Genomic DNA, 72,089 nt, shown 5'->3' with positions numbered 1-72,089 from the left:
AAGAGTCCTTAATCTTTTTCATGGTGACGTATAGAGTCTTAGATATTTGATTATGCTAGAAATATATGTGCATGAATTCATTTTTGTTTACCATAATATGAGGTACTCGCTTATGGTATTATATCATCATGAAAGGTTGTTAAATATTTCTATTTGTATGCATGTGAGTATTTGTGATAAATCGATAATTGTTTTATGTGTTTAATGTTTGTGGCAAAGTTGTAATTTGGAAATATCCCAATTTCAATCGTTATGTTATTGATTAATGTGTTGATATGAAAAATGTATAAGTTGATTATTGTATTGATGTGGGGATTATATGACTTGAATGTTGTATTGATATGACAATTATATAAGTTGATCATTTTATTGGTATGAAAAATATATAAGTTGATTATTGTATTGATATGAAAAATATATATAAATTTATTATTGTATTGATATGAGAAATACATAAATTTCAAATTGAGGCTTTGCTCGTATATTGGATCACTAAGTTAATGTCTTGAGTTCGTCATGAGGATGGGGCATAGTAAAAATGTATTGGAGCTGAGACAAATAACTTAGGTAATATTTGTGGAAAGATTAAATTGGTTGATAGTCTATGGCTTTCCATACACTTGAAAGTATAGTGAGATTTGAGATTTTGCCCAATTGTATTTGATCACTAAGTTAACTTCTTGAGCTTGTCCATTGGACTTGGTATGATAGAAATGCATTGGAGTTGAGACGACGAACTTAGGTGATATTTTTTGAAATAAAAATTGGTAAAACCTTGTTTAAAAATTTTAATGGGTTGACTTCGGTTAGTGTGCATGCATTGCATTCTTGTAGTTGAAGTTTGAGAAAATGGAAAGATATGGTGATAGAAATATCATCGTAGATTTGGATAGGATGACAATGGCAATGGTTCGTCAACGAGCCTTGAGGGATTGCTTATGTGGGACGGTCCAGTGAGGGTCTGGTTCATCACCTGTATGACCAAGATAGTCTTACATGCAAACTAAGAGGTCTTTGATACTCCTTGCGTATTTCATGATTGATAGAGAGGAATTCTAAAATGGACTAGGCTTACCATGTAAGCACCTCAGATAGAGGTACTGGGCAACAATTGATATTGTTACTTGTCGTTGTTAAGGATATCAGTACTCCCGGTTGTTTTTTCCACTAAGATCTTGGCCTTCGAGTATTATAATTTTGATGGAGATTGTTTGGTTGAATTGCATATGCATTGTATGAAAGATATATTAATTGGGGATGTTAACATCCTATTGTATAAGACACTAACTTCATGCATCATTTGCGTACGTTTGACATTGTTTGATTTTATTTGTGTTATAGGGTGTCTCACTTAAATGTTATTTCTCTATGTAAGTCGATGTTGTGGTCGCCATAGTCGGTTCTTACTCCCTTTCTATGTCTTTTCTTTTGTCTATATTATATATGTGAGTAGGTTTGATGCAGTTGCACTTCGAATATTCATTGATGAAAGTGTAGACTAGAAGAAATTGGTTTATGTATTAGTTAAGTATTTTGTCTATGTTGGGATTGTTGGCTCTGATTTAGGAATGTCTTTGGTCTTTTGAACTGATTTTTGTATAAGTGATGTTTTATGAAAAACATTTAAGAAGGGTTCTTTCTGCATTTAAAAAAATGCCATTTATATATAATTATGTGATAAGATTAGATTAATGATTTTATAAAGTTATATAATTCAAAGGGGGTAATTATGTAAATTATGGTTGAGTTTATGAGGTTGAGATAATTCGAAATATTTCTGCATTTTGAAATTGATAGTCGAGAGGTTTTAAATCTACTCTAATTTTCTAACATATGGAGTTAACTTGCTAAAAACTTACTTTAAATTGTCATCATATTTTGACAATAAAGTATTAAGTTTTTTAGTTGTAAAAACAGAGTGTTACAAATAATGTTATAATATTTAATATAAGAGGTATTTTTGCTAAATTATTATCAAAAATATAATTAGTCATAATATATTTCTCTTTGTAATGTTAATGACGAGATGATCATAAGAATCTCGTAAAGTCTAAAGTAAAAGCTTTGCACATTCATCTTTCGCTACTTTCAAATTTGTCGAGGTAAGTTGAGCAAATAATGTATTTAGACTGTTGATGTGATTTGTCACCAATATAGATTCACTCATCCGAAGAGTATAGAGTCTTCTCTTTTAGAATATTCTGTTGTGAAGTGACTTGACTTCATACAGTTTAATTTGTACATCCCATATCCCCTTTGCAGTTATATTTTCTACAATGTTCGACAATAACAAATATGTTATTGCTAGGTGCTAATTGGCAATAGCATTATTGCCCACCCCTTTCCACTTATCATCAATTACCTCAATTGGTCTTTCTTCAATTGCTACTAAACAATAGTATTTTCTCAAGATTACATTTATCATTATTTTCATAGGGAGAAATTGCTCTAATTGAACTTCTCTAACTCATATTTTGCTCCCATAGTTTTGACAAAGATTTGTTTCTCAATTCTACAAGTTTAGACAATTTCAATGTGAATAGTTTTGTACACCGAATAGTATTGTATGTATTACAATATACTAGAACAAAACTAAATTTGCAGGTACCCGTGTAGGTAGCGCATATTTGTGAGTACCCAACAAATTTTTAATTCTAATTAGATATTTATATACTTTATAATAATCAATGTTTACAAATAATTATTACATGAATAATATAATATTTATATGATAAATTTATAATCATAGTCGAATATATGTATTTTATTATGAAATAATAATAAAGTATATGATATATAATCTTAAAATAATAATAAAAACTATAACATATATATATATATAAATTTAATTAAAAACTAAATTTTTAAATTTGAGGGTACTCACTCGAAGAATATTATAAAACTCATTCTCACTCATAAGTTATTACTGCGGGTACCCGTTGCGGGTATTTTCACGGGTACCAATAAGTCAGGTTTTTTATCACCCCTCTCATATCTCTATATAAAATAGGAGAAATACTTATAAGATACTACAAGAATTTTACACCATGAAAACTTTCAAACAGTGTATTTATTGCCAACATCCAAATCCCTATGTTATCTTATGCAACAATACCCATGAAATGTGGACTTTCAAAAAACCAATAAATGTGAATTTAAATCACTTGCGTGTGTAACAAGAGAAACCCATAGAGTAAAATTTCTAAATCGGGTTGGCTCAATGCCATTTTTTTGTAGTACTTAGAAGCCTATCTTCATAACTTTTATCCTTTCCTTCAAACTTCATTCCTCATACATATTTTTCTCCCTTATTAATTCCTAAAATAAAAACACTAAAACAAAGTCTAAATTAATTCAAATTATATCAAAAAGCCTTGAAAAGAATTAGTTTTTTACCCAAAAGATAAGAAGATATCCTTAATAGTACAAAAAAACTCAAAAAAAAATACAAAGGAGAATTTTGATGTAGTGGTTGGAAAAAACTAGACATACAATATTACATAAGGTTAAAGATCAATGCCTGATCCACAATATAGACATTTTGTAAGAAGGGATATCATGACAAGAACCTAGAAAATTAGCATCAAAAAAATAGACCTTAGTTAATAACTTAATATTATTAAATTTATTATTAATTTATATTACAATTTTTTAATAAGTGGAACTTAAAACTAAATTTATTTATGGAAAAATAACTAGCACTATTTTAGAAAAATAGAACCTTTTTGTTTAGTATGTGAGCTAAGTGTAGTGAGAAAACTCTCTTTTACCACATATAACTTTCTATATTGGTTTAGTAACATAAAATAAGTTAGATTGAACTCTTAATGGGATATAGTATTGTGATTCTCTTCAATAGTTTAAGAAACTAGTAAGTTACTCGTGCATTTGCACGAGACGATATTTTTTGCCACATGATTAAGAACACATATTACATGTGCATTTATGATTAAGAATATGTATGTTGCTCGTGCATTCGCATGCTTAAAACCATATATGTTACCAGTGCATTCATATTGTTAAAAATTATTAATTATATATAAAATCATTCGGTCAAATCATACGGTTTAACTGTTTAAATCGGATAAACTTAATATGGGTCATCTACTAGTTTAACATATTGCTCGACTTTCTCAACATTGTTTTTTACACATACATAACATGATATAGTTAGTAGTATCCTATTAATCAAAAAAAATCATCAATAAATTTATAATTTCATTATTATTTTATTATAATATAACATTAGTATAAAAATAAATATTATTTAACTCTAAAATAGCTACAAACAATATGTTATGATTCATATTATTATTATTATTTTAATATTGCTATAGTAACATTATATTTTAATATTGTATAGGTAATCATATTCCTTTTATTTTTAAATTTAGTTTTGATGAGAGATTGACACATGTCATGAGGGCTTGAGAGATTGACACATGTCACGATGGCTTGAGAGATTGACATATGTCACGAGGGAGTTCTTGAGAGATTGACACATGTCATTGAGAGATTGACACATGTCATGAGAGACCTTTAGTTTTGATGAGAGGTTGACACATGTCATGATGGCTTGAGAAATTGACACATGTCATGAAGGAGTTTTTTTTATTATATAGATAATAGATCTCTATCTTCAATTTATATTAGTTCATATTTGAAAGAGGAAAAAATGTAGAGATAATGGTTATTTGGTAAGAGAAAGATTTGGTGGGGGAGATATTGAGGCCCCATTAATAGACAAATAAAATGTCACCATCTTGTTACTAACCCCACATACCATAATCCCCATAATTTTTCCATTTCATTACTCTCAAAACAAATTAAAAAAGACTTTGCATGAAGCTGTCCATTATTCTCTCTTAATTCTTACATTGTATGTAAAGAGCTCTCTTAATTCTTACATTGTATGTAAAGAGAGCGAGCTTGAATCATCCATTATTTATACTATTAAAATAATGATATAGTAATGTAAGGTTAATTAGATTTTTATGATCAAAAAATTAAAAATTTGATTTCTGAAAATAATATTTATTTAGAGAGATATCCACACACTCTGAAAGAAGAGATTAATTCAATATAAAAAAAAGTAAGAAATAACTTTAATAATAAGAAAAAACATAATTCATATTTAATTATTACTCATTTTTAAAAAATGTAACACAGATATACAGTCCAGTATTCTACCAACTTCATGATATGGCAGCTTCGTGCATTAATCCATCATTTAAAAGAAAATTAGAAAGATTCCTTTGTAGAAGAGAGAAAGTGAACACTGCGAGTACAAAGAAAGTTCCATCTATGAGAGAAAAAGGAAAAACCCTGATTCTTTGGGAATAAAACGCGATTTGTTTTGTCGTTTTACGTATTCTGAGTTTCCACCGAACTCAACAAAATCAACCGTTTTCTCTCTCTCTCTCTCTCTCTCATATCACTCTCACACTGCACCGTTTAGCTTCTGCTACTTTCTCTCTCCTTTTTCTTCTTCCCAATTTATCTTAGGGTTTTTTATCGCACTCAACTTCAATGTACTTATCATTCTATTTTTGAATAATTCTCTTGTGATTTGTTTTTTATTCGTGTTTGATTCACTGTTTCTATACGATTTGGAATCTTTGATCAGTTCTCGTAGTTGCCAATGGCGTTTGATCAAAATTCCATTCCCAATATGAACCGAACCGTAGCACAAGAGCCACTCGTTTTGCCAACAAGCACGATCGCTGTTCGAACCGGAGAGTGTTGTTTCGCTCCGGTTCGAACCGGTGAGTGTTATGGTAGTCCTCCAGGTTTGGTTGGAATTGGAAATGAAAATGTGGCTTCTTCCGGTGGTAATTGGTGTGTTCGACCTGCTGTGCCGGTTGCCCATCCCACTATGAACCCTGCTATTGGGTTTAACTATGGTCATAGTTTTCTCAATCCAATTGCTGGTGGCAATGGTGTTGTTGATGTTTCGGGCTGTGTTGTGCCGAGTGAAGGTGGGTATCCTATGAATTTGGTTAATCTTGTTGTGGGTAATGGTTTGGATAATGCTCTTCAGGGTAAGGAAAAGGTGATTAGTAATAGTGCTAGTGATCAGGTTGGTGGTGTTGTGTCAACAAGGGTTGATCAACAGGTTAGTGATGAGGGTGGGGATGATTCGGTTTCGGGGAAGAAATTGAAGTTGATGTGTAGTTATGGTGGGAAGATTTTGCCTAGGCCTAGTGATGGAATGTTGAGATATGTTGGAGGGCAGACAAGGATCATAAGTGTAAAGAGACATGTGAGTTTCGGTGATTTGATGCAAAAGATGGTTGATACTTATGGCCAGCCTGTGGTTATCAAGTATCAGCTCCCGGATGAGGAACTTGATGCATTGGTTTCTGTTTCGTGCACCGATGATCTTGAAAATATGGTAGAGGAGTATGAAAGGTTAGTTGAGAGGTCTCCTGATGGTTCAGCTAAATTAAGGGTGTTTCTGTTTTCTGCTTCCGAACTCGATCCTTCTGGTGTGATACAGTTTGATGACTTGCTGGATAGTGGGCAGAAATATGTTGAAGCTGTGAACGGAATTACAGATGGGATTAGTGGCAAACTCATAAGAAAAGAGAGTTTTACAAGTGCAGCATCGACCCAAAATTCGGACTTGAGTGGTATAGAGGTCTGTGATAGCTCGAATGCTGGTCAAGTGGATGTCAGTGGGGCACCTAGGTCTGATATTTTATCGCCTGAGGGGATTGTGGGTGCTGTTTCTCAAGATGCTATTGCAAATTTGGTGGTTTCTGAGCCAGCCATATCAATGTACTCAGACACTTCTGCGGTTTCATTGTGCATGCCAGCTGCTAATTCTGATCCTAGTACTTCACCTTTCCAGAATGAGATTGGGTTAGAGAAATCTGTTGCTACTGTAACCCAGCAGCAATTTGGATTGCAGCAAGGTGGAATGGAAATTCCACTTCCTGCACCTTATTTGCAGCCTTTAGTCGATCCTCGACACGAAGTTATGAGTCAAGCAGATTATGTGAAGATGCATCCCCAGATGGGCTTTCCAAATTCTCAACTATTAGGTAATACCGGGTCTCTGTACTCTCAACATCAGTTTCATGATAGTACTCCCGGTTTAGTGTCTCATCAGGTGATCGCTGGCCCTGCGGTGCAAATGACGACTCGGCCAACTTCTCATGCTGGTGTAAGACCAAATGTTATTCAACCACAACCATTGATTCAACCACAGCAAAATCGTTTGGACCAATATAATGATGAAAATACATCAGGGGCAAGGATTCTCCATCTTCCAGCCGGACAAAGCTACAACACCTACCCGGTTCAATTCCCACCTGTCGTAGTTGGAGGTAATTATCGCTGGGTTCAGGTTCCTCCACCAGAGCATGTTGTTTTCACTGATGCATTATTACCTCAACAACCGGCAATGATCCCTGAGAAAGTCCAAAGAGTGGAGGAATGTTATATGTGTCAGAACAAACTTCCTCATGCACATTCAGATCCAGTGATTCAGGATCAGCGTAATAGTTTTGCAGGTCTGATTCCTGATTCAATTCCAAGTTACCATAGTGTCCCTGTGGAGGACAATTTAAAAGCTCAAGCAACAAATAGGATTTTGGTTACTTCACCATTGAAGGAAGGCAATGTTGAACAAGTGGGTGGGTCCAGACCCATGGTCATTAACATATTGGAATCACCGGATGGAGTACCTCGTGCTGATGCAACTGCTCTCAATCATAATCTTGATCCGGAGCCTGTAGGTCAGAGGAATTTTATACAAAAGCCAGACGGGTTTGATCATTCCAGGAATGCAATTATTCAGGAAGCAATTGGAAGAACAGTAGAAAAACAGTCACAAAGTCATGGGCTCACGGGAACAGCACCACTGTCCTATGATGTCATCAACCAGCATGTGGTACCAGTTGAAAACTGCGCTAAAGAGGATGTGTTTGTGAATAAAAATGTTACTAATGCTATACCTGTAGTCGGTGTCTCATCTATTGAAACTTCTCAGTGTGTGGTTCAGGGATCTCCTCAAGAACATACTAATGAACTGGCTAGCATTGTTTCGAAAGCAGATGCTGTTGGGAATTGGATCACACAGGATCATCTTAAAGCTGTTGATGGAAGGGTGGGCGTCCTCAACTTAGGTAATCCTGAAATCCATGTAAATAATGATAAACTTGATTACAACACTCAGCATGCCGTAGAGAAGAAAGGGGTGTTTCTGGATAACAACCTTGGCGAGTCTAAATTGACTGTTGATGGAAATCAAATTCAGATGATGAATGTGCTTCCTAGTTCTACTATGGGAATTTCATATGGAAATAATTGCATGCCAGTTGAACATAGTGAGGTTGCACAACCCCCTGTTTGGGGCCTTCCAGGATCAAATCTTCAACCAAGTAGTGGAAACCATCACCAGGATGATTCAATTTCTTCTTCGATTTTACCATCTGTAAGGTTTGGAAATGAGCAGGATTCTTCAAGCTCCCTTTTTAGTAATCAGGACCCATGGAATCTACATGGCACCTACTTTCCGCCACCCAGACCTAAAAATATTGCGTTGAAGAAAGAAACTTATCCTTATAAGAATCAGTTTGGTGAGAATCCTGGGAACAGTGGGGAACAAAATTTAGAATCTCAATTGGATGAAGGCCTATACCAGACGCTCAGACAGAATTTAACTTCAGACGACGTTCAATCCTCTAAGGGTCTGTAAATTGTTAGAATTATACTATATTTCATTACTTTATTGATGATGTCCCGTAGCACATAATCATTGTGATTTGGTTTCTCTTTTAAAAGGTTCATCAGAAGACCGACAGAACCAACAGCTTCAAGCTGTTGCTGAAGGTGTAGCTGCTTCTGTTCTGCACTCAAGCACTCCTTCAAATCCTGACTTGCATGCCAGAGATGTGTCCAATCATGAAGATATTGATAATAGAGAATCTCAAACTAATCTAATTGATATACAATGTACCGATAAAACTCACGTAGGTTTTTTTACACATTCCTCGATATTTATGTTCTCGTCTCGTAAGTGAAGGAAAACTCCCCAAAATTAACCACCTTTTGCCACTTCCCATCCTGCTGTCATTCACGTGTGATCATCATCATCATTATCCTTACAAATATCATTGCCTTTTACCTTGTAGGTTGTCAAGACAAAGCTACCAGAGAAAGCAAATTTTGGCTTTCCAGCATCAGATATTGGATCATTGCAGGTTGAATGTTTTCTTCTGTTTTTTCATAGTTCCAGCTCAGCTAATCTAAAACATTGCTGTTGAAATTTGTTAGGTTATAAAGAATTATGACCTTGAAGAGCTTATAGAATTGGGTTCTGGGACCTTCGGTACTGTATATCATGGAAAATGGAGGGGTACTGATGTTGCAATTAAGCGGATTAATGATAGGTGTTTTGCTGGAAAGCCTTCAGAGCAAGAGCGCTTGGTCTGTACTCTGTATCTCAATATTAATGTCTATTGTCCCCTACTCTCTTCGCTAACTAACTAACTAACTTGGTTACATCTTTCTGTCTGGTTTATGCATCAAGCAGAGAGCTGACTTTTGGAACGAGGCAATTAAGCTTGCTGACCTGCACCATCCAAATGTGGTAGCTTTCTATGGTGTTGTGCTTGATGGCCCAGGAGGTTCTGTAGCAACAGTAACAGAGTATATGGTTAATGGTTCTCTAAGAAATGCGTTACAGAAGAATGAGAGGTAGCTTGTTCATGTGTTTAATATATAATTGTTTCGATAATGATAAATATTTGATATTTGTGTGATCATATCAGGAATTGTGATAAGCGCAAGCGTCATTTGATTGCAATGGATGCGGCATTTGGCATGGAGTACCTGCATGGAAAAAACATAGTACATTTTGACTTGAAAAGTGACAACTTGCTTGTGAATCTCCGAGATCCACACCGCCCAATATGCAAGGTTAAATTTTTTGATACTGATATTGGTCATATTTGTATTCTTGTCCTGCTGTTTCCATATGTAGTAAAAACGCATCTCCTTATTTTATATATAAGAAGATAAACAATTAATGCTCCAACTTCCATATACTGAGGTTATTATCAATTCATTGTGATGGTTTGATATGTCCAGAGCAAAATGTAACATTCAATTAACCTGTTCTGTTGTTTTGTGAAGTCGTGAAGATGAGTCTTTGGATATGCTGGGGTGGTTTTGTTTGAGGTGCATGATGGGATTGATGGGATAGATTGATAATTTTGATGTGCCCACTATGATTTAAGGAATTTGACTCATAAAAAGGAATGATATTAGGAGTGTGGTATTTTATACTGACTATGCATGAATATAATGACTTCAGAAGATATCCATTTACTATTTTACTTAACCAGATCTCCCCCCTTTTTATATTTGATTAACTGTATTTGAGGTCTAGCTAGGCATGACCTGTATATTTAAAAAGAGTTAGTAATAATGTAATATATTAATATCATAATTGGAAGGTTGTTCATAACAATATAGTTTTAAAGCACTTTGTCTTTGCAGATCTGCAGTATTCTCCCTATAGTGACTACAGGAGTGATATGAAACTAATAATGAAGGTCATTTATTTGAGGTTATAGTGCCAAGTCCTAGACTTGAAGATGCTGGCACATTCCCACTAAAATCTCAGGAATATAAACTGTTATCTCTGAGTGTGTGGGTTCTGATTTGTGTGTTTTAAGAATCCACACCACTGAATAGATCAAGTGTCAACGCCCCAAGTAGTTAATGGGATAGTCAGGAAAAAAGGATGCTAGAGAGTTTCGGCTGAAATGTAAGGGCGAAGAGCATATGAAAGAGAATGTTGGTTAGTTCCCCATGGGGAGAGAAAGTGAGGTGAGGAGGTATATAGGAGGAGTCTTTTAGGGGAATGGGTGTAAGTAGGATTTTTCCTTGTGACAATGGAGTACCTGTATCAAGCCTTAAGCTAGGGGTGAATTCTCATCTTGTGAGGATCATTCATTATCTACTTTTTCCATTGTCAACTCGAATAATACTTTGCATATTCAGATTTTTCTACTGTTTCTGTGAGTGAAAGTGAGGGAGTGGATCAGTATGAAACAGAGAAATAACCATGGAGAGTAAAATATTAGTTGCATCTAAGCTGTCTTCTTTCATCATCATGCAATTTGTATTGTGGTTCTTGGACACTCATTGTGACTCTTTAGTTGGAAACAAATTATTACACTTCCATGCATATATTAGTCCTTTGTCAAGGTGGTTATCTTGTTATCTTTCCCCATTACATTGTCCTGTTTTTATAGGAAATATTTGGAAATCCATGTTGCTATTAAAGAGGAGTTGTTAAAGTGTGGAGACATTTATAACTTGAATACTCATTTTGCTAAAGTCTGGAACACCAGAACACACCACAGTTGGCAAAAGTTCAATGAATGATGATGCTGCATTTGTAGTTTCTTTGCACACTTCTGTCTATGATATTGACAGTCAAACCACATGCTCCACCACTATAGCCTAGGGCTTGTTAGCTTGCTAGCTTTGGTTGACTGTGGCTTTTGATTAATTCGGTGCTACCATTCTTTCCTAGGATGCTACTACCATTGATTTTGGATATTGGGAAAGGGGAGGGACAGTACATTGTTGGAACCATTATGTCAGTAGGGTACTTCGTAATTTAGAGGATTTGTGAGTTTTTGAGCTTTCACTTCTTGCTTCTATTGACTACTATCCTTCGACATGAGAAATAGATGATACTTTGTAATTTAGAGGATTTGTGAGTTTTTTGAATTTTCACCCTAATACTTTGATTACTATCCTTATACATGTGAAATACACGATGGATTTGAGATGATTTTTCTAATTTTTATGAATATTTATTTCTATGGTGTTGCATGTGATGGTGATGAGGTCATGTTGTTGTATTAAAATAAAAACTAAATCATTTTTTATTCCGATAGTTCCTATCATAGATATGAATCAAGATCTTCTAATAAGCCAGAGTAGATAGGTTTTTCCATGCTCGCACCATGTTCTCTCTCTTCCCTGTGCTTTCCACATTGTGCTTTTTGTGATGCAAATATTTAGATTACTTCGACTATTGTGGATTTGTGGCAAGTTATGCTCATTATATATTTCGGTTGCTTCATTGTTCTGCATTAAGCTTTTGACCATATGAATATTTGTAGTGTCAAATTAATGTGCTGTCCATCCATATTTGCTTATCCAAATCTGCCCAACATTTTATTCAGTTTTCGTGGTCACATATGCAGTGCAATTAGCACTATGATCACCTAGATTTGGAATTATCCTCACCTCTTAACATTAAGCAACATCTTTTTTCCAAAATAATATTATACTATATTAGGGTATGTTGCACGGAGCAATTGAGTTTAATAGCTCATTTATTCACACTACTGATTCTGATACCAGGTTGGTGACTTGGGTCTATCCAAAGTGAAATGTCAGACATTGATATCTGGTGGTGTTAGAGGAACTCTACCTTGGATGGCCCCAGAACTGCTTAGCGGAAGCAGTAGCCTTGTTTCAGAAAAGGTTTATGCTTTTTCTATTTTAACCATTAATGTATTTAGATACTTCTTTCATATTTTTTCGGTCTCGAAACTAGTTTGTGTTCTAATATTTGGTGTTTCAGGTTGATGTGTTTTCTTTTGGTATTGTCATGTGGGAACTCCTCACTGGAGAAGAGCCATATGCTGATTTGCACTATGGGGCTATCATCGGTAATCCAAGAATTGAATTCATACTTAACATTCTTATTTACTAGCTTTTTGGGTATTAAGCTGTGGGTTTTTCCAAACATGATTCAGGTGGTATTGTAACTAACACGTTGCGGCCTCCAGTTCCGGAATCTTGTGATCCTGAATGGAGATTTTTGATGGAGAGGTGCTGGTCATCAGAGCCATCAGAAAGACCAACCTTCACTGAGATTGCCAATGAATTACGTTTCATGGCATCCAAGATTCCTCCCAAAGGTCAAAATCAACAGCAGCAACCTGCTTCATTGCAGAGCCAAGTGCAGAAATGATTCCCTCCAGCTAGATGGGACAAAAACCGAGATTTGTCTCTGATTTTTGTTTTGCATCCACTTGGCAGATCAATGCTTTGTGCAATACCATAGGTAAGGTTTATTACTGTCAGGTAGTAACTCCAGGTTGTTTTCAAGTGTGAAACTTTTTAGCACTATGCGCATATTCATATATTGCACCCTAGGCACAATGAACATTGTGTTGTGTGTTGTGACATTCTAGATAAGAAAAAGAAAGGATTTCTTAGCTTGTAAGAATGGATATATAAAGAGTTCAGCAGTTATCAGCCATATATGTTATGGTTATCATTATTCTTGGGTGGTAAAATGTTAATAAGATATTAAATCATATGTAGCAGATATGAGAATGTTGCATTAGATGAGTGGATACATTAGACAAAATAGGATTAGAAATTAATGTATTAGGTAGAAAGTTTGAGTAGTTCCGAATATATAAAATACGGTAGAATTACACCTTATGTGGTTTGGACATGTTTGGAAGAGACCGGTAGAATCCTCACTAAGAAGAGTAGATCAAGTGGAGGTTGGTCTAATTCCTAGAGGGAAAGGGAGGCCAAGAAAAATAATAGGCGAAATGATTGGAAAAATCTTCAAATTAATGTTTTGTCAATGATCATGATTTATGATATAGCATTATGACATTGTTCGGTTCATGTAATCGACTTCACCCAGTGAGATTAAGTATTATGGCACCTTATGATAAAGCATTATGATGCGTTATAATATAGCATTATGGCGCTTTTTGTTGTACTTAGCAAGTGTTTCCAGGCCCTCCTTGTAACATCTTATTTTTCAATCTGTTTGACCCGTCGTAGCCTAGAAGTCTCCTGTCACTAGGGAGTTCCATTATTATATTGACTTGAGAAGAGTGAAGAGCTATGGTGAGACATTATTCTTGAATCAAAACTTTAAGGTAATGGTTTAATGAGTCTTTTATACTTATAAACTTTTCAGTTCATCCTCTCATGTCCAATGTAAGATTTCACATTTGAATATATCCAACATAATATTTTGGAAACTAAATCTATTTAATTCCTTGGAATATTTGAATAGTTTGTATTAATAACTACTGCGTCATTTTCTCTTAAATGTTTTCAAAACATTCCTTATATTAAACATAATCATCCTTGCCCATGCAAATGTTAAAATTTATTGCTGAATAATGATGGCAAGGAGCTATCTGTTTGTTGCCACAATTTAGTTTATAGAATTGTGAGATCCAAACAAATTTTGGTCAATTGGGAATTGTGAATTGGTTTGTGTACCAATTGGTTCTTTTATGAATCTGTTCTCTCCGGGTCTTGCCTTAATTCCTTACTAGGAATGAATCCAATTTTCACCTACAATTTCAATCTAAGAAATAATAGAGAAAAAAATAGTTGGTGATTTGGGCTCAACTAGGTGAATCAATTTCAGAACTAGCAGCAGAAGATGACTCCAGTAAGTTGCATTTCAATGGAAAACTCATGTAAGAAGGAATGTCAAAAGACGAAAGGGAGATGTGTTTGTCTATTTGTTTTGCTTAGTAATAAATTATGTTTTGAAAATGATGAAATCACACCTTAAAGAAGGGAATTTTGTTAGGAATAGAAATAAATATCTTATGTGTATGTTAGGAGGAATAGACCCAAAGTGTAAAGGAAGGGCAGGGTTGTGTAATAAATCAGTTAAAAGTAGTTAGGAGGGGAAGGTTATAAATAGAAAGTAGTTGTTATAGTTGGGGTATCTTTTTAGAAAGCTAGAATTGGAGGGAAAGCTACCTGATTTGGAAATCAGTTAGACTTAAGGATCTATATCTCAAAGTGTAAATTTTATATTTGATTTTCAATCTTGCAATAAAGAAATAATTTAAGATCACAATTGATCTTGAATCCATTCTTCTTCATCTATTCCTATTCTTTCTAAATCCAGTTCTTAACACTAGTATTAGAGCATCATCTTAGTGCCCTTATCACACGCTTTTGAGGAGAATTTCTACACATGGTTTCCATAAGAGGGATGACATGAAACGTTGAAGGTTGGGTCCAAGAACATGAAGAGATTAGAAAGGAAAGAGAAGAAGAATGCATTCACATTGAATTGAATTAGGCAAGGAAGAAAAGATTAGAGGAGACACTAACTCAACTCACCACCAGAGTTAGGGTTCCTAATGCTCGTGATGAAGGAAGTGAACATGATGTAAGGGACAATCTTGGAAATGAGAGATGGAGGAAGCTGAAAATTCTCATCTTTTCAGGGGATGATGCTTTTGGGTGGACTCATAGGCTACAAAGGTACTTCTTGCTAAAAGAGGTGACTGAAGAGGAGAAAATGCAGGCTACCTTGATGACTCTTCAAGGGAAGGCCCTTAGTTGGTATCACTGGTGGAGCAGATGCAACCCTCAACCATCTTGGGAGGGTTTTAAATTGGCTATGGTTAGAAGGTTCCAACCTTCCATGGTGCAGAACCCTTTTGAGAAATTGTTGGCTTTAAAGCAGCTAAGAACAATGCAGGATTATGTAGAAGAGTTTGAAAAGTATGTGGGAGCTCCTAGGGAGATTGATCCAGATTTTGTCAAAGGGATTTTCTTGAATGAGCTCGAAGAAAAGGTTACGGCTGAAGTAAGGTTGTATGAAAATCCCAATCTAACTAAGGTAATCCACAAATCTCTTATGATAGAGGAAAAAAATGTAATATTGTAGAGGAAGGTGAACAATAGCAATTATGCTAGATATGCAGGTTTTACTAGATCTAATATTCCTAGTAGATCTGTAACTATTGAATTCAAAACTAGGATGGAGAAAAAACCTAACCAATCTTCTATTGGGAGTGCCTCTGTCAACATGAGTAGTACCCAATCAATTGGTAGTAGTAGGAATAGAGGGGGAGTGTTTAAACACCTAACTATAGTTAAGTTGAGGGAGAAGAGGTTGTGCTTTAGGTGTGATGAGCCATATGATAAAGATCATAGATGCAAGAATAGGCAGTTTAAGATGATCTTGTTAGAGGAGGAGGAGAAGGAAGAAGAGTTGGACAATGAAGAGTCTATGGTGGCTAATATGCACTCACTCCAAGTGTCTCTATGGGCTATGGCATGCTTAACCTCTACCAACTTTTGGATGGTGGCTGGTTGTTTGAAGGTAGGGAGGTGGTCATCCTCATTGATTGTGGTGTTTTCCACAATTTTATTTCCTCAAAGGTAGTGGATCAATTACATTTGGAGACTGAAGTCACTCCAAGGTATGTGGTTGGAGTAGAAGATGAGCATAAGGTGCATTGTTAGGGGAAGTGTGCTCAATTGAAGTTAATGTTGCAGGGCATAGAGGTCACCCATGAATTCTACTTGTTTGAGTTAAGGAGGTTGATGTTGTAATGAGCTTGGAATGGCTAGTTGACTTAGGGGAGGTACATGCAGACTTTGGTAAGCTAGAGTTGACTTTAAGAAGAGAAGGGAATGTCCATAAAATTAGAGGAGACCCAGCCTTAACTGAGACTCAACTTTCCTTTGGAGCATTTATGCAAGTGTTGAAGGATGAAGGGGAGAGGCTGCTGCTGCATTGTACCGAATCTGAGGTCACTTCTGTTCCTTCTTCTGTTGTTCTAGAGGAAGTGGTAACAGTCCTGCAACAGTTTGAAGGGGTATTTGTTGACCTTGAAGGCCTACCTCCCAGAATGGGACATGATCATGCCATTTAGCTTAAGGAAGGGTGAACATACCCAATCTCAGACCTTATAAATACCCTCACTACTAGAAAACTGAAATTGAAAAACTAGTAGTAGAGATGTTACAAGTAAGTTAATCTAGTCAAGTATCAGGTTTTGGTCAAAAAGAATGATGGAGGGTGGAGATTATGTGTGGATTATAAAACCCTAAATAAAATAACCATTCCTAACAAGTTTCTCATCCCCATTATAGAGGAACTGTTGGATGAGTTTGGAGGGGCTCATATTTTTTCTAAGTTGAACTTGAAATCTGGCTACCACTAGATTAGGATGAGGGACCAAGACATAGAGAAAACTGGTTTCAGAACTCATGAGGGGCATTATGAGTTTGTGGTTATGCCCTTTGGCCTCGCCAATGCACCCTCCACTTCCCAAGCCTTGATGAATGAAGTATTGAAGTCATACCTTAGAAAATTTGTCCTAGTCTTCTTTGATGACATTCTGGTATTTAGCAGAGACATCACAACTCATGTAGAGCACTTGCAGTTGGTCTTAGAAGTGTTGCAAGTCCATTCCCTCAAGGCTAACAAGAAGAAATATACCTTTGCTCAAGAGAGACTAGAGTATATGGGCCATGTCATTTCAGGACAAGGAGTGAAAGCAAACCAAACAAAGGTGGAGGCCATGTGTTCTTGGCCAATACCAAGAGACATTAAAGGATTAAGAAGGTTCTTCGGTCTCATTGGGTACTATAGAAAGTTTGCCAGAAATTATGGAGGATTGTTAAACCCTTTACTAAGTTGTTGAAGAAAGATGGGTTCAAGTGGACTAATGAGGCTACTACAACTTTTGAGGCCTTGAAGGCTACTATGACTAGTCTACCCTTGTTAGCAATGACTGATTTATCTTAGACCTTTGTGGTAGAAACAAATGCATCAAGCAAAGGAATTCCTTATTGGGAAGGCACTTCATCATTAAAACTGTCCGAATGAGCCTCAAATTCCTTACTGGCCAAAGGTTATTCACATAAGAGCAATATAAATGGGCTATAAAACTGATTGGGATGGACTTTGAGATCCAATTCAAACCAGGAAGGGAAAATTCAGTGGCAAATGCATTGCCTAAAAGAGAAATTATGCTGCTTTGTCATTAGTATCAATGACTGACAGGGAGGATTGGACTCGAGAAGTAGCACAAGATCCAAGATGGAAACATGTGATTCATGATCTTTCCATAGCGCCAGGGATACGTGAGGGTTTTTAGTACAAAAGAAGGTTGTTACTGAATAAGTGAAGGTTAGTGTTGGCCATAAATTCTAGTAGAATTCCTAACATCCTTAAGGAGTATCATGAGACTCCTATGGGTGGCCATTCTGGATTTTTTAGAACTTACAAAAGAGTAGCAAGTTGTCTATATTAAGTGGGGTTGAAGAAGGATATCAAGAAGTTTGTGGAGGAGTGTGATATCTGTCAGAGGAATAAACATTCAACTCTAACTCCTGGAGGGTTATTGCAGCCATTACCAATTCCAACTCAGGTTTGGATGGACATCTCAATGAATTTAATTGGAGGGTTTCTTAAGTCTCAGGGTAAGGACACTATCTTTGTAATGGTTGATAGGCTCACTGAATATGTCCATTTCTATGCAGTGGAGCACCTTTTCTCTGCCAAAGAAGTAGTTGTTTTGTTTCTGAATGAGGTGGTGAAGCTATATGATTTTCCCCTTCTGTAGACTCTACAGAGATCTAGTCTTCCTAAGCAACTTTTGGAAGGAATTATTCAGGATGACTAACACTCAGTTGAAACTTATCATATCTTACCATCCCCAGATTGATGGTCAAACAGGGGTGGTAAATAGGTGTTTGGAAGGGTACTTGAGATGTTTTGTGGGGCCAATATCTAAACAGTGCGTGCAATGGTTATCATAGGCTGAATTTTGGTATAACTCCACTTATCATAGCTCCACAGGGATGATTCCCTTGAAGCTCTCTATGGTAGAGATTCTCCTATATTGATTAATGTTGGGGAATTTCCATTCAAGTATAGGAGGCAAATTAGTTGCTACAAAGAAGAGATGCGATTCTTGGAGAACTTAAGCATAATTTGTTAAGGGCTCAAAATCAAATGAAAAAGCAGGCTGATAGATATAGAAGACATGTAGAGTTCTAGGAAGGGATTGAGTTTATCTTAAGATTCAACCCTATAAGATGAAATCATTGACTGCTAGACCTGTTGCTAAGTTGGTTGTTAAGTATTATAGGCCATAACAAATAATCAGTAGAGTGGGCACAGTTGCATACAAGTTAAAGATGCCTAATCATGCTAAACAACATCTAGTATTCCACGTATCATTGTTGAAGAATGTGTATGTTAGGAATATAAATAAACTTTTTATTAAGAATGTGTATGTTAGGAGGAACATGCTCAAAGTGTAAAGGAGGGGTAGGGTTGTGTAATAAAACAATTAAAAGTAGTTAGGAGGGGAAGACTATAAATAGAAAGGAGTTGTTATAGTTGGGGTATCTTTTCATAAAGTTAGAATTAGAGGGAAAACTAATTGATTTGGAAATTAGTTAGACTTAGAGATTTACTTCTCAAAGTGTAAATTTCAAATTTAATTTTCAATCTTGCAATAAAGAAATAATTCAAGATCACAATTGATCTTCAATCATTCTTCGTCATCTATTCTTATTCTTTCTAAATCCAGTTGTTAACAAATTTGTTTCACCTTTTTTAGTTTTTCACATTTGAGCAATTATTATAAGTGGTGTAGTGCAATAAAACTAAAATAAGAGTGAAGAGCATTTGACATAATTTTGTATTGTAAAGTATAAGAGTGATAGTAAATGCCTTCAAAAATATAAAGTTGATAGTAAACATGGGGGAACCTAGACTTTCTAAATTTCTTCAACTTTTTTGGCTTTTTGTCTTCTTTTTTGGTACTACTAAGAGTATTATCTTACATTTTTTAGTAATGAACTAATCTCATTTAGGGTTCGTGGATGTTCCTCCTAACAAGTTGCTCCCAAGAACCGAATCCCTGACCTTGAGGATTCAATAAGACCTTACACCATTAGATTAACACATTGATGGCTTTTTGTCTTCTTATAAAATATTTTGAATGTGAAATTGTGATACATATAAAGGATCTTACTACTAAAACTTGTGAGTTTCATTATAGAGTGTAATATGAATGGTTGTTAATGTAAAAATTTATATACATTAAGCATATTATTAATCATTAATTTGTATTACTTTTTTTGAAAAATCAATGATAATTAAATATGAATGGTGGATGGTGTAATGACTATTGAAATGGAAAATAAGATGAGAGCATTAGATTTCGGTTCAACAAAGAAAAGAATTTATTTACAAGGAATTTGTCATTTACTATATTTACTCTCAGTCTCTTTTAACATTCAATTGTAGTATAATATAGAGCTATATCGATCCAATAAGGAAATGCAATAGAAATGTTGATCATACTTTAATTTTAGATCAATAATAATGGAAAACTTATTTTGATTTACAAAAGTAAAATTAACTAATTACTATTCAAGTGTAGAATAAAGTACCTAATAAGACTAAGGAAAATTCTAAGTTCTAATAAGACTAACGAAATCTCACTTTCTCATCATATTCTCTCTAAATTCTAAGGAAAGTAAAGTACCTAATAAGACTATGAAACTGAAGAAAGAATGAAGTATTGAAATGAATTGATGAATGAATTAATTGTGAAGAGGTGAGGAGTCCTTTATATATATTTTGGTCAGGACTACCCAACGTACTGTCCTTATGTGCCTAACGCCCCACATAACCCACTTGGTTGGGTTTCCTTTGTATGAACCAAGCTTATGGCAAGTTGAGCTTATACCTTGCTGCTCAAGTCTACATGCTTAGCCTATGGTGGGATACAAGCTGCTCACATGCCTAGCCTAAGGCTTAGCTTCACATGCATGGTGATACCTCGTGGTGTGATACTTCGTTTGTGTCATGTATGACCTCACACATAGTATGGCCTAGGCCTGACCTGTTGAATCTTTAAGAATATTACATCATCTTTAAGAATCTTTAAGAATACAAGCTGCTCAATTCTTGCTTTTTGCTCTTTTCACTTGGTGTTTGGTTCTTTTTCATTATTCAATTTCCTTTAGTTTATTCACCTAGAATTCAGAGAAACTTGAAAAAGGTATAGTAAATAATTTAACTATATACATTTTATTCAAAAAGTATATGATAAGTTGGATTTTAAGTATGATGAGTTAAGATAAGGACCATAAAAAGTATTGATATCTAAGGTAAATTTAGAACTTATCAATGATAGTGTATAGAACTTATAGATTTGTAATATATATATATTTTTATCTCTTCATCATACTATTGACTTAGATATGAGTGATGGACGTTATATTAACTTGTGTAAAAAAAAATATTGATGATACATAAAAATCAAATTCATCAATAAAATACGTCCACCTCTTTGAAATAACAATATAAAAAGAAAGAAAGCCCTTATTACAAATATTTTAATGAGCATTTCACGTGTTGTACCGGACGGGCCCTCTACCTATACAATATTTATTAAACTAACAAATACTTATGATCATTTGATTAAAAAAATATGAAGTTAACTCTCAATAGTAAAAGAATTATAATCAATTAATAAATAATGTAGATACATGGATACTTTAAAATGTCATAATTTGAAAATTTAAAAACAAATATGTTAGCATCATCATATACATTTTAGATTATGAGAGTTTTATTAGAACACTTTTATTTAAAACTATAATATTGAGGTGATTTCCTTGAAGTAACTTAACTCGAGATAATATACTAAAAATTATAATATTAGGATTTGATATTATTATATAAAGATAAAGATGAGGGATTTGTTTACATTAAAGTTAAATTATGTCAACTATTACACTGTTATTAAAAAAAATTCTGTTAATCCATTCATTAGTAATAACTATATACTATTGATGTCATATATTTCAAATTAGAGAAAATTTTAACATAAAAAAAATATGTAATCAAATACCTTTGATTTTTATATATTTCAAAAAATATATTAAGTTAATCTTGAAGTATGTAAATGGATTACTAAGTAGTGTTTTTGTAAAATTTGATATTTGAGATCTATGATAGGATCAACTTTCAACCAGGTTTAATTAAATTTACATTTTATAAAAAGTTATTAGTAATGTAAGAGTTGATGTAATTTAATTCGGTGTGAATGAATATGTCCTCGTATATGAAATATCTTACAAAAGGTTTTGGGTATAGTCTGTATAAACAAAGTAGGTTGAGCTTCAAATCTTAGTAAATAAAGATTATAGCTTAATATACTTGATGACATAACTTAAAATTATAAAGATTATATAATAATATATTGTTACATTATTTATACTAGCGGGTCGACAGACACTTTGTATCTGCCGATCTGCATTCTTATTTATGATATTAAGTATAAATTTATATTTTTATTTTAGAGAATTACAATTTTTTTATTGGATATACTTCATGTTATAATTTTTGTATTTATTATAATATTCAACTTAAAATAGAATATATTAATTATAGTTACCTAGGATTATATGGTTTTACTTTAGAAATAAAAAATATTAAAGAAAAATAGGAAAATAAAATTCCGAGGGTAGTTATTTCAAGTTTTGACTTTATATATAACTAGCGTGTTGACAGACACTTCGTGTTTGATAACCTCATTCTTATTTTATGATATTAAGTATTAAATTTGTATTTTTTATTTTAGAGAATTAAAATGTTTTTATTAGATGTACTTCATGTTATAATTTTTGTATTTATTATAATATCAAACTTAAAATGAGATGTATTAATTATAATTATATAGAATTGTATGGTTTTATTTTAGAAATAAAAAATATTAAGCGCAAAATAGGAAAATAGAATCGGTAATTATTTTAACTTTTGTCTTTTAATATACTGTGTATTTGATCATAAATAGAAAGTTGTATAAAAGGTATAACTACACTATGAAGTACAGGTGCCTCTTTTAATATGATTATAGCTAATAAAATAAAGGATTCTAACGCCAAAAGTTTACTTAGATCCTGTAAGTCATATAAATACAATGATTATAGTATAATATATTGTTATAGATATATATTACGAAGAGGAAGTTACATACAAGGGTAAAAATAAGAAGCACAAAGAAGCATATATTTTCAGACTCATCTCCGTGTACGATATACACGTGTGAACGTAACACTCCTCGGACAAATCATTTGAAATGTTCTTTTTGGAAATATATTTTATCCAGTCCGGTACTTATTTTTCTTTGGTTTTTAAAAGAAAAATACAAGAGAGAAAGATGTATGAAAAATAATAAAGAGAAGGAAATAGATGAGAAATATAAGAAATGATGTAGGTTTTTTATATTATTTGGTGTGAGTGAAATAAAACAACATCAAAAAAGTAAGAGACAAAATTTATGTTTGAAAATACTAAAACACCACAAAAAGAATAAAACACTATTATTATTATTATTATTATTATTATTATTATTATTATTATTATTATTATTATTATTATTATTATTATTATTATTATTATTATTATTATTATTATTATTATTATTATTATTATTATTATTATTATTATTATTATTATTATTATTATTATTATTATTATTATTATTATTATTATTATTATTATTATTATTATTATTATTATATTATATTTCAATGTCATATTTGTCACTACTTATAATTCAATATTTTTCACTAGTTTTATTTTCGTATTTGTTGAGAACGAATTTTATCTAGGTCTCACATACCTTTTAGTTTCTTCACCTTTCGCTCTTCTCAACCAGCTTCTCACCTCCCAACTTCTTTCTTATTTTTCTCTATACAACCAAACGAAGGCTTAGTCAACACGTCTCTCCCATTTAGTTGGTCGACATCCTAAATTGGCATATATTGAAGTATTATTATAGACAGAAATAAAGAGTTTAATATATATGTATTGATAGTTTAAAAAACTATACAGTCAGTTCATCATACATCATTTATGTGTCACATATTATTGACTTTTAAATAAAAGTAATATAAATGGATTGTGAATAATAAATTGATAGTTTAAAAATTTACACTAATAATACATAGACATTGAACTCATAAATACATATTTTTATTTTACATTGTATACGGAGCTTACAATAAAAAAAAGAGAAAAAAATGTATGATCCACCATTTTGAAAGCGCAAAGAGTTAAGACTTGCACATTTGACGCTAACCTAAGTTTTGATGAAGACATCGGACATGCAAGTAAGCTTGAAGATCATACAACAAACAACAAGCTGAAGACTCAAGAGTTGCATCTATAGACTTAGGGAGTTGTAGCTTTACTTTTATTAGAAGTCTTAAGATGTTTGCCTTAGATCGAGTCTAGGTTAGGTAAACCTAGGTGGAGTCTCACAAGAGCTTTAATATAAACAAGATTAAAATTTAGACATCACATCTAGATATCATATGATAAGTAAGCTCATGCATTCATATACATAATCTTATGCATCAAAGGTATTATATTTAAAAAAACTATGTATAGCATGTTCATATCATATAGGTAGTTTATCATACATCAAGAAAATATTTTTCAATCAGCATAATCGATTATGTATTATGTGTAATCGATTATCAGAATTATAGTAACTAACCAGTCTGATGTTGTTGGTGTGTTAATCGATTAAGACATTGTATAATCAATTAAGACGAAACAGAAAACTAACTTTTAACAGCATGTTAATCGATTAAGTGGATGAATAATCGATCAATAGCAATATTAGTATGTTTGGTATAAATACAGGAATTCTAGCACATGTGGCATAATGTTCATAACATCATATCTTGTATATCCAGAAGATCTTTGAGCATACATTATCATATAGATTGAACTAGAAAATTTTAGAGAATAAGGGCATGTCGAATAGGGCTTAGAATTTCAAGTTGTAGAATGCATCTCTAGGGCTTTTCATGCATAACATTCATTCTTATTTTCTTGATAAGTTTTAAAGTGAAAGTAATAAAAATTTGTTTTCTGAAAATTGTGAAATATGTTTCGTGAAAGCCTTTGCATAATTTTCTCATATAGAATAGGTTCTTATGAGTATTCTGCTTAGTGTTTTTAGAGTTGAGTTTACATTGTTACATTCAAGTATTCAGTACTCAAGAAAACTCAAAATTTGTATCAATTGAGGAAACTCATCTCTTGGTGAGTAACTTCACTTCAAGAAGAGATCTTGTTATTCTTCATGGAGACTAGGAGGTCTTGGTGCAAGTGAGACCTGACTAGGGCCTAATTGGGAAAAGATAGGAGATCTTAGTAAGTGATAGAGAGAGGTCAAACTGAGGTTGTCAAGCTTGTAGAGTCCAACAAAGTAGCGTCTTAGTTTTGTCGTTTATTGGAAGTTTGTGTGTATCAAACATTTTTCAATAGTGAAGATGAAAAATCTCCCGAGATCAGAAGAGGAGGCCTAGATATAGTTTGCAACGGACCGCAAATGAACCAGGATAAAAATTTCCTCATGCACAATTTTCTTACCCTATCTCATTTACTTTTGCTTATTATATTCTTGTTATTTGATTGATTATGTGATACATGTTATAATCTGCATAAGCATCATTTTGTAATCTCTGAAATCAATTAAGTGTATAAGGAGTGGTAATCGGTGACTTGTGTTGCAAGAAACCATTAAAATCAAGATTCTGTAAGAACTCAGGATAATCGATTATCCACATGAATAATCGATTAACTCCAACATTGGTTAATCGATTAGTATCAAGCTTAATCGATTAAGTGCAGTAACTTTCCGTTTTACGCAAAATATAGAAAAAGCAGAGTAAGTGATCTGCGATACCTATTCAATCCCCTTCTAGGTGTATTCTGACTTGCTGATACCCAACAAGTGGTATCAGAGCTAGTACAAAAGTGCTAGCTTGACCGCCTATTCATTCCATCCTAGAGAATAATATGATGGGTTCTGCAAACCCTTTTGGCGGTGATGGCGCATCCATCAACTGCCCTCCGATTTTCAATGGCGAGGGGTACGCCAACTTGAAGGTACGCATGGAGATCTTCATTGAGGCGATTGACACGGACGTTTGGGAATCTGTGGTCAATGGTCCTTTCGTTCCACTCCACTTGGTGGAGGATGAACCTAAAGAAAAGTCGAAAAGTCTATGGACCGATGATGAACGTAGAAAGGTTCAGCATAACCTTCAAGCTAAAAACATTATCACATCGACTCTATCATATAATGAATTCTTTAGAGTATCGCTGTGCCAAAATGCAAAATTAATGTGGGACACATTACAAGTGACTTACAAAGGCACGAGCGAGGTTAAGCACACTAGGCTAAATGCGCTAACACATTAGTACAAGTTATTTCACATGTTATCAAATGAATGTATTAATGAAATGCAAAAGCAATTTACTCACATCGTTAACCATTTAGTTGCCCTTGATAAATCTTTTTCTAAAGGAGAATTAACTAACAAAGTTTTACATTGTCTTGATAGGAAATGGCAACCAAAAGTTACCGCAATTATGGATTCAAAAGATTTGGATTCCATGCCTTTAGCTACATTATTTGGCAAGCTCCAAGAACACGAGATGGACTTAGGGAGCTTGACTATGAATGAGGATTCAGATAGGAAAAATAAAGGCATCTCTCTCAAGGAAACCACTTCACAAGATCAAGAAGAGAAAGAGGATGACGATTCTGACTCCGATCTGGATGAGGAAACCATGAATCTCCTGAAACAAAAATTTGGTAAATTCTTGAAGAAAACAGGAAGATGCAAGAGGTTCCAAAAGAAAGAAGTGCGAGAATCAACCAAGAAAGACAAGAACCTAAAGGAGCACTTTACTTGCCACGAATGCGGGAAGGTTGGACATATGAGGCTACAATGTCCGACCTACCTCAAAAAGGTTGAATTTGAGAAGAGCACTTCTCGAGACTTCAAATCAAAGAGAGCATACATGGTATGGGATGCTCTCGGGAATGAATCGACTTCAAGCACTTCTGATGAGGACGAGTATGCGAAACTATGCTTAATGGTAAAAACGCAAGAAACGAGCAACTCGAGTAGTCAGGATGATGCGAATGAGATATATTTTGACACTTCATCTTCTTCCGATGACTCCCTTACATATGCTGAATCGTATAATGCATTTGTTGAACTACATGAAGAATTGAAAAAGCTTTCTAGGATTAGCGTAGATAGAAAACGGGTAATCCTATTGCATGAACAATAAATCATTCAAATGTAAAAAGAGTTAGATGAATTAAAATTGGAATATGAAACTCTTGATTTAATCTACTCTTGTAGCTCATGTGATTGCTCTAAAAAATAATTTATGTCAACCTGATGTATGCAATACATGCGAGACTTTACAAATTGAGAATTCAAATTTAAAAGAAAAACTTACAAAGCTCACATATAGTGGAATTAATCTAGACACATCACTTGCTGAATCAAGAAATGATGGTAACCATATAAGAATAGGATATAAACCTCCAACTAATAAGAAAAGACCATATAGGAGACCCGTAGGCCATACTCATAAAAGTTACATACTAGCATGCCTACTTGTTTTTATTGCGACACTCATGGCCATACCTCTATTGCATGTTATATTAGAAAGTATGGTGTGCCTACTAGTACTTATGTTAGGGTGAAAAATGGACAATATCCTTGGTTACTAACAAAAAGGGACCCAATATAGTTTGGGTACCTGAACGAAACGAGTAATCTATTTGCAAGTATGCCTTCAAATGCATGGTCGACACTGGTATCTAGATATCGGTTGCTCGAGGCATATGACCGATGATAGTTCAAAATTCTTGTATCTTTCACTTAAAGAAAAAGGGTATGCCACCTATGGCGACAACAACCGAGGGAAGATACTTGGCGTTGGGACAATTGGCAATACTTCTCAAGTTGTGATCGAGAACATGCTCTATGTGGAAGACATGAAGCACAACTTATTAAGCATAAGCCAATTATGCGATAAAGGTAATTGGGTATCCTTCGATTCTGATTGTTGCATTATTCATGATAGTATATCTAATAATGTTAAGTTTGTTGGTCATCGTATAAACAACATATACATGATTAATTTGGAGGATGTCACTATATTGTTCTCAAAGTGTTTTGTCTCTATAGATAATGACATATGGCTTTGGCATAGGCGCGTTGCGCACATACATATTAAACACTTAGATAAATTGTCATCTCACGATTTAGTTATTGGTGTAACTAAACTTAATTTCAAATCTAAAGAAGCTTGCAACACTTGCCAAAAGTGTAAGCAAGTAAAGAACTCATTTGCGTCGAAAAATATTATCTCCACAAGAAGGCCTTTGGAGCTTCTCCATATGGACCTGTCTAGATCATCACAAATCATGAGTTTCGGAGGTAGTTATTATGTTTTAGTAATCGTAGATGATTTCTCTAGTTTACATGGACCCTATTCCTTTCTGCTAAAAGCGACATTCAAATCCTTTAAAATTCTAGCCAAACAAATCCAAAACCAACTTAACCTGAAAATTGTATATATACGCATTGACCATGGTGGTGAGTTTGAGAACCACTTGTTCGACAAGTTTTGCAATAAACATGGAATCAACAAAATGGAGTTGTTGAAAGGAAAAATTCATTATTAGAGGAGCTGACCTGGATCATGCTTAATGAAAGCAAAGTGCCTAAATACTTTTGGGACGATGTTGTACATACGACCTGCTATGTCATGAATCGAGTACTTTTTAGGCCTAAACTTTTAAAGACTCCTTATGAGCTTTTGATAGGCTGAAAACCTAATATATCTCATATTCACGCCTTTGGATGCAAGTGTTTTATTTTAAACAATGGAAAACGTGCTTTAGGAAAATTTGATTCAAAGGTTGACGATGGTATATTTTTAGGGTATTCGATTCATAGTAAGGCATTTATATTTTTTAATAAATATACTATGATTGTAGAAGAATCGATCTATGTTCATTTTAACGAATCTTCTCCAAAAGAGAAGAGAAAAGTTTTGTCTGATGATGTTACATGTTCTTTGGAAGAAGTATACACTAAGGACTTGGAAAAGGACAAAGAGGCTCAGGATGATCAAGAAATCAATGAGGATCGTCAAGACTTGCTGAAGATGTGGAAAACCAAGAAAGACCATCCACTTGAAAAATTAATAGGTGATATCTATACGGGGGTCGTAACTCGTAGTTATTTGCGTAATTTTGTTGTTTTCACATCTCAAATAGTGCCTAAGACCATAGATGAGGCCATAGAGGATGAGCACTGGGGCATAGATATGCAAGAAGAGCTAAGCCAGTTTGAACATGATAATGTGTGGGACTTGGTCCCCAAACCAAAAGACCATCCGATAATTGGTGCTAAGTGGATCTTTAGAAACAAATTTGATGAATATGGCTTAAAAATATGAAACAAAGCATGCCTTGTCGTCAACAGATACAACCAAGAGGAAGGTATCGATTACAATGAAACCTACACCCATGTTGCGAGATTAGAGGCCATCGGGATGCTATTAGCATTTGCATCGATCATGAATTTTAAATTGTTCTGAATGGATGTCAAGAGGCCTTCTTGAATGGATTCATTCAATAGGAGATTTATGTTGAGAAACCACCTGATTTTGAAAACTATAAGTTCCTAAACCATGTCTATAAACTTAAAAAGGCACTTTATGGCCTAAAGCAAGCTCATCGAGCTTGATTTGATAGGTTGAGTACTTTTCTGTTAGAAAAGGGATTTGTAAGGGGCAAAGTCGACACAATGCTCTTTATTCAAAAATCAGATAATAATGTTTTACTAGTTCAAATATATGTTGATGATATTATCTTTGGAGCTACTAATGACCTCATGTGCAAGGAGTTTTCTGATTTGATGAAGGGTGAATTTGAAATGTCAATGATGGGAGAGCTTACCTTCTTCCTTGGATTACAAATTAAGCAAATGAAGAGTGGCATATTTGTCCACTAGTCAAAATACTGCAAAGAATTGCTTCGCAAGTTTAAGATGGAAAAGTGCCAAGAAGCATCCACTCCTATGGCATCCTCATGCTACTTAGACAAAGATGAAAAAGAAAAAGTAGTAGAGATAACTAAATATCGCGACATGATAAGCTCTCTATTGCATTTAACTGAGTCGCCCTGATATTATGTTTAGTGTTTGCATATGTGCGAGATATCAATCTATGCCTAAAGAATTGCACTTTAGTTTTGTTAATGAATCATGAGATATTTAAAGGGAACCCTTAATATGGGATTATGGTATCTTAGGGATGCCTCACTATCCTTGGTAGGATATTCTGATTCTGATTTTTTTGGGTGTAAATTAGATCGGAAAAGCACTAGTGGCACTTGCCACCTATTAGGCAGCTCCTTAGTGTCATGGCACAACAAAAAGCAAGCTTGTGTTGATTTATCCACTGCTAAAGTGGAGTACATTGACGTTGGTGTGTGTTGTGCTCAAATCCTTTGGATGAAGCAGCAACTTATGGATTTCGGTCTCAAGTTAGAAAAGATACCAATTAAATATGACAATACAAGTGCCATAAACCTATCCAAGAATCTCGTCTTGCATTCTAGAACCAAGCATATAGAAATAAGACATCATTTTTTGCATGATCATGTTCAAAAAGGTGATTGTGTGCTTGAATTTGTTGAAACCACTAAAAAACTAATGGATATTTTTACTAAGCCCCTTCCATGGGATTTATTCTTTGTTCTTAGAAGAGAACTTGGAATTCTTGATGAACAATATCTTAACTAGTTTGGTCAATATTATTGTGTGCCTTTGCATGATCATTATGCTTATTTATGTAATATATGTTGAATTTATGTCTCCCTTGTGCTTAAAAATTGGGTTCAAGATTACATGTTTATGTGATAAAAGTGTTTAATTTTGTCTAGAATAGATTCTTAGGTTAAATGTCTTAGCATTCTTTGTTAATCTAAAAAACATACTCAATTCTGTAATTTTACTGATGTTAATTGATTACCTTGTGTTATAATTGATTAAACTGAGTTCCTGTAGCTTAAGCTTTTTGAAAATCTCTATCTTCCATTGATTAAGTCTTCCTTTAATCGATTAACTGAGCTTAGCTGCTTAAGACTTTAATGGGTCTTAATTGATTAACGACAGTAAGGTATAACATATTCAGTATGCATTTGGGAAAGTTTTTTCAAACCCTAAATCCCTAAATTCCAACCCCTTATTCAATCAATTGGTAAAATTGATCTATCCTAATATAGAAATCCAAACTGAGCCCTATCAAGCCTAGTTAGTCACCAATTAGCCCCAAATTTAGAAGAAATTCGAAAACCTAGAATTTCCCCCAAACCCTAGCCTAGAATCATCCTAAATCGATTATATAATCAATTAAACCATTCCAACACCAGAAAGATGGCAGATGGTAAGAAGAAAAGAGTCAAAACAACGGTTAATCATTCAATGAGAACTTAAATTGGCTTCTCATCTGGTCATGGTGATAGTAGGGATAGAGGTGACCCCTACTACTCACTAATTTTACAAGAAACTCGTTTAGCCAAATTCCAAGGAAGGAAGCCAACATACATTAGTTATGCGGATATGGCTTGGATGGTAGAGCAAGGCTTCGAGTTTCCCCACGGATTGGAAATTCAGGGTGTGAACCAATTTCTTGAGCTTAACGAAAAGGTATACCATGTTCTAGTTAGGGAGTTTTATGCTAATTTTTGATAAAAAGATGGTAGCTATTGGTCTATGGTTTCGGGAAAACTATTTGAGATGAATGTGACCTTCTTTCGGGATGTGGGTGGGCTATCTAGTGACGGTTTCAGCCTAGGAGACTGCTCAAATGAGTTATGGCACTCATTTGATGCAACTGAAATGTATAAATCTTGTCTTAGAGGACCGCACTTGTACGTGCAAGAAGAGTAACTAAGGCTGGATCGCTATCGGTTGAAAACCGACTTCTGTATTATTTATGGCATATATACTTGTACAAATAAATACAAATCATACCCAACCAAGCAACAATCACCTAAAATTTATGTTCGCTATTTGAGAAAGCATTATGATTAACTAGCCCGAGGAAATTTTAAAGGTTATGTATGGTATCTCGATATCTTCAACTAAGTTGCTTGCTTATGGTATCTTCATATCTCGCATGATTGATCATCTAGAAATAGATACATCTTATACGGTGATCATCACTACAAACTCTCGTGATCACTTGATTAGTGATAATCTAATCCATAAAACGGGAATCTATAAGTATGATAATGCTTGGTAATACCAGGAGGATCACAACACAACTCTGGACTTAGAGTTATCTGATGAAGAAGTTCCAACTGCTATGGATGAATAGGTTCTTGAAAATCAGTGGGAGGCTGCGACTATGCCTCAAGGACCATCTTTCAAGATAGCTCATTTGGACGCCAAGGAATAGAGGCTCAATGCTCACATTGACACACACTATGAGTCTCCGAGGACTTAATTCAATCAGGGTTTGAGAGACAAAATGAACAGTTCAATGAAGAAATCAACCGCTTAGACTTCCTCATCTGGACCAGCCACAACATCATGCATCCGCAAGCAATACGTCTTCCTTCACCACCTAAGGAATAGTTTAGGAGTGTCTAGCCTTTAGGGTGTTATATTTTGTGGTTTAGTATATCTTTTGGTTCTTGTACTTCATTTCATTTTGGACATTGTGTCTTTTGCTTGTATAATGTTCTCAAATCTTCCTATGTACTCATTTTAATTCGCTATTTCATGTTTTGTTGAACTATGTTTAATTATGTCGATAGTTTATGGATTGTGGTTTTTATGAGAATCTTGATTATATCTTGCTTGTATACTATATATGTTTGATTAATACATGCTTAACCTGAAAAAACTAGAAATATTAATCATTCCATGCCTGATTGTGTTTATACATGTTGGATTTGTCATACAAACCTTGTTCATATTCTGTTTTTGTCAGTTTAATCGATTAAATGCCTTTGATAATCGATTAAATGCAGTAATTTGTGCATTTGTTCAATCTTCCAAAAACTGGTTAATCAATCAAAACTAGTACTTAATGATTAATTACAGTTTCTATTCACAACAATTATATATCTTCTTACTTTTGACCGGTTATTATCATTTAATTGTCTATACTTTTTAATAATGTCAAAAGGAGGATAAATGTTGTTTTATTGTTTGATGTGTTTCAGGTTGTTGAGCTTCCATAAGTTTGCTACCTATTCTTGCTTAAATCATTGCATTGCTTGGTTGAGGGGGAAAACAAAGTGAGGGGAGCAACACAACTTTGACATTTAACCAACCTAAGCAAACACAAGTTTGTCATCATCAAAAAGGGGGAGATTGAAAGCACAACGACTCAAGACTTACACATTTGATGCTAACCTAAGTTTTGATGAAGACAACGAACATACAAGTAAGCTTGAAGATCGTATAACAAATAACGAGCTGAAGACTCAAGGGTTGCATCTATAGACTTAGGGTGTTGTAAGTTTTACTTTTATTAGAAGTCTTAAGATGTTTGCCTTAGATCGAGACTAGGTTAGGTTAACCTAGGTGCAGTCTCACAAGAGCTTTAATATAAACAAGATTAAAATTGAGACATGACATCTACATATCATATGATAAGTAGGCTCATGCATTCACATACATAGTCTTATGCATTAAAGTTATTATATTTGAAAAACTATGTATAGCATGTTCATATCATATAGGTAGTTTACCTTATACATAACATTCATTCTTATTTTCTTGATAAGTTTTAAAGTGAAAGTAAGAAAAATCTGTTTTCTGAAAATTGTGAAATCTGATTGGTAAAAACCTTTGCATAATTTTCTCATATAGAATAGGTTCTTATGAGTATTATGCTTAGTGTTTTTAGAGTTAAGTTTACATTGTTATATTCGAGTATTCAATACTCAAGAAAACTCAAAATCTGTATCGATCGAAGAAAGTGGTCTCTTGCTGAGTAACTTCACTTCAAGAAGAGATCTTGTTATTCTTCACGGAGACTATGAGGTTTTGGTGCGAGTGAGACCTGGCTGGGGCCTAATCGGGAAAAGATAGGAGATATTAGTAGGCGGTAGAGAGCGATCAAACTGAGGTTATCAAGCTTGTAGAGTCCAACAAAGTAGCGTCTTAGTTTTGTTGTTTATTGGAAGTTTTGTGTATCGAACATTTTTCAATAGTGAAGAAGAAAAATCTCCCGAGATTAGAAGGGGAGGCTTAGATGTAGTTTGCATTGGATCGCAAACGAACTAGGATAAAAATTTCCTCATGCACAATTTTCTTACCCTGTCTCATTTACTTTTGCTTATTATATTCTTGTTATTTGATTGATTCTGTGATACATGTTATAATTTGTATAAGCATAATTCTGTAATCTCCGAAATCAATTAAGTGTATAAGGATTGGTAATCGGTGACTTGCGTTGCAAGAAACTATTAAAATCAAGATTCTGCAAGAACTCAGGATAATCGATTATCCACATGAATAATCGATTAAGTCTAGCATTGGTTAATCTATTAATATCAAGCTTAATCGATTAAGTGCAACAACTTTCGGTTATTCGCAAAATATAGGGAAAATGGAGTAAGTGATCCGCGACACATATTCAACCCCCTTCTAGGTGTATTTTGACATGCTGATACCCAACACATTTATATAAGTTTTATACATTGTTATTATTTTATTTACTATTCATGTTTATTCATCATCGTCTCTTCAAAAAAATAATAAAAATGAATATTGGATGATGTAGTAAATGTGTATAAATTTTTATAACAATGAATATTATACCAAACAAATTATAAAGAGCAATTTATAAACTATGCATGTAAGTCACAAATAATAACGCAAATATAAATTTGTGATATTTGCAACCAACTTAAATTTATTATTATTTTAAGACTATTTAAGTCCAACATCTTCCAATATCCTATTTTACAAGCCTTTCATTTCATTTTAGTTTTATTTTTCTCTTTTACTACGACTGTGACTTTTGGAAAGAGAAAGTCACACGAGTTTTCAAATGGTGAAACCACTTAGTCTGAAACTAACCCATAAAGCCAAAGTGAGAGGAAGTTGAAAATTTAACTTCCTATCTTAAGAACCAACACTTGAGTAGAAAGAATCAATAAATATGAATCCTTTCTTAAAAGAAGTTACTTTGATGAGTTTAAGAAGTTCTATAAGTTTTGGAGGGTAAAACTTTTCTTACAAAAATAACATCAAGAAATGCATACAAACAAGGAAAAACTATTGGTAATTATTTTCTTAACTATTCTCACACTCTACCACTGTTTAGATCAAATTCAAAATTAAAATTGCTAAGAGTGGTGATAGGATTGTGAAATCCTAAAAGAACAGACTTTTGTAAAAAAAATGCAGAGAATTAATAAAAGATTGAACTTTTTTCTTATTCAGTATGTGGACATTGACCACTTATATACAGTAGTCGAAGTTCTGAAAAAATAAGCTAAAATCAATCAAAAAGATATTATTTAATCAACTAAAATATGATGTCATCATAACAGCAAGGTAAGATATTTTGTAAACTGATTATTACAAATATAATCTTTGGACTTCAAAGGCGGTTGAGTTCTTCTCTTAGGTCTGGTTGTGCTATTCCCCATATAATTATTAGGCTCAAGTATAGATAGTCCAACATTGCCTATCCCTTGGGAGACAACCTTCTCCTCAAAGTTGGAGTTACTAATTTTATTTGTTGCTTCCATATCTCTTGGTTGCACTTGAGGAACTTTTTGTAGTGTAGATGGGCTAGTTAATATAAGTGGAGCCACATTTGTATCTTTGTTGGGCTTAGTGGATGTAGGGTCGTGTTGGATTTTTGGAGAAGTAATGCATTTAGGTGCAATATTCTTTTCTTTGTCCAGCTTCTTGAGATGTGTGTGCACATTGGGCAGTAGGATGTGCATTTCATGTTATGCACGGTCTGCATCAAGAGCAGGTTTTTCCTGTTGTGCCACACTTTTTTTGACATGTTGTCCTGCTGTGTTGTTGCTTAGACCTTTTGTATCCATTCTGTGGTTGAAACGTGTCCATTTATCTTCTCCTTTACTTTTCCACTGAGTCTCATTTCTCTCCAATTCAGTATCTATATCGTCCATCCCTATTATTGTATTATTTCTATCTTTTTGGACTTGAGCTCCCCCTTCGATCCTATTTCTTTCTACTGGAGTGAGTTGCGAGGTATTTGTGACTTGTAGTGGTTGTATCGGACTGAAATATTGGCGTAGTTGAGAAACATGGATGACATTATGAATTTGTGTTGATGAAGGTAAATTGAACTCGTATGCGATGGTGCCTATGCGACGAAGTATCTGAAATGGTCCAAAATAACATTTTGACAACTTTGGGACCTTCGGCGAGAAACTATATCTTGTCGGCATGATTGAAGTTTCAACAAGACCCACGTGTCGGGTTCAAAGGTTTGTTCTTTCCTATGTGCATCGACATAACTTTTCATTCTTTGTTTTGCTTTGAATAGATTGTCCTTCAACGAGAGCACTAATTTATTTTTTCTTGTAGGAGATCGTCCATGGTTGGTTGGGATGACTGACCAAGGCTGTAATCTTTCATTGTGGGTGGTGGCCTCCCATACAGTGCCATAAACGGGGACATTCTAAGAGCCGAGTGTTTGCTCGTGTTGTACCATAACTCGACGAAGTGTAGAAATAGAAACCATCCATTCGATTGTTCTGTGATAAAGCAATAGAGATATCCTTCTAGACAGCGGTTGACAACTTCAGTTTGGCCATTTCACTCTAGGTGATATGCTGAAGACAAACACAATCTGGTTCCTTGCATTTTAAAAAATTCCTTCCAAAATTTACTTATAAACAGTGGGTCTCTATCGGAGATGATTGATCATGGAGCTCCATGTAGGCGATAGATCTCGACTAGGAACTGTGACGCTAGTTGAGCCGCCGTGAAATGGGTCGGCATGGTGATGAAGTGTGCAAACTTGGTCAAGCGATCCATAATGACCCAGATGGTTGTATGTCCACTAGATGATGGTAAGTGTATAATGAAATCCATTGAAATATCGTTCCAAACCTGCTTAGGGGTGGCTAACGGATGAAGTAAACCTTGTTTTTTATTTGGTAAATATTTATTTTGTTGACAAATTAAATAGTGCCTAATAAAGTGTCCAGCAGCTGGAGTGGTGTGGAACTCACTGATTAATGCAGCTCTCAATCCTTGTGTATCTGGTATAAATAACATATCTTTAAAATAAAATAATGAGTTAGCTAGATGAAAAATTTCATTATGTTTGTTTGATGCTAACATATTTTTCATCATTTCTTCTTTTGTTGCTGAGGTAAAGAGGTTCGGTAGTTGTTGTAGTAGTAAGGGAACTGGTGATGAGATGTTGGCTAGAAGAATGTTGGCTAGAAGAGTGTCCTCAGATGAAAAATATATTGATAAGGCATCAACAGCTATGTTCTCCTTTCCTAGATTGTAAAAAATTTCATACTCGAATCCCTGTTATTTAGTAGCCCATTTTTTTTGTTCCATAGTTTCAAAAGTCTGAGTCATTGGATGCTTCAAACTTTATTGATCAGTAAATATGCAGAATTTACTTCCTATGAGGTATTTCTCTTACATAGGCTGACGCTGCCTGCATTCTGCTAGATATTTTCTTACTGAAAATGCAATGGGATTCCCTTCTTGGGACAAAATTGCACCAATGGCAATAGTCGATGCATTAGTCTCCACATCAAAACCCTTGGAGAAATTTGGTAGAGTCAATATCGGAGTTGACGACATAATTGTTTTCATTTTTGTAAAAGCCTCATTTGTAGTTGTAGACCATGTAAATGTATCCTGCTTTAGTAGATTAGTGAGAGGAGCAGCATGTGTGACGTATTGTCTAATGAATCTATGATAAAACTCGGTCAGGCCTAAAAATCCACGAAGGGTCGTGATTGACCTTGGGGTAGGCCAGTCAATGATGGTCTTGATCTTTTATGGATCTGGTTGGACTCCATCTCTAGATAAAATGCGGCCCAAGTAATCCATACAAGAAACTCAAAAAGTACATTTATATTTTTTGTGTGCATAAAACTAGGAATTTTTTAACAAGTCTAAAACCAATCGCAAATGCCCCAAACGATCACTAAATGATGGGTTGTAGACCAATATATCATCAAAGAAAACCAAGATGAATTTTCATAAGAATGGTCGAAGTAAATCATTCATGGCAGCTTGAAAGGTTGATGGGTCGTTTGTTAGCCCAAATGGCATGACTAAGAATTCATAATTGGCCATCTGCAGTATGAAAAGTTGTATTGTGAGTATCAGCTGAATCAAGGGGGATCTGATGATACCTTGATTGTAAGTCGATCTTGGAAAAAATTGTTGCGCCAGCTAGTTCGTCTAAAAGTTCATCAATCATAGGAATAGGAAAACGATTCTTAATAGTAATGGTGTTAAGATTACCATAATCCACACAAAATATCCAAGACTCATCTTTCTTTTTTAACTAATAACACTAGTGATGAGAATGGGCTAGTACTTGGGATCACTATTCCTTCCCGTAACATATATGATAATATTGTAGCCATGACTTCTTTTTGTGAATGTGGGTATCGATATGATATGATATTTATTGGAGGGTTGTTGGGTAGTAGAATGATCTTATGGTTATGGAGTCTAGGTGGGGGTAATTCATTCGGAGTATTGAATATAGATTGGAATTCATCCAATAACGTTTGAATGACAGTATGTGTTCTTTTTGAGTCTGTGTTCTTTTTGAGTCTATGTTTAGGATAAAATGGGTAGGGTGTATGGTTTCACTATTGGGGTTTGGGTTAATTGTAATGCATAATATATCTACAATTGCATGAGTGTGTGATAGGTGACGTAGTTGGTGAAAAGAAGTCGAGTGTGGGTGTATTATAATGTTGGCCTATGAGTGTTATTGTATTTTGGTCGTGAGTGAATGTCATGGACGGGATTGAAAAGTCTGAAGTGACTGGTCCTAGTGTACTTAACCAGTTTATCCCTAAAACAACATCTACACCTTGAATAGGTAGTAAGTAGAAAGGAATATGGAATATTGTTTTCTATAAGTTAATAGGAGTCTCCTTACACAAACTTGTACAGTAGATTTTGTCACTATTTCCCACCATGACTAAAAAATTTGGTGTAGGTGAAATTAGCAATTGTAAAATTTGGGCGACTCATAGTTGCATAATGTTATGAGAACTGCCTATATCCATTAATATTATCATCGTGTGGCCATAGATTTTACCTTGAAACTTCAGAGTCTTTGGGGATGGATTGCCTTGGAGGGCCTGATCTGATAGGTAAAAATGAATGATTTCTAACTGGTCCATGATTGGGAGAGCCAAATCATTCTCTGGTTCCATGTTGTGGTAAGTATCATCAGATTCATCCATAAGCAAAAGTAAGAACAATTTTGATTTAAAATGATGTCCAACAATATATTTTTTATCGCAGTTGTAGCATAATCCTTGGGCTCTTCTTTCTTGTATTTGGGATGCAGTGAGGCGTTTGATTAGTAGTGCATTAGGATTTGTAGTCTGATTAGTATTGCTTACTGCGGCCACGTTCTAGTTGTGTAAAACAGTTGCCTAAGGACGAGTTGAGCGTCAAGCTATTGTTTTTGCAGCCGCAATTTTTCTTTCTACTAGTTTTGCCAGCCCAATTGCATGAGTAATCGTAAAAGGTTGTTGTATCGCCAATTCCTGCGCAATTTCTAGGTTTAATCCAAATATGAAGCAATTGAGTACCATTTCAGGGGTTAATCCCACCACCTGATTAGAAAGGCGTTCAAATTGAGTTTGATACTCTGTCACTGTTGTTGTTTGTCTTAGTTTGAACAATTCTACCTGAGGGTTAACAAAGGTAGAAGGACCAAATCGCACTAGCAACGCTTTAGTGAATCCTTCCCAATTGTTGAGTTGATTAGTAATTAACATCCACTTATACAGCTTAATGCATCCTCTTTTATAGAGAAGGAAACCAATTCTACCATTTGAAAGGGTGCTACTTGGTATAGATTGAAATATTGTTCAGCTTGGAACAACCAATCTTGAGGGTTTGAGCCATCAAATGGTTGTAGATGTAATTTAGGGGATTTTATTGTACTAGAAGGGAGAAATATCCAACTCTGTATGTATGTGTTGGAGGAAGTTGTTGGGATCCATGAGATGGTGTTTGTTGCATAGCTGAATGTTTGTAGTGCTCAGGTTAGCTAGTTTCTCCACTAATCCGTTCAACACATTTTCCAAGCGAGCCTCCATTGAAGCTTGCATCATCTCTTGCTTCTCAAAAATTTGTTGTTCCAAAGAAGAAAGTTTTGCAAGGATTGCGATGTTGGAGGTTTCCTCCATGGAGGAATGAGTGGAAGAAGAAGTTGAGGACAATAATGAAAACACAAATGATAGGATTGTGAAATCCTAACAAAACATACTTTTGTAAACTAAGTAAAAAATGCATAACGTTAATAAAAGATTGAACTTTTTTCTTATTCAGAATGTGGACATTGACCACTTATATATAGTAGCGGAAGTTCTGAGAAGATAAGCTAAAATCAATCAAAAAGATATTATCTAATCAACTAAAATATGATCTCATCATAACAGCAAGATAAGATATTTTCTAAACTAATTATTCCAGATATAATCTTTAGACTTCAAAGGTGGTTGAGTTCTTCTCTTGGTTTGGTTGTACTATTCTCCATATTATTATTGGGCTCAAGTATAGACAATCCAACAAGTAGTAAGACTATATTTGTCTTATATTTCATCTTACTGAAGAGATTATTGTTTTGAAGTGAAGTTTTTCTTACAAATGTTCTCTTAAATAATTAGAAAGAATGGGTAGAACAAGGAGATGAGATTACGAGAAAATAGGTGATTTAGTTGTTGAAACAATAAATAGTGATTCTTTTGTCGAAGGATGTTAAAAATATTATTAAGATAACCAAACCCATTTATTAGTTGTTAATTAAGTTTTATGATGGTTAAGGCTGAGAATTCTATGAAAGATGGACTTGGTTCTCCGTAAAATCCAAGAGATAACTAAAACAACAAACGTGCAATATGTTATTCGAAAATGGAAAGTATCCGGACAGCAAAGTAGACAAAAATGAATTATATAAGAGTAAATTATAATAACACTCTAGAGTTTTAGTAAAATTATATAAATTACTATTTCTTTTTTTAAATTTATATAAATCATCTCTAATTATATACATATATTATAGTGACTGACCCTCTAAGAGATATAAGTGTAATTTCTTAAACAAAAAATGGTGACGAATATAATTAAGTTAAACAAAATATGATATATTGTGAAGACAAATCCAATTAGTATAAGAGTCAATGTTTATTCATCATTTTTTTGTTTGTTACAAATTGCATAAATAATTCTAAGGATGTGTTTAAGTCATTCTTATACTATATTGTAACTAACCAAAATAATGAATAAACATTGTCTCTTATACTAATTGGATTTGTCTTCATAATATTTCATATTTTGTTTAACTTAATTATATTCGACATCATTTTTTATTGAAGAAATTACACTTATCTCTCATACATGAAGTCAATGTAACATATGTATATAACTAGAGGTAGTTTATGTAGGCTTTAAAAAGGATGAGTAATTTATATAATTTTACTAAAACTCAAGAATATATATGCAATTTACTCATTATATAATTCGTTGTCTTAAGAGATCGGTGTTATGACTGAGAATATCTTCAAAATTTGTTACATTACCGATTTAAACAAATTAATTATCTAATTAAACATGGCAACCACAAATTTAACACAAAAGTCTACAAATTAATTATCTAATCCTTCTCTAACTTAACCCACCATCTTTCACAAATGGGTTTTCCTATGAGGAAACAGGATTAAAGGAACCAACATGCCACTTAATGGAAAAACTGCCACACCGACTTCTACTAAGGCTTGACCAATGAGGATTGAGGTATATATTACCTAAAAAAGAAAACAAAGAATAAAAATATTTTGCTTCTTAATGAGTTTTGTTTTTGACTTTGAATACAATTTTGTACGGTGCATTGAATTAATTAAAACTAGAAATTACCGAATAAATGTGTGTGTCAAAAACTAGTCTGGGTATAATTTTTTTTATCCTTTCCAAAATGAAAAACCTTAAACTTGGTAATTATTTTACACGATTACGATATTATTTATTTTCAATCAAAATTGATTTTTAAATAAAGTTAACACAAATAAATAATGAATAATATATTATTTATATAAATCTTTACACTTAATATATATATATATATATTATACTTAAGTAATAATTTTGTTTTTATTACTTTTAAGTAACATTTTTTATTGGAGGTGAACATAAATGAATAAGGATAGTGGATAGGATGAGATGATGACTAAGAAACAAATATCCTTGAATTCAGTCTGGAAAGCAATATTTGCTTAACAAAAGTTTTATAAAAAGGCGAGGGATACAAAATAAAAAAAAACAAAGGTTGGATTCTGGTAACACAAATTCCGATTATAACAAAAACAAATTTATAGTTTTTGCTTCTCACAAATCACAATAATAACAGATGTGTGTATATATATAAAAAAATTCGGTAATTTCCACGAAAATATTAACCACTACATAAGATCTCAATTTGCTGTTTCAATCTCTGCAGAACCTTATACATCTCGTGTCTGGTTAAGCTTCTGTAAGTCTTCTTCTTTTCTTTGAATTTTTTATAAGAAAAACTTAAAATTCATGGATGATTGTCAAATCTTATATGGTTGATGATGATTTTGATTTTCAGGGTTTGGTTTTTCTTTTTTTCACTTTTAGTTAGGGTTTTAATTCACTTGGATGCTTCTTGTTTGTATTTGTATTAACTGCATATAGTTCAGTGGATTGATACATATATTGGAGCTTGTGCTTGTTTTCATGGAGTTTATTTATAGTAAATTTTGAATTATTATTATTATATGGAATTTGTGTTGTACAAGGAGAAAGGGGGTAGAGTTTGTGATTTTATTTCATGGTGTTTATGACTTGATTACTAGAATAAGGGCGCCACACTGTAGCATGAGCAGGGTAGATATAACGCAGTCCTATAAAGAGGTTGTTTTCGGGACTTGAACCATGACCTCCAAGTCACAAGTTACTTGATTACCGGAAGAATTTAAAATGGTGCATGAGAAATTTTGGGGGATTTTAGTTTTTCTGTATCTAAATAATGGCAGAAATTGCATCAAACAGTTTTTGGTTCTTGGTAGAAATGAAGATGCTTACAAATTTGGTACTTGTGTGTTGGTTTATAAGTTGGGCAATGCTACATCCTTGCAAGTTTACAGAGAATAGAAAAAATCACTCCCCTTCACAAGCAAGTCAATGACTCTGCACATGATTGTGACTTTTTAGCCTACTTTCTTTTTTCTTTTAGTCTTGACACAACATTAAGGTTATTTGCCACTTTGCCTTGTGACATGTAGGTCATAGGTTTAAATCCTGGAAACAACTTATTTGCTTGTGAGGGTAAGGTTGCGTACATCTACCCTCCCGATATCCTACTAGGTGAGAGCCTCATGCACGAGGCTGTCATCTTCTAGAGTATACGTTTGTTATGTATAAATTTGAGTTTATTTATGTTCAAGTTTACTCTTTGTAGAAAGCAATTCTGATATCATTTTTTCTGATAGACAAAAGATGGCAGACAATGAAGATAGAAATGAAAAGACTTCTCGCGGAAATGAATGGGAGGTTGTATCTCTCACGGCTTCAACATATGCTGCTGCTCCTGGTCCTGATGAAGTCGAGTTGAAAGATGATGACAAGGTCGATCTACATCTGCAGGGTGAGGCAGAAACATCAAGTGCTTTGTTCATGTCTGGTCACTTTGTCTTTCCACCCAGTAAGCATGAGAATTTGCCATTGGAACCTGAATATAATGAGGTTTATGATGAATCCGGAGGTGGGGATGTTGCTTTTGAAGTGACCAGTGAAGATGGTAACATACCGAGTCGAAAGGATGAAAAAAACTTTTCATTTGCAGGATCGAATGTTCCAGAGGAGTTTGATGGTATACAATATTTTGATGACAAAGCCAACAAGTTATATGTTCATGAGAAGTTCGATGAAGGTACAACTCTACCAGGTTTTAGTTTGACCGAAAAAGAGGAAACTATGTATGATTCTGCAAAATACACTTCTTTCCACAGTGAAACAGCTATTGGTGTTGTAACAGCATATGGAGAAAGCATAGATGAGTCTGAAACACTTGAATTAGCAGAGCAAGGGGCAAATGTTTGTCCGGATTTATCAGAGTCAAAGAGTACTTCCAAATACGATAATTACAGCCCTTCACATCTTCCTTGTGAAGCTTGGTGGAAGCGAAGAGCTGCATCTTTCTATGCTCATGCGAAAGAGGCGAATGCATTCTGGTCTGTTTTCGTTGCAGCTACATTGATGGGCCTTGTGATGCTTGGGCAACGCTGGCAGCAGGAACGTGCTTTAAAACTGAAGTGGCAGATCAGTGTGAATGACGAGGTATAGTGATTGTCATTCAATTGTTTCTCTAAATTATATGCTTTGTTCCGGGCTGTTTGGTTAGGCTTAAAAAAAAACGTTTTTTCGAAAGCAGTTTTTGGTAAAAACAATTAATGTAAGTCAAAAACTATTTTGTGTTTGTCATATTTTAAATTTTTACAGCCATATTTTATTTACTCTTTTATCACAAAATATATGCATTTGATTAATGATGTAATAAGTAATAACATTGTCAAAAGAGTTTTTAATTCAAAACATTGAGCAGCTTGTAAAAGCTAAAGTGTAAAAGAGATGTAGCACTGCTTTTAAATGTTATGCACAAAGATGCTTGATTATGTCAGATTTATTCAGACTCTTTCGTCATTGATTCTAATTGTATGCAGCATACTCATCTTCAACGATGTGAACTTGTCACGGCACAATGCTGATACAGTGAATGAATGGTGGCTTAAGACCAAATAATCTGTCTAGCAATTTTTATAATTATAATTTCAGATTAAAAATTAAGAATGCTATATATTAATTTTTTAAAGAATGTAATATATAGTTTCTTTATTTTAAAACATAGTAGTAGTTTTTTGAGTTATTTCATTGAACTTTCTTCTCCTATAGAGAAGCATATCACTACAAATGAAGACTTTTGTCTAAACTTGATGCCATGCTATAGAAGTAGGAGAAAACTAAGGGTCTGTTTGCGAGTTTGATTTTGGAGCAAAAGGGAAGACTTGAGTCATCTTACAAGTGTATTTTATGACTCTCAAGCCTTCCCTTTCTTTTCCTTCCCCTCCGAAATCCAACTCGAAGACCCTAAGACTTTTGGATGCCATGCTTTAACTTCCCTGTTTGATTCCCCCTTAATACATCTAAAGATTCTAAAATACTAACTGTTATCTTTACTCAGGTGAGGAGCCGGGTCCTTGCTCCCTTATTTCGACTCAAAGATGTGATTGTTCGTGGTCACAGGCATGGTCCCTTGATTAGGGGAAGCTCTACGGTTGAAGGTTAAGAAGATCAAAGCAGCTCAATGCATGTGGCTCAATACACTGCTGTAAAAGAAGGCTAAGACAAGGAAAAATTGCATGTCAAAGAGAGGTTGAGAAAGGAATGCTAGGGTATTGAAGTAATTGGGTGATCTTTCCAATTTATGAATACTATTGAACATTTTGTATTGTGTATATTCATTCTTCATCCGTGCCTTCATTTTTATTGTATAGCTTCTGATTATGTTATAGTAAGTTATGTATTCTGATTATGTTATTAGTGAGATTTGAATGAATTGATTGCTTTAATGATGTTTAGTTTTCCTGATTCAAATACCATAGCAGTCTTCCTATTGGGACTGAATTGGGCAAATCCAATTAAGATAGACAGTTTTAGACACCTATCCGGACAAGTTTAATGTAACTTGTTCTTAGGTGGTTTGGACATGTGTCGAGGAGATTGTTGAAAGTCGCCAAATATTCTTCAAAGTTATACCGGATTAGTTTTCCAAAACCAGGTTGAAAGAGTATATTACTGCATTTCTTATGGTATAGTTATGTTTTAAAAATTGAATTGGGGAACAGGATAGAGAAAGGGAATTTAATTTATAAGTGAGTATAGAATAAAAGTCTTCCCCTTTCTTACAAACAACTGAGGAGAATAAATTATGCATTTAGAGGGATACATAACATTGATACATCTAAAATCAAATCACAGTTTATGATTATACTCTATTAGAACATGCAGATGCTCTGTTTTGAACCGAAGTCAATCATAATTATCATTATTGGTTCGGTCAGTTTGATCGAAAAAATGACAAACTGGATCCGCATCATATCGATATAACAATTATATCGAACATGTAATTAAATCAATACGGGTCAAACTATACATGTGCATGAAATGTTTTATACTTAATAATATAAGATAACAAAGATTTGGAACTTGTATATAACATGTGATTAACTATATAATTGATAATATTTACATTTATTTCACTTTACTGTCATTATTATAATATATAAAGTTTAACCACTATGTTCTTGAACCTCTGGTATCCTTAACAGCCGAGAATTGATTCTTTATTTAATTAAATAATAACAATATCTTAAGAAAGCAGAACCTGTTACAAGATCCATTCTGGAATCATTATTTGAGATACAGTTTTAAACTATTGATGATGAAATCCAAATCAAAGTGAGAATCATTAGATATTTGCCCAAGTTCTTAATTGCAGCATGGTATTCAATTGAAGAATAAGAAAATTGGCACGAGAAAAATTCTGAACCCCAACCAATCCACAGAAGAAAAGTTATACACTAAAATATTAATTAATACTAAAGAAATTCAATTGTCATCATTACAAGAAATGGGTTTTCCTAATAACAGAATCAACCAAATTTATCAGATTCCAAAAATCTTGGTCCCTGAATCAAAATGGTGTAACAGATCAATACAAACCCACAAGATTCCTTAATAAATCAATTACTTGTTACTAAATATTTTTGTTAAACAAGACCTCAACCTTACTCAAATTATTCCAAATTGATAAAAAAGAAAAAGAGTAGGAACAAAATCAAAAAAGTGTTTTATCAAAAAGATTATTCCTCAAACCTCAAATAAAACCACCAATTGAATCATGATCCTCCTCTTTTTCTTGATCCACCAAACAAATTTGAGGTCTAATCCCATTCGGAGCCGGAGAATTAGAAGGTGATGAATAATTAGAAGCAGCCAATACCAACAAACTTCCATCGCTCCATGCCCTCCTCATAGGATATGTCACATTGTTACCTAGCAACTTATGTGCGCATAAATTTCTCGATTTGCTATGCAATGCACAACTACAATTGCGATGATAAGGCCGTCGCTCGATGCATTGATCGAAACCCGATAAGCAACCATCATAGATCGGCCTGAAAAACCCATCGGCGGCAGCCATGCCAAATGTCAAGAATTGCTAAGTTCTTAACAAAAGGTTAAGAAATAGTAACAATGTGCACCCACCCTTATATATGTGATATTTAGAAACGTTGAAGAACAATGGTGGGTATTTATATAAAGTTAGGTAATGGTTATTAAATAGTGGAAACATAAGGCAAAGAAAAGGGGAGAGAGTAACAACTAACAACTAATGACTAATAACTAATAACCAATAAGTAACAAATAACGTCACATGCGGGGTTTAAGGCGCTGTGAAAGCCGTGTCTTTGGGTCACTCCCAAGACTTGGTATACAACAGTGTATAACGTGTTTTTGGATTTAGATTCTAGTTTTGAGCTATCAAAAGCATGGTAGCAAATAGTTGTTACTCACCGGCAAAGGTTGTTGGTCTAGTAGTGTAAGACCCGTTAGATCTGCTAGATCCTAGGATGACAAAAATGTAAATGATTTGGTTTCTAAAAACGATACTTGTTGGAATGGGTAAATACGAATCCCGAAAGAGATTAGTTCTAGCCAATTTGGTCCCTCAAAAATTGAAAATTCCCTTTAAAATAAATAATTATTTCAATCCCTTATATTTTTCTATTATACCAATTTGGTCCCTCAAAAATTGAAAATTCTAAAATGATTCTCAAAAGTTTTAAATGGTTGTCAGATTAGTCATTTTAGCATGTTTTACATCACCTGATAGAGACTAATTAATTTTTTTGGATCATTTTAGATTTTGAGAGTCGAAATAGTAAGATTGAAAAACATGAGGAGTGACATGTGTATTTACCAATGTTACGAAACCCGAGCCAAAATTAAAATACGTGAATAACATACTTATCAATATCATGTTTTGCATAATATAATGCAAGAAGAATTACTGTACACTATGCAATTACGTTTTGTACTGCATTGTGTTTTTTTATTTCTTATAGCCAGCCGGTTTAACCAACCGGGTTATTTCGGTTTTACCTGGCCTAACCCGGTTGGACCGGTTTTCCCACGGCCCAAAACGGCTTGGAAATGGTTCTCGATTTTCAAGGTGTACATGACCGTCTATTTAAGCGGGTGACGGTTGGACCGGTCAGACCGTCCGGTCCGGTCCCAATAACCTTGGTATTTACTCAAAAAAATTACTTAGAACTAAAATATCGACCGGGTCAACCTTTAAACCTGACTCGACCCTAGATCCGATTAAATATAATACAAACTCATTTTAGATAAAGACTTCTTAATATTATTTACTATTATGAATATGTAATTTGACATATAAAATGAGATATGTATATATGTATATTATTATTAATCATGTATATATGATAAAAATAATTAAACAATCAATGATACTTTCGACCAAAATGGTATTATTACTCTGTATATATTTGAGTAGAAACACTTACAAACAAGAGTGAGTGACCATAGGACGGGACGGACCGAGTAATGCTTGGTCCCTACCCGACCCTAAATATTGACTAAGTATATTTTTTTGAACCCGAATCCGACACTAGACCCGATCAAACCCGACCCTATTATAACCGAGTTGTGCGGTGAGCGGGTAGGGTCGAGTCCTGCTCACCCTTGGTATCATCTATTGGTTAAAAAATGTATTTTAGTTAGTTAAAAGGATCGGGTTAGCTTCGGGTCTAAGGTCGAGTTCGAGTTCAAAAAATGACACGATCAATATTTAGGACCGAGTAAGGACAAATCTTAACCCGTCCCAACCGACCTATGCTCACCTCTAGATGATATTATCCTCTAATATATAACATGCACTTTAAAATTTAGTGCGCATAAATTAAGACCAAAATTTGATATTAATTTATTAATTAAATAGAATAATCTCAATTGTTTACTATATTTAATATTAATGGTCTAGATTGATACATATTAATAAATATACATTAGAGGAAACCAATCCATCAATACACCTCATTATCTTAAAAAATCATCACACCCCTAATCTAAAAGGGTCCTGTATGTATTAATTACATTCATTCAGTTTTATTTACATACCTGTCCATTATTATTTTATTCACTTTTGAAATAGAGGGTTTGATGGTTCACAATAGTTTTGGTCTTGGCAAACAAAATTTATAAAAAGTCATTTATTATATCAACTCTTAAATATTGTTAAGATTCAATTATAGTATAGTATATGATTGTGTGAATCTACTAAGAATTGATTTTAAAAAATTTAGACATACTTTAGTTTTAGATCATAAACAAGAAGAGAATAAGTTTGGTTGGTTTGATTACATGGAAATAGTTTTTGTACATGAAAAGTAAAAACTACATATTTATAATTCAAAAGAGGAATAATTGTTTGGAAACATGGAAGAAAAGTTTCATTATCAAAATGGTTTACCTATGCAAGTAATTTATGTGTGATTCAATCCACCATACTTCATTTCTTAACTAAACTTCTTGCGCCTAGGTAAGGTTAGATGAATTTCAAACATTGTTTAATATATTACCCCTTATTGGTTTGCACGTAGCGAAATGAGTCTTGCATATCTCATTTCAACTTCCCTAATGCTTGATATCCTTAAAAATAAGTTATTTATTTCACATGCTTTGATATGACAAATGTTCTAATCCAAAGTCTTGACATTAGAGCATTTGTTGATTCATCCAACAAAAGACTTTGGATCTTTGAAAACGTATTTTAGGTGATCAATCTAAAATAAACATTAGGAGTAGAAGAAGTGAAACAATAAAGTGAAACACATAATTTACATAAAGAAATCAGAATCAATACATTGAGTTAAAAATGTTACACAATGGTCCAAACGTGAGTAATTAGCTTCTTAAGAACAAGTTCCAATATCACACTTTCCCAATTCCTATTCCCTCCATATTTTCTAGGGAAAAATTAAATACATGAGCTATTTTGAAGTGTTTGTGCATGAGAGTGAGAAATTACAATAAAGAAGTGGAAATGGGATTGAATGAGATAAAATGACATATGAGATGATATGGAGTAAAGGGGGAAGAGTCCTTTGTATAGGAAATGAGGCAACCCACTAAGCCCCCTCTGTGAGAAAACTTGATGGATGGGAAGATGTTGCATCATTGAACAAAGAAATGGTTGATTGATATGCATGTAGAAATCTCCAAAGCTTGTGTTGCCACACTAACATTTAGGTTCGATTCGCCCCCACCAATTTAAATATATTGGATGCAAATGATATGAACAACAAATCCCCTTCAGGATACTTTGGAAAACCTTGATTTGTTTTGCACCAACACACCAAGCATATCTTTCGATAGTAGTTTACAAATCTATGTTTCCTACACTTCTCTCATGCATTAGAGAAATGAAGGATGATTTCTTAGATGAGAAATTTCGGATTTTCGGATGTCACATTATGCCTTGAAGTTTCTCTATTTATAGAGAAATAAAGGTCACTTGGTGAAAAGAAACACTTTTGGGATTCTACACTAAATCACGAATAGCCATATACAAACACGGTTCACTTATTATCTGAATGAGTTCCGTAGCTTAGTGGTAAGGTACACTGTTCGACAAGTAACACATCCTTGATTTGAATCCCTGCGGTTGCATTGTTACATTTTTATTCACGTTAATAATGAATAAGACATGGACAAAACCATCCAAGCAGGATCGAACTCATGAAATCCAATTTATTGCCAATAGGTACAACCACTAAACCAATTATCATTTTGTTTCATATATTATAAAACCAAAATATGTATATACGCGCTATGTGAATTCAGATATTTTGGAAATATCTCTCACACCCTCTAGGCATGCCTCACACCTACTACGCCCACTTAGTGGTGCTTGGCTCATGCTTGGCCAAGCTTCTGGCCAACTAGGGACCAACTTAGCCTACTCCTGGCTAGTCCATACTAGGGTCAGCCTATTATGGGAAAAGCTAAGAAGCTTGCACACCTAGCCTAAGCCACTAGCTTCACATGTATGGTGACACCTCTTTCTTGGCTTGCTTCTGTCATCGATGAAGTCACGCTTGGTTGGCCCTTTCTTGGCTCCTAAGTAAAGCTTGAGTGATGCTTTAAGACACCTAACATAGATTTCTTCAAGGAAAAGTAAGCTTCCTTCAAGCCCAAACGCCTTAGTCAGCACCAAGCTAAGCGCATGGAGTCTCCACACCTAGCAGGTTATGACTTGGATTGATCAAACTTTTGTCCTTTTGTGCTTGTTGGCTTGTTGCTTGGATTTTTCTCACTTCCTAAAATTAAAATAGGATTGGACAAGATGTGTAGTTAATACAATAAATATTTTATTCAAAAAGTGTGTTATAAGTTGGGTTTTAAGCATGTTTAATCAAAGTAAGTGCCATAAAAGTGTTATCAATTAAGGACGTTTTGACACTTATCAACTCCCCTCAACTTATAACTTTGTTTGTACTCAAACAAAAGTAAAGTAACTAATAATATGGCTTAGAGAGAAAAAAAATTGAGTTTCAACAAAATCAAGTGATGATTTGCATGAATTGCATTTAATTTTCAATGAGATGTTTTTATGATCATGTAAAATCTACTCATAATATGTCAAACTAAGAATGAATGCACGTTTCAAATATTCATTTAGGAATTCACTTAAGCAAATGTTATCAATAAAAAAGATGTTTATACATACTTGGTTCAAGAATGGAACTATTTTAAGGTAAGTGTTTCATTCAAATTTCAACTTGATTGGATTGCAATAATTTAAATTTGTTGCTTGTCTCATCACTTACCTATATTGCACATTCAATCAAGGATCACCAAGGTCTTTATTTGGTTGTAATAAGGTGTAACTTTTAAAGAAAATTGGTTTTTCTGGAATATGCAAATATACTTTAAAATTTTAAGGAGAGCAAAAATGATGTTTCTTTTCAAGCATATTTCTCTTTTCAACTTTTTCAACATTTTTCTTTTCCTTTATTTCCTCATACTTTTTGAGTCTTGACCAAATTTTGTGTAACAATAATATTTTGTCAAACAAGTGGGAGCTTTGAACAAAACAAGTGACAACAATAATATTTAGTCAAAATAATGGAGAAAAGTTCACTTATGAGTATGCATGGCTTATATTGAAAGATGAAATGAAATGGCATGGTGGGTTATCTCAAGATTCCTCCAAGAGCTTTTGGTGAATACACATCATCCTCAAATCCAACAACACCAACTAGTAGCAAATGCGACCCATCAATGGTTTTTTTGCCACGTCCATTTGGACAAAAGGCAACTAAGCGGAAAGAAAAATGAAAGAAAAATGAAGTGTCTTTGAGCAATGTTTCTCAATTGGATATAATAAATGAAGTAGTTGATGCAAGAATTGGCGGGCTTTTAGAATTTACACATGAATTTAAATGTGTTGAGATGATAAAAAAATAGTATAGGAGGAAAGACTCGAGTTAGATGCAGAAAGGTTGAGGCTTGATGAGATACATACACTTTTTAAGATACATCAACTATGACATCGATACAAGTAAGAGTTCATGACATGTTGTGCAATATAATTAGGAAAAAAATATGGAATTGAGTGAATTATTGTACGAGTTTATCATATGTTTTTAAAGTAGTAATTCTTTCATTTCTAACTAGTTGTTATTGTTCGAGTTTGTGGAATAAAGTAGTCGTTATTGAAATTGACCGATATTCAAAGTAGTTATTATAAAAATTGGATGTTATTCAAACTAGTTGTTATAAAAAATGATATAAAAACTAGTGGTTATTCAAACTAGTCGTTATTCAAACTAACCGTTATAAAAACTAGTCGTTATTCAAACTAGCCGTTATTGAATAAATCATATAAATACTCTTAACATTCACAAAGAAATTACAACACAATCTTCTCATTCATCTATAAAGTTTTACGTTTTCATTCCCATTCAGTATTTTCTACAATGGATCATACCAATCACTCCAACGTGAGAAACAACATAGAGTGGATAATATGAATGAAATGAATTATGACACTGATGAGCAAACCTTGGAGCTTTTAATTGAAATGGAAAAGGAGCACCAACCTGGAAGCTCTAACAGACCAAGAGGTACAAGATGAGTCATATAGAGAAAACGTGAAGAAGGACATGTTAGGGCATGCCAGATTGTTCAATGATTATTTCTATGCTAATCTTATTTACACGTAAGACCAATTCGTCAAAGGTTTATAATGCAAAAGCACGTGTTCATAAGAATTGTAGACATTATTTCTTAACATGATCATTATTCCAAACAGAGTCACGATGCAAGTGGGTTACTTGGTCTTTCATTGTTGCAAAAATGCAGTAGTGGAATTCGAATGTTGCCATATGGATCATGTGTTGATAGTAACGATGACTATGTAAGAATGGTAGAGAGCACCTCGTAGGAATGTTTGGATGGTGTGAACACATTAAATCAATGTAATCTTATTATAGCGCATTTAGACTATACTATACCACATTAAAATAAAAATATTTTTTGAAGATTAAATTATATATAATCATTAGTATTAATGAAATTACCGCAAACTATATTTCCCTTTTATATATACTAGTATGATGATAAATATTTTGTGTCTGTCGACCTACATTTTTTATTAAATGTAATATATATTATAATTTTTATTTAGTGCATTTTATATTACATTTCTTTGTCTTTGTTTTAATTGTCAAATTAAGGTGAGGAGTGGTTAATATATTTGTGGCGATTACATATGTTTATATATTTTTGTAGAAATTAAAAAGGGTTTTTAAGGTAAAATAGGAAAATAAAAATTATTTCATAGTGGTAATTACACCATTTATAATATAGATATAGATACATAACCAACTATCATTTATATACAGTTATTATATTCATTAACTTGTATAAAAGATGAATGTAATCTTTTAAACAAAAAAGAATATAAATATAATTTAAGTTAAAGAAATTATAATATAATGTGCTGACAAATCAAAATACTATAAGATTCAATATTTTTTCATTACAAAATATACTGATAATAATTCTAACGAGATATTGTTTAAATTATTCTATATTATTTTATAATGAACCGAAAATAATAACATATGAACTCTTATATTATATTATTATATCTTGTTTCCACATTATATATCATATTTTAAGTCGACGAAATCCAAATGTCAGTCAGCTAGATAACAATAACCATTACCCCAATTTAAAATAGTGATCTTATGGATGAAAGAAGCAGTGGCCTTTGTTACTTGTTCTGTGAGCCACTCAACACAACTAAGGCACTGATTTCAGTGTATCTCTGTTTCATTTCATTCTCTCAAAGCAAAACAATACAATGTTGCATTCTACACTCTCTTCTTCTTTCCACTCCACTACCCTTCCTCATTCTCCTTCTCTTTCTCTTCCTTCTTTTTCTTCATCACATCATCAATTTCTACCTCTCTCCCATTTCTCATTCCACTCTCAACCTTTTCATTTATACAATATCAATGGCAATACCCATTTGCCATTAAGACCCAAGGTTCGTTTTTTCTTCTTCAATTCTGTTTATTTCTTATTTGGGTTGGTCTACTTTTCTTGTTTGGTAGTGAAGTGAATTCAGAATTAGAAATGCAGATGTTATAAAATAAGTATCAAAGGTAATGAACGAGTTCACTAATAACTATAAGATTTGTTTAATTAACTTTTTAGTACTTGAAAAATTATGTTTTTATTTGTTTTAGTACCAACAAAATTATTATTTTTTTGGTTCTACTCCTTAAAATTTTAGAACATTTGGTTTTAGTCCTCATTGCTTAACTGATGATATAGAGTAAAACCAAATATTTTAAAATTGTGAAGATTGTAACCATAATTTAATTTCCTAAGAACTAAAGTAGAGACAAAAAACCATAAATAAGGCTAAAATCTATTTGCATGTGTTTCTCCTGCTATACATAGCTGATCCTAAGTCTAGATAAAATGTAAAGGTGGTTGTGTTAGGTAGTTGACAAGCAATGTAAAACTTTGTCGAATCTCTATGATATCTTCACATAGTGACGTAAAAGCTTGGTTGTTATTGTCTCTCGTTATGATTATGTGAAAAGAAAGTAAGAAGAAGAAAACCATGGGAGTGGATTTATTAGATGGGTGTGCTCATAGTCACCTGCTACGCGGTTATCTGTGGTACGGGTACGTAGTATGCGGTACGCTATGTTGTTAAATATCAGGATACAACTATTTCTTGTTTATTGTAACTCATTCACGTAGGTGAGTGCACATCACCAATTAATCTTCTTTTCTCTATTCTTTCTTTAACGTAAACTGTAGGTAAAAATATGGTCCGTTCTTTATAGGGAATCAATTCGCAAAAGAACCACGAATTGGTATGCAAGAACCAATTCGCGGTTCTCTATCAAACTGAGAGAATTGTGTTTCAATGGTAGTGCTTACACATACTTTGTTTTGTTTTGAGTAGGCACTCAAAGTGAATTGTTCCACTAGTGAGCCATTGAAGGTGATGATATCGGGTGCACCTGCATCAGGAAAGGGAACACAATGTGAATTGATTGTCCAGAAGGTTTGTTATTGAGAGTGCTAATAGCCTCATCCTTTGAAAATGATGATAGCATTTTCTTAAGAGTGAATGGTCAAATATAGTGTATGTTGAATATGAGTTAGCTTAATATAACGTGATCGATGGCCGTAGATATTATGTATAAGAATCTAAAATGTATTTAGTTAGAAGTTTAGAATCCATGAATTACAATTTTGTTTATGAAATAATATTATATATACAACTTTCACATACAAAATATCGCTTTCATTTATGAATTGTTGAATTAATCTCTGAATTTATATTAGGCCGCATCATTACTTTTCTCTATAGATTGTCATGCTATTAATGATTGTATGCACTATTCAGTTTTGTATATATAGCAAAAAGGAAGAAAAATATTTAACACCTGAAATGAGATACCCATGTAGATACCACATGCAATTGTGGGAGCTTCAAGGTATCTTGTATTTTGAGGTGTAGACATGCCATAATCATGTATGAATGTGGGTTTTAACTGAATGTCAATTTTAGTTGTCCATGTAAGATATGTTTTGCTCGTATGAAATGTGTAGGGGCCTAACCGTCTACATAAAAATTTGAGAAAGAAATCTGTGTTAGACAGGATCTTTTAAACATTGCAACTTAAATTTTGAGTCAGTGATGGGGCCAGGGCTCCCACTCACCCCTTTCGGCATCTGTTTTTATGCCACCAGCATTTCGTATTCTATATTTCTATCTATCCATTACTGTCTGCATATTTCTGGGTTTGTAATCAGTGGTGTGTTCATGGGGATAACAGTGGTTTGGTATATATCTTTTTTCATAGGTACTTTACCAGGTAAGTTGTTAAAATTGTGTTGGTTGTTGGTTATATGTATCGTATAAACAGTCATGTTTAACAACTCATTCTGGGACAGGACTCGTAAGGTTACGGTAGCAACTCAAGATGTCTATTCTTTGAAATATATATTATTAATTTGATCATGTTGTGTTTGTTCTATAGTTTGGTTTGGTGCACATATCAACCGGGGATCTTCTAAGAGCAGAAGTAGCAGCTGGGACAGAAATTGGAAGTAAAGCAAAAGAGTTCATGAATGCTGGTCGCTTGGTTCCTGATGAAATCGTGACAAATGTATTATCAAAATTTGCACTCTTTGGAGTTCATTCTTACTCCATTTTGATATGCTGAAATGCATTTTTTTCTTCTCTGTATTGTAGATGGTGTCAGCACGATTAGCTCGTGAAGATGTAAAGCAAAGGGGGTGGCTTCTTGATGGTTATCCTCGGAGTTTGGCCCAAGCCGAGAGTTTGGAAAAAATGCAGATAAGACCTGATTTGTACATTGTATTAGATGTACGTAAATGTTTAGTATTGCCATTACTGCTAAATTATCTATTTGTGATGTAGGTTTACTCTCCTTTCCAAACGGTACTTAGTTAATTACTTAAATTATCTACAATTATTTAATTGTAGATGGTGGCAGCACGACTTGTACGTTGTTTTTTTCCTGCTCAAAACATCACATTTCCTACCAAGATAACCTATATTATGAGATACTGATGTTGTTAAGTTAATGAATAAAGTAACAAGTTTATACTATTGCTTAAAAGGCTTTATTGTTGTAATAATTTGCTTTATTATTTACGATACTAAAATGTGGTGGTGTTGAGCTATACATGTTCATGTAATTTAATTTTCTAGTTATAGCTTCAATATATAGATGTTATTCAGAAGTAAACAGTTTCGTCTTCCTCGCTGAGTTATTAAACTTTTGAATATCAGGTTCCTGATGAAATTCTGATCGACAGATGTGTTGGTAGAAGGCTAGACCCAGTGGAAGGGAAGATATATCATCTAAAGTTTTTCCCACCAGAGACTGAAGAAATCAAAGCAAGGCTGATCACTCGTCCCGATGACACTGAAGAGAAAGTATGATAAATTATACTCTCTAGTCTCTCTTCTTCTTCTTCTTTTTCCGGCTGTCCGTCATTATAATTACATGGGGTGTATCACCTGAAATTATCTAGTATGTGTACTTGTGTGACAACCAACAAAGTTAAGTGACTCATCATGGCATGATCTCTTAAATACTTGTTTCCATGAATTACCTTTTGATTTTTTCACATGACCAGTTTTTGTTCACAATATTTATGAGGATTGAAAGATCTCAGTTTTCATATTTATAGATTTTCAATTCAACCAAACTGTGAAATCATGTCTTAATGGCTTTGCTATTGAATTATAAGGATGTTATAATATGCATGAACTGCTCAATGCTTGCTGCATTTACCTTAAATTCAACCCTTTAAGATTTTGTTTCTTTCTCTCATATAGCAGAAAACCATTTCTATTACCAGATTTTCTTCTCTACTCTGTAGTAGTAGCATCCAAGGTTTAAAGTTTCTTGATTTTTTCAAGCAATCCTAAGTTTATGCCTCCAAGAGTATGTTGTTATTCTCTTTAGGCCCCTTTCTCAAAATGCAGTTAATAATTTTTCTACTATATTCTTTATATGAAATTTATATCACACACATTGTCTTCAATATTGAATGCATTATTATATTTGCCTATTTTTCAATGTTTGGAATTTGTGTCCTACTTTGTTGCATTATAGTAAGCTGGCTTGTCACTTTGAATTTATGATAGTTCACTATAAAGATTCCAAAATTGCATCTTAGGTTACTATGCATTGTGAACAAGGTAAGATAAAATGTAAATGCTAAACAATATTAGGTATCGAACAAATGCAATAACGAAAAAGGTCAAATGTTCATTTGCTCACAATTTTTAGTTATACAAACAGGTCAATTGTCATTGGCAGTGGAAAATGAAGGAATTCTAAAGGGGGTGCATGTAGTTTTCTAAAGATACCTAAATGTCTTTCATGCCTTCAATGTCATGATCCAAGCATCTAGATTTTTTTGTGGAGATCACCTCTGGTGCTTATTTTCATTTGTCTCATTTGTGCATGTTTGTGCTTCATTTCTACTATGTGAAATTAGATTAACAATTTTACTTCTAATATTTAGCTTTTAGAAGCAGAAAATGAACTCGTTAAGTTCAGCTTAAAGAAAGAACAAGATTTATCGAGCTTTCTGTTGCTTTGTTGTTTAAAATTACAGTTTCCTTCAACAGCAAAAAAATGACTGCATATTACTATTAACCACATTAGGTGATCTGGTACCCTTCTGAAGTACCTTATGCATACCTATGTCATTGTTTTCAGGTTAAATCACGCCTACAAATATATAAGCAAAATGCAGAAGCAGTATCTTCCGCTTACTCAAACATAACAAATAAGGTCATTGGAGATCATTAACATTCTTATCCGTCCTATCTTAAATGATGTTTATCAGTGGCAAATTCTCTTACTTTTGGCCTTTTGGCATATGTACAGATTGATGGAAGCCATTCAAAAGAAGTAGTTTTCAAAGAAATCGAAACCTTACTCTCACAGTTGCAACAACAAAAAGTGAAAATAATAAAATCAGGAGGTACGAAGTTTGTAGAGTATTGACTTGCATATGTCAAACTTCACACCTAATATCAGTAGGAAATTTCAACTTTATATTTTGGAGGCTTATCATTCATCAACTTATGCCAAAGTGTTTTCAAGATTTTCAATTGACATTGTGGTTAATAAATTGATTTCCGTTGCCATATGTAGCCAACTACTTCATTCTATTATTCAGTTTTTAGATGATATGAGAATGCACATTACTAACTGAATGAGATGCTAATAACAATTAGGGGGTGTGACGCGGGGTCGATGTGCAAAGCACAAATAACTTATATTTTTTAAGATAATTTACTTTCTGCTTTGTATTTAGAGAAACCAATGCTTGATACGAAGAAGGGGCAGGCATCTTTGAGCCAGGTAGATGATTGTGCTTATTAAAACTTACCGATTTCTTTATTTAGAATGTTTTTCCTCCTAAGTGCTATGAAAGCCTCCTTTGTATACCATTTCTTATTTTGCTTTAGCTTGATACAGGATCAGTGGAGAGGAATTCCTACTAGATTAAATAACATTCCTCATTCTCGAGAAATCAGGAAATATTTCTACAATGATGTGCTACAAGCTACACAGAGGGCTATCATTGATGGAAAAACTCGGTTGAAGGTATGACAGTATTATACTAATTATATGTAGTCTATAACCTTGTCAACTGTTCCTATTATTTGAGTGAGTCTAGATTCATGCAATGCCTTTGACCATAGCATTCTTATCCTTCAACACTGAAAAAGAATTCTACTTCTAACTGCAAAAAGTTAAAATTTAAGAATCAACATTCTTTATATGTTAGAGTGAATTTTACCTTAACTGATTACTAATAAGGTAAGTGAAAGTTTGGAAAGAAGAAAAATTTAAGCTTTTACCTTGACTGTAATTACTTGTAAAGCTCCTAGGGTCTCATTTGAGATCTGCTTTGTTTGTCATTCCAAACAAAACAGGTGGACATCAACATTCCTGAACTGAACCCGGAAATGGTATGGACTTCTTTTTCCTTTTATTTTCTCTAAATGTTTCAGTTTGACTATATATTTTGGTATACAGGATGTTTATCGAATAGGTACCTTAATGGAACTCGTTCGAGCTCTTGCCCTTTCATTCGCTGATGATGGAAAACGGGTTAAGGTATCTTTGCTCCTTTTGTTTAACATGAAACGTTTTCATTGCCTAAAGAAAAAAAAGTACTATGTACTATCCGTTGACGTTAGACATAGTTCTTGTTGTTTAAACTATCTTAAACTTCATCATGCAGGTTTGTGTACAAGGGTCAATGGGAGAAGGTGCTCTTGCTGGAATGCCATTGCAGCTGGCAGGAACTCGAAAGATTTTAGAATTCATGGATTGGGGTGATTATGGTGCAAAAGGAAACTTCATCAGTATTGGTTCTATAGGTATATAAATGAACAGTATCTTATGTACAGCTTTTGATTTAATTTACCTTTAGTTTTTCTTGTTAGTTATTACACACCTTTAGATTTTGGTACAGTATCTTCACTATTTATTTGCTTGTTATCTATGTGTCTTTTTTTCCTACTGAAGGCTGCAATTGGATTCAATAATCAAACACTGATCCAGTCCATCCATATGTAGTTCCAATTCAACCCCTCCGTTATAATAAAAAGTTTAATGGAGTGTATCAATCATAGATAACAGATGGTTAATTAACCGATCAAAACATTCAATAGATATCCATTGGACATAGATTATATATCGGGGATGTATGAAATGACAAGGCTAATTTTACGTTAGAGGTGAGAGGAGCTATTCTCAATCCTAAAATCAGAAAAGAGACCCTAATTTTTTCAATATCGGCAGGTTTAGACCATTCACTAAAAAGTCACACGAGGCAATTTTCCTCCTACTGACACAATGTCTCTAGTGCAAGAAAGAAATATGCTTCCTCGGGCGTTTCTGCCGTTTATCCTACCCACAATTCTCTTCTTTGGCCATAATTTAGAAGCTTAAAGGTAGAGGTACCTACAAGAATGAAAAGGAAATGGTCACAATCCCTTTAGAATGTTAGAAAGGTACCATTCACATCCCTTAATTTCCTTATCCTTCGCCTCTGCTGCATCCTCCCCTCTCCCTTTTATTCCCAAATTATTCCATTTACTTCAGAATTTTGATAGCACTCTCATTCTGTAATAAGTTCAGTTTATTCCTGAACAAAATCTCAAGATTAGAATAGTTTGATGTGCTGCGTAACTCTACTTGGGTTACACTTACACTCTTTTATCATGTTAGTTAGAAAAAATTCTAATCACCGGTAGTGAATTATGTTCAAGGCATTCAACAATAGTTTCTAGTTTAGAATCTGTTTTTCCAAATTCTGTGCTTCTTGAATGACGTAAGTTGAGTCAAATTTTGGTACTACATTAATAGATTCCTGCTCTTGTTATATGTAGCTTAATTTGTCATTCTTTTTATAGCAATGGGACCAGGCTTCTCTTTGTCTATGCTTTGTTTATTTATTAAAGACAACCATTAGTTATTCAGAAGAATTTAGGATATATATTGGATTAGTATTTTAATTTTATTCGTCCAATATTATTGAATTCAAAATCCAGAAAATTCGGACATTTTGCCAAACTTAGTTGCTACCTCAAGATAGTTTACATTTTAATATGATCAGAAACAAGAAATCAAATTTAAGCCTTATGCAATTGACATATACTAAACGCTTATTTCGTATACAATTTAAAAAATTAACTGCTTACCATTTATGCACATGTCATATAAATGGGAAAAAATGAAACATTTATACATGCCATCCTAATTAGATGTTTTGTTTGCTTCCTATCTTCATAATGGGAATTATCTATATGGACTTTTACGTTTTGCTACACATGATACAATTTTCATTGTGGTGTACTAATAATGTATAGAGCTGGTATTAACTATTGAATTTCAATCGCCGCAGGTGCTGCAGAGGTTGATGAACAAGATGACATGTATATCTTGGTTGCTCCTCAAAATGCTGTTGGGAATTGTATTATTGATGTAAGAGGCCAGAGTGGGAGTTTTACAGACATATTCTACAGATATCTTCCGAACATTTTTTTGCAGTTCATGTATTAAATGATTTAGCCTCTTTGCGTGCAAGGGTAAGGCTGGGTACATCTACCCTCCCTAGACCCCACTAGGCCAGATCCTCGTGCACTAGGCCAGATCCTCGTGCACTAGGCCGCCTTTAAGTATTTATTTATTTCTTTGTCATGATGTATTTTGACGTGCTTTTTCCCAACTCCTCCAGAACCTCTCTCTCCTCTTTAATATCTTTGAGGTTGGATATACAGGATCTAAGAGCCATGACCAATGCTGCTGAACACAGACCAGTTATCCTAATCAATCCCCGACTTAAGGTTCAGCTCGAGTTCCTATATTATAGTTCAAATTTACTTCATGAAATAGTTGTATGATTTACAATGTATTTCATATTGTCTTGATGTGAAAGATGATGATAAGTAGCATGGAATTCATCTGAGTAATTTCTACGTAGAAACTAATTGCTTAATGCTCTAGCATTTGTATCTTCAATTGTGTGCCGAAACATACATTAGCAGCATATTGCTGTGTGAAACTCTATTTTAACAAAATTGAGTAACTTACATCTTGCTACTTTTCTGCTAATATTTTCTACACTATAAGTGGTGAAAGCAACAATTACACTAACCTTAGTTTGAAAAGGCAGTTAGCCATCATAGAATAATCGAATACCGTATGTTTCCTAGTGTCTTTCGTAGGGCCATATTATTTTTACTTTATATTGCACTGTGCAGCCGCCTTTTTATTACTACTTTACATTGTTTTCTGATCTAAAAAACTGACAGTTCTTGATTTCTATGAATTCAGGATTTACCTGCTTCTAGTGGTATTATGCAAGTAAGTACTAAACCATCAAGTTGATGAAAACAATTTATTCTCGAAAAATGTTCTAACTGTGCCTTCTTATTCTCACTAGACAATGGGGCGAGACAAGAGACTCCAATATGCAGCTTCATTTGAAAGTTGCTATTTCTTTCGGCTTCTCTATTATGCAGGAACTCAGTATCCTATAATGGGAGCTATAAGGTTAGCTGATAAAATTATCTGTGCTACCTCACAAAACTCGTGATGAGATTGTATAATTAGCAAAGACTAAAATCAATTGAAGTTTCTCCGATCGGTCGTCAATATTTAAAATGACTTATCCAGTTCATTAACTGTTTGATATGCTCAAAACACAAAGATACAAACACTGGTAATTTATCTTCGGCGTGTAGTAATCATGAAGCGCAGTGTTGTAAATGCACTTCTTTTGATTTAGGATGTCTTATCCATACTGTTATGAGCTTTACAAGAGGGTAGATGAGCCATCTGGAAAGGAGAAGTATGTTATTTTGTCATCATTTCCTCATAGGCCTTCTATTGATGAAACCAATGATGCTTTTGAAGGAAAATCAAGGTAATCGATATGTAATTTATTTTCATATGCTAAATGTTTTTAAACCATTCATTGTTATCTTTCTTACATAAGATTTAAGCTTGACATAACCGCATTCGACTGAATTGTTTTCTCCGAATATTCTGCAGTAACGAAACTAAGAAAGCTTTGGGGATTTGGTTAGTAATGTCTATCCTTAGTCTCCTATCAGTTCTTATACCATTATGGTAAATTATGTTAACTGTCTTTTTTTGTATATTGATGCATCTATCTCTTCTGTAGGGGCTTCTTGAGTGGCATACTTTGAACAGCGCAGAAAATAGTGCGTACCAAACATTGGTTATGTGCAAAATAGAAAATCAGACGAAATTACACAATGTTGAGACCTCCCTTGCGGTTTGACTTAATCACACCCGACACCATCTGCCTCTTGTTTCAAAAGTTACACTCATTTTCCGTTTAAGGGAAGCTCTGTGCAGGTCAGCATAGTTTCAATGTAGCCATTCGCGAGAGGTTATTGTAATGATAACATAAACTTCACGGGAAATTATGATAATTTCTGAAACAATAGAGGTGTCAGTGTAATTAAGGCAAAGCGTACGGAAGGTCGTGTAATTTCGCGTAAATATTAGTTATGAATGGTGACACTTGGCTGATTGATTGTAGGATAGTTTAGAAGTCAAAGGTTGCAGTACTACTTGGTGGCTGGTTTGAAATTGAGTGCAATTCAAGAGTTGCAAACATTTCTCATATTATAAATAGTCCCTTAATTTTCTGCCTAGCTGGCCTTTGGAGACAAAGAAGTTTACTTATAAACTATATATATATCATCACCCATGGGGTTCAAATTACAACAATTTTATTGAAATTTTGAATACTTTGTTGTAACTAATTCAAAGTTAGTATTATTTTCTTGTGTATACGTAAGAGCTGAGCTATATACCAGTATAACTTCTGCTGCATCAAATGCTCAATTTAATGAGCACTTTCCACTCTCTCCTTTTTTTTTTTATTTATACAAAGAAAAAAATATGTATGCATTCATAGTGTATGAGTTTTATACATTGTTACGACATCATTCGCCATTCATGTTTTCTCATCATTGGTTCTTTCAAAAAAATAATACAATTGAATAATGAATAAAGTCCTGATTGTATAAAAAAATTTAGGCTGATAGTACATAGATATTAAACTCTTATACAAAATGCGTAATATCTATGTATTGGTAGTATAAATATTTATACACAATCAGTATATCATTCAACATTTATTTTATTATTTTTATTAAAGAATTAATAATAATTAAATTGATGGATGACATAGTAACAATATATAAAACTACTTCATACATTTTTTAAGATTGGTTATGTATTCTTTTCAAGAAAATCGTTCAAATTATCCCAAAGTGATGAATATATTATATATATATATATATATATATATATATATTATATTATATTATATTATATTATGATTACTCTGTAGTTGATATTTATTGCACAAAAATTATATGAAAAAAGTTATGCACCAAAAAAAATGGACTACACATTTAAAAAAAATAGTCTTGAAACAGTATTAGAATGATGTTATATTTAGTTATATTTGATAACATTGAAATATTAAAATTTTGCTTATATTTGTTTTATAATGGGGAGTATATGGTGTTATGGGAAGTGGATCCGATGCAGTGACTGAACAAAATCTCATGCCTTAAGAATGATTTCATTTAAAATTAAGTTTTTAAGCAAATAAAGATGCATTCAATTCCATCCTATTTGTGTGGGCCCAAAAGGGGTTTAAAAAATTTCTTTCACAATGTCCCAAATTATTTATATTTTATCAAATAATATAGAAAAATTATTTTTTGTTTTTATAATTTTTCTTTTTAATTATATATTATTTTATAATTAGATTGGAACACAAATAATATACAAAAAATGAGATAGATAATCTTCATTTCCCAAAATCCTGGTTCTAGTTAAAAGAATTGATGGGTGAAGTATCAGGCCACTGCTCAGCCTCTTACTAAAGGACAACAAGTTTAAAAGGAAAGAAGTGACTCAAGACAAAACAATGAAAAAATAAATATAGATATTATTTTAATTATTATGATAAAAAATAAATGCACATGATTTTTTTTAATACATTAAATAACTTTCAATCTAATGATTCATGTTTGATTGAATTACATGAATTTATTATTATGATGGTTCCTACATAAAAAATTAACTTTGTGTCATTCCCTTTCCACCAAACTCACAATTAAGCTGTTTTAGGATAGCATTAAGTTGTTTTACCCTCTAAATTCTAATCATGTAAATATAATAATAAATGTATCTTATCAAATTAGTCCACAAACTTTTTAAATTGTATGTTGGCTAATTTTGTAGAAGAATCTTTTATTTTTTCTATAGCAATTGAATAATTAAGTCTTCAATTTCTAAAACAATAAAGAATATTGAACAAAAGTTTTAAAATGGAGAAAATTCTTTACGTAATCAGTTTTTTAATGTCAAGAACCTTAATTTGGGTGCTTAATAATTTCTAGATGTCGAAATCAAATTAAAAAATAAATAAAATCATTGAATAATATTTAAATATTTTCTCTATATAACAATTTCTTCAACAAACTCTGGATTCAGCTGATATATTCATTCAGGCTTGATTTTAAACAGAATGAAGATGCATGATTCGAACATCTAGAATGCAATCCAAAAAACTAATACTACTCTAAAATTTGGTTTCCACATGTGCCTAGAAAATATAAAGTTAATATATTTTCAATTTACGTTTTACTAACAATAAAAAATAAGGATTATATGGAATGTTATAATATTCAGGATAGAGAATGTGACTCATTCACTAAATAACATTAGGCATGAAACATGGTCAACTTCGTGGACATTCAAGATTCCCGTAATCTTATTAATCTTATTGCTTTAATCAACATAACTACATTCAACTCAATGGCGAATACAGTGCAAAATGTATATATAGTTGGTTGGCAAATGACATTAATGTTGCATACCCACACATCTCCTATAAATGGATTTGGAACCTTAAAACTTCAAAGAGTATCAAATTCTTCATTGGGAAAATAAGCAACAAGTATATTCCCACAAATTCTTTGAGAGCTTCTAGGAGAATTAATTGCTCTTCTGCTTGCAGTAAATAGTAACACATTTGTTATCACACTATATGTGTCACTTAGTGTGATTGATTGAAAAAATATATTGAAGTTAAAAGTTTAATAATTAAATGTTTTTTTGACTAATTATAATAAGTGACATATAGAGTAGCACACTTAATAACGATTCTAAGACCCGGGAGCAGGGTCTGCAATACATATTGAAATAAAAATAATAAATATCATCATATATAAAAATATGAAAATATGAATGTGAAAATCACGAGATTTAAATATTATTAATCAAATGAATTACACTTTTCATAATTGATATTTACGTGATTTCATATTTTGAATTTGTTGAATGATCACCTCATTGTCAATGTTGTTGAATACTTCTCGCTCAATATGATTCAGTAGACGATCATTCATCCATGCATCTCCCATTCGATTGTGCAACCTATTTTTCATAATCTTCATAGCTGAAAAAGCTCTTTCTATGATTGCGATGACAACATGTAAAATCATTGTTAACTTCAAAATAAGATAAACTAATAGGTAAACAATGTGTTTTCCACTTTCAACCAACTTCTCCGAAAAATTATTGATTCCTAGCAAAGAAGCAAATTCAACACTGATACACATATCAATGATATAGGTCTTAAGTTGTTTTATCAAATATCACCAAATCAGTTGGAAAAAAATCACGTGAATAGAACTTTGCAAATTCAATCAGTTTTGTCTTATCAAAACTAGAGAAGACATTAGTTGGACTTAAACAATACATACAAAGAAACAATTGAATATTTGTCTAAGAGAAATAATCATAAAGTTCCTTAAGTTGCATATCCATAATAGTATAAAATAATTCAACACAATAATGATACTCTATTGTGATAGCATGTGTTTTGCCTCCACGTCGTGATTTACCATGAGGAAAAAAGTCGACATCCATATCACAAATGTCAATGTCGTGCATATTGCAAAATAAGATTACCTCTTGCAACAAAGATTCTCATCCATCATCCCTCATAGTCTTTAATCGTTGCTTTGTGATTTTAACCAAGTTCATATCATTAATAATATCTTGATCATTCCTTTGCAATGTTTGTGATAGTTCATTTGAAACACCCAAAATATTTTTCATCAAGTGCAACATGAATGCAAATTCAAAATCCCCTGTCAACCACAACAAACCTTTGCCTTCAAATCTTTTTTTCGGTGTTAATCCATCTTCTTTAATAATTTCAACAACATCACATATAGCATAATACATCAATATCAAATTTATCAAAGCTGAATATTGTGAACCCCAATGAGTATCAACAACTCACTTGAGACTAGTTTCTTGATTCAAACCTTGCCCACTTAGAATTTCTCCTTTTTCCAATGCCTTTCTAACATTGATTATTTGTTTCTCATGAAGCATGTCATGTCGTTTGTAAGATCCCCCAACGGCATCTAATAAAATGGATATTAAACTAAAAAGAGAGGCAACATCAATGTGATTTTTAGCAATAACAACTAATGTCAATTGTAACTGATGAGCGAAACAATGTACATAAAAAATAGATGGATTCTCCTTTAAAATCAAACTTTGAGATCGTAAAATTCTCCTTGCATGTTGCTAGCACCATCATAACCTTGCCCACGAATTCTTGATACACTAAGCCCATGTTTGCAAAACAAATCATCAATTGCCATTTTTAATGATAAAGATGTAGTATTTTTAACTTGAACAATACCAAAAAAGCGCTCAACAATAGTTCCATTTTTGTTAACATAAAGCAAAACAACAACCATTTGTTCCTTAATTGATATGTCACGCGCTTCATCAACCATAATAGCAAATGACTCATATCCAAGATCACTAATAATAGCTATAATGGTTTCCATTACAACAACATTAACAATATCCTTTTGGATAGTTGAAGAAATTAACTGATGATTTTGAGAAGCATTTTCCAAGACAATATGGTTTATTTCTTCATTATGTTCAAAAAGAAACTTAAGAAGTTCAAGAAAATTACCTCGATTAGAAGAATCGATTGATTCATCATTACCACGGAAAGATAATCCTTGCTTAAATAGAAAGTGAATGCAATGAAGTGACGTCGTTAAATGCTTTTGGTATAAGTCATGAACTTGGTCAGATTGCTTACATATTGCAACTTCAATATGTTGATTTTGATTCATCAAGTCTTCATATTTCTTCCACGCAATATTATGAGCACTATTAGGACCTCCAACATGATCTGGGAGCTTTTGTTTATTATTCCAAAGTGTGAATCCCTCTGTGACAAATGTGTCACCACCAGATTGCTTTCCAAAAGCAGGCTTAAAAAGATTGCAATACAAGCAAAATGCAACATCTTTTTCTATATTATACTCTAACTAGTTGCCAAATTTGTTAAACCAAGGACAAAATCTTCTTAAATAATTTCCAACTTTTCTTCGAGGGAAATTATGTTGAGTAGGTTGACATGGTCCTCTTTATAAATATACTCTTCAAACCTTGTCTTCATCATTAGGATGATTTGATATGATTTTAATTCTTTTTCTAGGATCCGACGACAATTCTTCTAAATTAAGTTCAATCATTTATCGTTGGGGACTTGGTTCAGAAAATATCAATGATGATGATTGTTCATTTCTTGATAACTTCCGTTTAAAAACTTTTCTATTATCCTGCAAAAAAGTAAACAATAAAACAATGACTAAATTATTTTATTACCAATTTTATAATATTATGCTAGTTATACTTATCATTCCATTTAAAGTGAAATGGTTAAAGAGCACTTGTGGAGCATATCTTGGTTCTAACATTTCTACATTCAAGTTTCAAATCCTAGTTCAGGAATGCCAAATTCTCATATATAAGGAATGTGTTTCTTTATGTATTCCAAATGAAAGAAAAACATTTAATAATTTATGTATTCCAAATGAAAGAAACACATTAGTATGTTGCATGAAAATATCTTAGAAATGGCGTCTTCATTTGTCAAGAACTTTGATTGTTGAAGGAGATGAGGAGAAAGAAGAATGATACAAACTTAAATAAAAGGCTTCTTCTATTGATTGAGAAAATGAATTGTAATTACATTGCAATGATTACAAAACAAAGCTGCTATATATAGCAGAGAAGAATAACAAACTAAAATGAATGACTAATCCTAACAAACTTCTTAACTAACTTAACTAGTAAAGAAAGAATACAAGAACATATACATTACAAACAGAATCAATAATGGTATTATACATAATGGCATTACTTGATCTTTAAGTAAATGATAATAAGGCACGGTTTGGATATGATGACTGATACACCAAGTTGGATGACTGAGAAGACATCCCCAACCAGTATAAGTACAAAGACTAGTAGGATGATTAGAAGTAGCAATGTGAATTGGTGGTTGTATAATGTTATCATTGTGTATGCTTAATTCTTCAATTGATGCACAAGGAACATCATAGCTTAACATATCAGGAACTTGATGGATTGTATCAATAGGAATGCAAGGTATGCATTGAACTAAAGCCAAGGATGCCACTGCTTCTTTATCAGCAACTTCCTTATCCATATCAGCAATACTTTTATCACCTACAACATTATGATCAAACCTGCCATGATCAGAAATACTATAGTGAGAATTTGTCAAGTTTAACATTCCCCTACAAGCTGGAATATGTATGCTACACAATCCAAGCTTGGATGCATTATTGATAAAAATCCCAGGGGGTTGTGCCTTAGTGAAAATATCAACAATTTATTGATTGCTAGGAATGGGCAGAAGATGCACCACTCCTTCCATTACTTTTTCTCTAATGGTATAACAATCTATTTCAATGTGCTTAGTCATTTCATGAAAAACAGGATTAGCAGCTATGTGTAATGCATATTGATTGTCACAATACAAAACCACATGATTAACATAATTCAGTTTTAAATCATCAAAGAGATATTTCAACCATTGAGCCTCACAACCTGTTAAGGCTAATGCTCTATATTCTGCCTCAGTAGAGGATCTAGAAGCGGTTCTTTGTCTCTTGCTTTTCCAAGAAATCAATGATTCCCCAAGGAATAAACAGAAACCAGTGACTGACCTTCTTGTATCAATACAAGAAGCCCAATCAGAATCACTAAAACCTTTTAAGATTATGTCATTTTTTGATGGAAAGAAGAGCCCTTTTCCAGGAGAACTTTTTATATATTTCAATACCCTTAAAGCAGCCTTAAAGTGATCAGTAGTTGGAGCAGCCAAGAATTGACTTAAATGACCAACAGAAAAGGATATATCTGGCCTGGTATGAGTCAAGTAGACCAACCTACCAATCAATCTTCTATAAGAAGTTACATCAGAATAAAGGTTACCAAATTTGCTATGAAGCTTGGCATTGCTGTCCATAGGACTAGAGCATGGCTTGCATCCTAAGAGTCCTGAGTCCTGCAATAAATCCAGAGCATATTTCCTCTGGCACAAATTTATACCTTCTTTGTTTCTAGCAACTTCAATGCCAAGAAATTACTTAAGAGTACCTAAGTCTTTAATGCTGAATTTCTTATCAAGCAGTGATTTGATGAATTGTATCTCATCTAGATCATTACCTGCAATCACAAGATCATCTACATATACAAGAATAACAGTGTAGCTACCTTTGTTGATTTTAGTAAAAAGAGAGTAATCTGCCTTTGATTTTGTGTAGCCAGATTGGATTAAGACAACACTTAATTTGGCATTCCATTGTCTACTAGCTTGTTTCAATTCATAAAGGGATTTTTCTAATTTGCAAACAAGGTTTTTGTTTAGAATATCAAGGCCAGGTGGAGGTTTCATATAGACTTCTTCAATTAAATCTCCATGTAGGAAGGCTGTATTAACATCTAGTTGATGTAGATGCCATCCTTTTATAGAAGCAATGGCTAAAATGACTCTAATGGTAGTAATTTTAATAACATGGCTAAAGGTGTCCAAATAATCAATCCCTGTTGTTTGGTTATAACCTTTTGCCACAAGTCTTGTCTTGTGTCTTTCTACACTCCCATCTGCATGGTGTTTTACTTTGAAAAGCCATTTGCAGCCTATGGCCCTTTTGTCCTCATGTAGGTTAGTGAGAGTCCAAGTGTTATTTTTCTCGAGGGCACTCAATTCAGTTTTGATGGCATCAATCCAGTGCTGATACTGAATGGCCTCACTATAAGTTTCAGGCTCTATATTGCTGTTAACTGCTAGAATTTAACTCTTGTGTTTGGAGGATAGTTTCTCATAAGATAGAACTTGAGACAGAGGATATCTAGTGTTTCTATTATCCTTGTAGATGCTATTGGTTCCTAAGGAAC

General features: G+C 33.4%; 3 protein-coding genes and 1 long non-coding RNA gene across 9 annotated transcripts; 3 read left to right on the top strand and 1 right to left on the bottom strand.

Annotated features, from left to right (window-relative positions):
* On the top strand, positions 5,247 to 13,613 carry LOC109349667. Of its 2 annotated transcripts, none has more exons than XM_019590569.1 (9): positions 5,247 to 8,510; positions 8,791 to 8,978; positions 9,141 to 9,209; positions 9,283 to 9,435; positions 9,542 to 9,705; positions 9,780 to 9,927; positions 12,397 to 12,519; positions 12,620 to 12,707; positions 12,795 to 13,613. In XM_019590569.1, exons 1-9 carry the CDS (start codon positions 5,642 to 5,644, stop codon positions 13,010 to 13,012), a joined length of 4,020 nt encoding a protein of 1,339 aa, XP_019446114.1. In that variant the 5' UTR covers positions 5,247 to 5,641; the 3' UTR covers positions 13,013 to 13,613. The 2 variants fall into 2 exon arrangements, with proteins under 2 accessions (XP_019446114.1, XP_019446113.1); XM_019590568.1 differs by having other exon boundaries at positions 5,247 to 8,696.
* On the top strand, positions 42,346 to 45,596 carry LOC109349665 (ATG8-interacting protein 1-like). 3 transcript variants are annotated; one of them, XM_019590567.1, is made up of 4 exons: positions 42,346 to 42,475; positions 43,458 to 43,897; positions 44,003 to 44,304; positions 45,206 to 45,596. In XM_019590567.1, exons 2-4 carry the CDS (start codon positions 43,465 to 43,467, stop codon positions 45,308 to 45,310), a joined length of 840 nt encoding a protein of 279 aa, XP_019446112.1. In that variant the 5' UTR covers positions 42,346 to 42,475; positions 43,458 to 43,464; the 3' UTR covers positions 45,311 to 45,596. The 3 variants fall into 3 exon arrangements, with proteins under 3 accessions (XP_019446112.1, XP_019446110.1, XP_019446111.1); XM_019590565.1 differs by having other exon boundaries at positions 42,350 to 42,475; positions 43,458 to 44,304; XM_019590566.1 differs by lacking the exon at positions 42,346 to 42,475 and adding an exon at positions 43,273 to 43,293 and having other exon boundaries at positions 43,458 to 44,304.
* LOC109349666 lies at positions 46,601 to 64,447 on the bottom strand. The gene is made up of 3 exons (XR_002108014.1): positions 64,434 to 64,447; positions 62,807 to 62,812; positions 46,601 to 47,293 (listed from the first exon to the last, which is right to left on the bottom strand). It is a non-coding gene; the product is annotated as an uncharacterized LOC109349666 (long non-coding RNA).
* On the top strand, positions 54,374 to 64,367 carry LOC109349664 (adenylate kinase 5, chloroplastic). Of its 3 annotated transcripts, XM_019590563.1 has the most exons (20): positions 54,384 to 54,670; positions 55,607 to 55,708; positions 56,691 to 56,819; positions 56,906 to 57,040; positions 57,470 to 57,616; positions 58,914 to 58,988; positions 59,085 to 59,181; positions 59,518 to 59,564; positions 59,682 to 59,810; positions 60,143 to 60,178; positions 60,246 to 60,326; positions 60,454 to 60,592; positions 62,122 to 62,201; positions 62,498 to 62,563; positions 63,054 to 63,083; positions 63,163 to 63,272; positions 63,508 to 63,645; positions 63,774 to 63,803; positions 63,907 to 63,946; positions 64,291 to 64,367. In XM_019590563.1, exons 1-19 carry the CDS (start codon positions 54,485 to 54,487, stop codon positions 63,929 to 63,931), a joined length of 1,782 nt encoding a protein of 593 aa, XP_019446108.1. In that variant the 5' UTR covers positions 54,384 to 54,484; the 3' UTR covers positions 63,932 to 63,946; positions 64,291 to 64,367. The 3 variants fall into 3 exon arrangements, with proteins under 3 accessions (XP_019446109.1, XP_019446108.1, XP_019446107.1); XM_019590562.1 differs by having other exon boundaries at positions 63,907 to 64,367; XM_019590564.1 differs by lacking the exon at positions 55,607 to 55,708 and having other exon boundaries at positions 54,374 to 54,670; positions 63,907 to 64,367.

This window comes from Lupinus angustifolius, chromosome LG06, assembly GCF_001865875.1.
Source record: "Lupinus angustifolius cultivar Tanjil chromosome LG06, LupAngTanjil_v1.0, whole genome shotgun sequence".
In the NCBI taxonomy this organism is placed as follows: Eukaryota; Viridiplantae; Streptophyta; class Magnoliopsida; order Fabales; family Fabaceae; genus Lupinus; species Lupinus angustifolius.
This window is presented reverse-complemented; position numbering and strand designations above follow the sequence as displayed.

Coding starts and splice junctions, on each gene's coding strand:
- LOC109349667 (XM_019590568.1), top strand. CDS start 5,642: ATGGCGTTTGATCAAAATTCCATTCCCAATATGAACCGAACCGTAGCA. Junction 8,979..9,140: donor AATGTACCGATAAAACTCAC/GTAGGTTTTTTT, acceptor TTTACCTTGTAG/GTTGTCAAGACAAAGCTACC. Junction 9,210..9,282: donor CAGATATTGGATCATTGCAG/GTTGAATGTTTT, acceptor GAAATTTGTTAG/GTTATAAAGAATTATGACCT.
- LOC109349665 (XM_019590565.1), top strand. CDS start 43,465: ATGGCAGACAATGAAGATAGAAATGAAAAGACTTCTCGCGGAAATGAA. Junction 44,305..45,205: donor AGATCAGTGTGAATGACGAG/GTATAGTGATTG, acceptor ATCTTTACTCAG/GTGAGGAGCCGGGTCCTTGC.
- LOC109349664 (XM_019590563.1), top strand. CDS start 54,485: ATGTTGCATTCTACACTCTCTTCTTCTTTCCACTCCACTACCCTTCCT. Junction 58,989..59,084: donor ACTCAAACATAACAAATAAG/GTCATTGGAGAT, acceptor GCATATGTACAG/ATTGATGGAAGCCATTCAAA. Junction 62,202..62,497: donor TTGGGAATTGTATTATTGAT/GTAAGAGGCCAG, acceptor TTGGATATACAG/GATCTAAGAGCCATGACCAA.